The sequence below is a fragment of the Juglans regia genome, chromosome 3 (genome assembly GCF_001411555.2).
Source record: "Juglans regia cultivar Chandler chromosome 3, Walnut 2.0, whole genome shotgun sequence".
In the NCBI taxonomy this organism is placed as follows: Eukaryota; Viridiplantae; Streptophyta; class Magnoliopsida; order Fagales; family Juglandaceae; genus Juglans; species Juglans regia.
The window spans coordinates 11,197,047-11,248,427 of NC_049903.1; the positions used below are offsets into that span (position 1 = coordinate 11,197,047).

Genomic DNA, 51,381 nt, shown 5'->3' on the forward strand with positions numbered 1-51,381 from the left:
CAAATAAAACACTACAAAAATAAATAAAATAACACACTTAAAATAAAATAAATTTAACAAAAAATAAAATAACATGGAATTAAAACACAAATAAAATAAGGAAATAAAAACCCAACATTAAACATACCAAAATAAATTATAAAAATAATAATTAAATAAAATAACACATTAATCAATTTAAATAACAAAATAACACCCTAATTTAATAATAATATGGATTTAAAACGCAAGTAAAAATTAGAGATCTCACATTAATGGCCTATACATAAGGGAGAAGGGAGATCAAAGGTAGTGCATTTTCAATTTTCTCTCCTCTCATCTCTTTCTCGCCAACCCTAAGAAGACAAACACCACCCAAACACCAATCTCGTGCATCCAAAGGAATAAATGATTCAGGAGGCCTTAAGTGGAGATTAGCACAATAAGAAAGTTCAACCCTAATCTTCACCGTGTGCACAAGATGAAGGCATTACGATTTGCAGTATCATATTGTATAAGATGTACTCACACCCTGTCAGAGGGTTGGTAATGTGATGCGTTAACTAGGGAGCTCATGGTTCATAGGGGTAGCTGTGAGGTGTCCACACACATTATTACATGAAATAAGATTACATGAGATTAATAAGAAATGACATTTTGTTATATGGCTATACTGTTATTTTGTTACATGGTTACAGTATCAATGTTTTTTAAAAAGAAATCTAAATGGGAGAAAAATGTGTTTTGTCAAAATACACGTTCATTCTCATACGTTCATACTTATGGTTTACCTTATATATGTTTATGTTATTTCTGTGTTTATTTTTTGTTTAACTTGTTGAGATTTATTAAAATTTTATTGTGGTAGTTTTCACTATCATTCTTCTTGGAATGAAATAAGTCGTTACATGGTCAAAAGATAACAACAAGATAGATGAATGGCCCGACATAATCGATGATTGGTATACAATAGGATCCCGCTTTAATATAATTGTCACTCACATAGAGGCTATTTTGCTTTTGCTTAAGGATATCTAGGACCTCCTAGATTGAGAATATGTGTCGTATTGGACCATTGAATGGGAGGAAGCCCTCACCTCGATAATCGTCTTGATTACATAGACCATTATGTGAAGATCATCTTGAAGTGCCTGTCAGAAGTTCATGATCTTATGAGAGCTCATTGGGGGCTCAACTAGTTTAATAAATATTTGTAAGGGGCATGGTTCCAAGACCCATACTTTTGTAGGAATGGTCCAATAACTGCTTTTGGGATTAATAGTGTTTTATTTTGATATCATATTAAATTGCTTAAACTTTTGTTAGTTTTAAATTATTCTGTTGTGATTATTATATACTGTTAGAAATATGTTAAGTGCATTGCATGCTAATTGTCATCAATGAGATATATGTGACTTTGTGTTACATGTCTCGACGTTTCAATCACATTCAAATTTCAAACAGGATTTGGAGGCATTACAAGTTTTAAGAATATTATTATTCAATTTCAAAATTAAGGTGTTAGGATGTGTATAGTGTAAGAGTAATATTATATACAGTTTTAAAGTATGCAATCTTGGTTTATTCATTATAAAAAAGTTGGGGATCATTATTAAAGAAATAAATTTCTTATGTAAGTTTCAAATTTATTATTATTTTTTTAAAAGAAGTAAGCATTCTACTAAAACAAATATAATTTCCGATAGTGTAATTAGCCTAAAGAACTTATCCGTTGAAATCAAATCATAATCCATGAAATTAAAGGATCAAACGGTCAAAATTCCCCATCTGAAATATGAATTCGATAATCATAACAAGAGAGAGAGGCCCTTATCCACCCTCTCTGCAGTCGCACTTCCCAGCAGCTGCACCCCTCCCCTCGGCTCAATAGCCAAAACCCTCTTCCAAGCTAAAACCCTCGAATCCACCCGACACGTTCGAAAAACTCTATCTCAAACCATACTCGCACACTCTCAGCAGCCCAGAAACGCTCACGAATTACACCCTTTTTTCTCCCCCCTTCAATTCCAGCCTCCGAGCAGTCCTGTTAATACGGGTAAGTTCCGCATCTGAACACTCGGTTCAGTTTTCTTGTTCAGTATCACTCCGCTTTACATTTCTCAACTAGTGCCAATTTTGTCTTGACAGTTTGATCCTCCGTTTGTTTCGTCGGTAAGTGTTCTTTGAGAAAATTTAAAGGTTCTTGTTGTGCTGTTTTTCTTAAGAAAAAGAAAATACAAAATGGATGAGAATTAGTGAATTACTGAGGCCTTAGGTTACGATGGATGAAGCTCCTTCTGTCTCGGGTCCCATACAATGAATAATATTATGAGAACGAGATTTTTTTTTTCAATTTTTTTCGTGCATTTAAAAACAATTATCAGTGATCACCGCTGGAAAGAATAAATTAAAGTTTCGGGTGCAGAGAGATTTATTTCCTGCAATTTTTTTTCTACTTATAAAAAAAATCAAAGAGAGATTTATTTCCTTATTATCTGCTTTGGGAAGGGGGGGGACTCCCTTACATGCAATTAGACCAAGCAGATAACAATATTCAAGGTTCCCTGGTCTTTTAACCATTTTACAGTCGTTTTGTGTGTTTATCTGCGTTTACATACGTGTATGCTGTAACATGGGGTTATCTGATCGTGCTAACCGACTTATTGGTCTTTATTGAATACTCTGCAGATACTTATGTCATATACATACTTCTTGAATTGAGATGGCATCTGTTTCAGCAACTTGGTTGTTTCAAGGTTCTTTTAGTTAACCTGATTTTATATGCTAGATAAATTTAATTGAAGTCAAATTTCTTATTATTTAGATACATATTTTTATAAGTTATTATTTAGATACATGAATCACTTACGTATACAGCCTTCTCATTTTCTGGGTGTATGGTAGATAGAGGATTGAGAGTTATAGCTTCTGCTGATGGCTTTGGTGCTGGGAAGCTGCAATCTAATCACTTTCAGGTTTGTTTTTCATCTTAATGCCTGTTCAATTTTTCTTATGGGGATTGCTTAAGAGTTTCTTAGGATTTCATGCTTGCAAGTGAATGCTCTTCTCTTCTTCCGTGATGAAGTTTTAGTAAGTATAAGTTACATTTTTGCTTTTTCTAATAAATTATTTAATTAATTATAAAAAAGGTAAGTATTAGTTACATTTTATTTGGTTCTTGAGAGAATGTAGGCTGAAGAAATGACTAACTCAACTGAGCCGAAAGCAAACATCTGGGTTAGTTGAGTGACCTTTTTGTTTGACTTGCAGAACTGCACATAATGCAAACATCCAACTTGGCTTTTGCCGCAATAGTGAGGATTGTGGAGTGTTTCGACCACTCCTTGGAGATGCTAGTACCTGCATCTATTCATAAAATCTTATGCATTGATTTAATAGAACATATGAAGCTAACTAATTTTTTTTGATAGGTAAGCAAGAAGTTTTATTCATAAGAAAAGAAGGTATAGCCCAAGTACACAAGATGTATACATGAGAAGTACCGAGCTAGAGTTTATAACTGAAAAGAGAAAATCATGGACAAGCCCATTAAAATCAATGGCCCCCGCCATAAGAACAAGTTTTTTAAAAAAGAAAACTTTTAAGCTCATCCATTGTCCTCTCAGGATTCTCGAAGCTGCTATCATTTCTCTCTTGCGAAATGCACCAACACATGCATATAGGGGCCATCTTCCAGATTGCCGCCACTTTAGGATTGCCTTGGAAGGCCTCTCTAGCTTGCTAGAAAATCCACCAGCCTACAAGGCATGACCCGTGATATTCCAATTCCTGCAAAAAAATTATCCCACATGGTCCTGGCTACCTCACAATGTAGCAGGTGATCTACTACTTCTCCATTCTTCTTGTGCATGCAATACCAATCCAACACCATTATACAACATTTCCTCAAATTGTCTATAGTAAGAATCTTGCCTAAGAAGGCTGTCCAAACAAGAAAAAAGATGTTTTGAGAGGAGCTTTTGTCTTCCATATATTCCTCTATGGAAAAGTGTTCATTCTCTGACTAGTTAGAACTTGGTAGAACGATCTGATTGTGAATCTACTTCTCTTGGAGGGGCTCTAGCTGATCTTGTCTATGGTTCCCTCAATCATTCTTACGGAATACAATAAAGCAAAGAACTCGGTGATAACCTCCAACGCCCAATCAACTCAGTGATAACCTCCAACGCCCAATCAACTCAGTGATAACCTCCAACGCCCAATCCTATGCTACCCTGATGAAATCTACATTCCATTGAAGGGAGCCACTAGAAAATACCAAGAGATCAGGTACTGAGGCATCCTTCGCCCATACAAGCTCAAATATGGCAGTGAATGTGTCTTTGAGGTTTTCTTCAACGCACATTTGTCATACCAAAACTTGACTTGAGAATCGTCACCCACTTCAATACGTGCATGTGTTAGAAAAATCTTCATTCCTTTTCTAATGTGTTTCCACAAACCCACCACATATGGTTTATTTCCTCATTCGAGTACTATCCTCTCCAAGCTTCCCCAAACTTGGAATTTATAACTGTCTTCCATAGGGCCCCCCTTTCTTGTTGGTACTGCCATAACCATGCACCCATAAGAGCTTGGTTGAAGTTCATGAAGTTACATATCAAAAATGAAGTTACGGATCCCCAATTCAACTCCCAGATATTGGTGTGCAAACAATTGACCAATTCACCAGATGAAATTTAAACTTGTCCCCCATCCCACTCCACAAGAAATCCGGTTGTAGCTTCTCAATACAGCTGGCAACCTTTGTAAGGAGTGAGAACAAGGACAGGAAATGGGTGGGTAGGTTAGAAAGGGTAATTTTTTATTAGAGTAAGCCTATCCTTTTTAGACAAGTATAGCCTCTTCCAAGTAGCCAATTTACGATCCACCTTTTCAATCAAGACATTTCAAATCCCCTTTGATTTGAAGGAAGCACCCAACGGTAGGCCAATATATTTCATGGGTAGAGAAGATAGCTTACATCCCAAGAGGCTAGCTAGATTCACCACATTAGGGACATCCCCCATAGGTACCAATTCAGACTTTGAAAGGTTCACTTTCAAACCAAAGACAGCTTTCAAATCAAAGAAGTGCCCTCAAAGATTGTATTTGCCCATCAGTTGCTCCACATACGAGGGTATCATTGGCAATAAGCAAATGAGAAATATTAAAATAGTCGTAATCGCCATTCCCCACTGAGAAGCCATAGAGAAAGCCACCTTTCATAAGGCCCGAGATAATCTTGCTGAGAGCTTCCATGACGATAATGAAAAGTGAAAAGTAGTGGAGAGAGTGGATCCCTCTATCTCATACCACGTGAAGGTGAATAAATAAATAAAAAGATCCTGCCACATTAAGTTGGTCCCTATGTGTGCAGATGCACATCTGTCATGCATCCGTGCTTTGTAGTTTTCATTAGAATATTGTTTGACTACTTGATTACTTGGGTAAAGTTATAGGTCTGGTGGGATTATAAAAAATGATAGTTTCCAAACTACAAAATATGCATGTTTTCTTTCGGAGATGCTTCATTCCTTATCACTTACCCTCTATTTATTGTTCATTTGTCTTCCTTGATCATTTTTTTATGGTTCTGACCCATGTTTCTGTGAACCATCTAGTCATCATTTATAGGTTCATTTCCAGCAGGAGTATTGCAAATTAGACTTTGCTTGAATAATTCACAGAGGAGGGCTCTTCTACTGCCTTGTATAAAGTGTGAGAAGGAAGATGAATCATTCAAAGAAGTGTCTGTTGAGCGTCCGCCCTACTATAGTTACTTGGACTCTACATCTGGGCAGCTTGAACCAGCATCTGGTGCTCGTGCAAGTATTCCAGAGCAGGAGTATTGGCCAGAAGGCACAGCTAGTCGAGTGAAGGCTGCCAGGGCTCCTGAGCCAACTGGTAAATCATTAGGATCTCCATCTTATGGAAAAAATCCTGGCAGTAGGAGAAAGAAGTATAAAACATCGGTTACTGCTCCTGAATCTTCTAATGTGAGTCTAGAAATGAGTGATCCACTGGAACCTGAAAGTTCAGTGGACACAACGGAAGAGCCTAAAGATTTATCTTCTGATTATGTTGTTTTTCAAACTGAACCCGAGCAAGAAGAAACTGGATATGAACTAGACAAGAAACTTGGACGCCCTCATCCCTTTATTGATCCAGAAGTGAAAAAGCCCATAGAGAAGCCACTTACTGGTGAAGAAATATGGTGGAACTGGAGAAAGCCAGAGAAGGAGCAATGGTCCAGATGGCAAAGAAGGCGACCTGATTCTGAGACGGTTAGTGCCAACATAAAGGAGAAAAATTGCCTAGCAACTCTAATACTCTATATAAAGGAGAAGAAAAATTCTACTCATCATCCTCACACCACACACCACACATAATTTTTTAATTTTTGTTTTTTTTCTCTTATCAAATGTGTGGTGTATGGATGATGAGTAGAAAAACTCAATTAGTTTAGGAAGAATAAAATAAAAATAAAAATAAAAATAAGTGGTATGTGGGGATGATGAGTAGTAAAGCTTGTTTGAGCTTAACTAAATTACTCCATATTGACATTGATTGCATTTTGATAAAAGGGTGGCGGGGTGGAGAGAGGTTATTCAAACCTTCTAAATGGCATGTGCTTCAAATATACACCTTCTCTTTACAAGCTCATGAAAAAGTGGGGAAGGAAAAAAGGAGAAATTGGGGTGTAATTGTCAAACCCATTGATCACTGGTTATGTGACCAATGGTTGATGCTAAAGTACGTCATGCATAGTCATCTTCACATGCCATCTGTCATCTTTCTCAGTATTTCCAGATGGTGAAGTGTGCCTTAGAGTGTAGTTAATGTGACCAAATGTCAGATGGCACTCAGTATGTTATGCATCACTTGTCAGCTGTGTGTTATTTTTCGCACCTGAGGGATTATAGCTCAAGAGTCAGAAAGGTTCAATGGTGGTCCTCTTGGAACCCTTTTATTAGTTGGTTCTGCATCTTTATACATCAGCTGCACAATGGATTATGTTTGCATAAGCGTTGCACACAATATGCTTGTGGTATGGATTAGGTTAGCTAATGAAATCTACTTGGTCAAAATGTGTATGAAGATGAAGCACATCCTTTAGACATGCTCTGCGGCCTTTTATCTGAATTTTGACTTTTTTTTCAGGTTTTTCTCAAAGCAATGGCTGAGACTGGGCAAGTGAAGCTTTATGGTGAACACCCGACACTAACTGAAACTTCTCTCTACAGGGCTAGACGACATCTGTTCAAGGAAGAAAGGTATGGTCATTATAGAATAGCCCTTGTTGATTTACTACAATCACACACGTCTATATGTAAAAGAGGTAGAGTAGATGTAACCTATATCAAGCGGGGAACTATTTAAGAATGTGCATATCGTCTAGGACAGCCCTTAAATTCAGAAATTAGGGTTTCTACAATCAATATGAGTGGGCTAGAAGGGCTTAATTTTTATAATTTTCTTGTTTCTTTTTCTCCCTCTAGATAAGTGTATTTCTTGTAACTTCCCATGGACTTGGATTGCGCCCTTTGAAGTCTTAATACTTATCACAAACATATACACGTGTGTGAAGAAACTGGGAATTAAAGGTGTTGTCCAGGCTGTGAGCAGTACCTACCACCTGCCAGCCCTTAGCTATTGGCCGCCATCCACGGGTCATCTACAGCTGGCCACTGTCTCTGCCACCAAATGGAAGGCACCCCCCCCCCCCCCCTCCCCCGCTTTCTCCCCTCTCCCCTGGTGGCTTCACCATCTTCAGCAGGGGCATTTTTGGAGGCTTGGATAAGACTTGTTATCATTGACCCAACATTTTTGGCTAACTAAATGGAAACGACGGAGAATCCCACATTCTCAGGTATCTGATTCTGGACATGCAGCATCCAGCATATGGAATTTCGTGGGAAGTCAGGATTTCTTAAACCAAACAATCATATATGGTTTAGCCATAAGATATACTTACGTAGAAGCAATGCCCTAACATGATGTGGAAAACATTAAACTCCTACTAGGAAAGGAAAATACCTTTAATCACAAAGAAAACTTGAACTAAACCTATCAGAAATTAAAATACACTAGACACATGAACAAATGACTAATAACTTGAATACTAAGCATGCTAAATCTGAAAATGACTAGAATACTCCTAGGATTAGAACTGCATGAGATGTAGGGTTTATTTTGGAATCTGTTAGTGATTATCATGTTAGCTTTGCAAATCTTCAATATTGTCTCCTGCCTCTAAATAATAATCAAAGACACCATAAATTTGATTCTTACAAGTTTGCTCATACACTTGTGTGATCTTAGATTACATGAAATATTAGTTGAAACTTTTTTTCCACTTTAAGGATAACTATACTTTAGGGTTCATAGTGGGCAATCAGTACATGCTTGAAAAATATATGAAGCTAAACCATTGATATTAAAATGGACAAGTGGCAAGACAAGGATAAAGAACAGTGAGTACATTTGGAGAAGGTAGAGAAGGTGCTGATTGAAGATAAGAATAAGGCTGAAGAATTTTCGGTCCGGACCGGAAAAACCGACCGGACTGGACCAAAAATTCTTGTGGTCGGTCCGGTCCCGAGGTCTGTGATTTTTGGACCAGATCGGACCGAATCCGACCGAATTAGTATATATATTTTAAAATATTTATATATATAATATTATTTTACATAGTAGTTGTACTTATATAAAAAAAAATTTATATAGTAGTTGTATGTGTTGGAAGGGGGGCAAATCTGTGGACCATCTTCTACTACATTGTGAGTTAGCTCGAGGGTTATGGAATGAAGTTCTTGGTAGAGTAGACTTGGCTTGGGTTATGCCTAAGATAGTTGTGGCGGTTTTGGCTAGCAGGACAAACATGAGAGGTATTCGACAGATTAAAGCCATGTGGAAGATGATTCCTATATGCATCATGTGGTGTTTGTGGCAGGAGAGTAATGAACGAACGTTCGAGGACAAAGAGAGATTGATGGAGGAATTGAAAGTTTTATTTCTTAGAACTCTTTGTACTTGGGCCATTACAGTAGACTTTAATGGCCTAGATTTTTATGATTTCCTTATCTCTATAGCCCCTACTTAGATAGGGCAAACTATAAATGTACCAGGCTTTGCCTATTCTTTTTTTTTTATAAGTAAAACAAGAATTTATTAAATCACCAAGTGTCAAATTACAAAGAAAAATGCCCTAATTATGTAGGAGCATTAGAAACTAAGAAGTCATGAAAGTCCATGCCATTAAAGTCTACAGCAATGGCCCAAGTACAAAGAGTCCTAAAAAATAATAGTTTTAGCTCCTCCAAAGATCTCTCTGTCTTCAAAGTCCTCTCATTGCGCTCCTACCATAAGCACCACATAATACAGATAGAGATCATCTTCCAAACTGCTTTGATCTGTCTCTCCCCTCGAATTGAGATCTAGCAAGCCAATACTTCCAAAACGGTTTCCGGCATAACCCATGCTAAATCCATTCTTTTAAACACCTCGTCCCAAAGAGTCCTGACTATCTCGCAGTGTAAAAGTAAATGATTCACCGACTCACCCCCGCTTTTACACATACAACACCAATCTGCAATGATTATCCTCCTCTTTCTTAGATTATCCGTTGTGAGAATCTTGCCCAAAGAAAGTGCCCACACAAAGAAAGAGGCTTTGGGAGGAGCCTTGTGATGCCAGAGCCTTCTCCAAGGAAACTGTATCTCTGGAACTTGTGTGAGAACCTTATAAAAGGAACGAACAGAGAACACCCATTTCCCTGCAGGACTCCACCAAAACTCATCTTCATGCTGGATATTTGGATGAACAGAGTACAAGAGACTATAAAAATCTACAAAACTCTCCATCTCCCAATCTTGTGCTGCACTGTTGAAATTGATGTTCCAATGACTTTTCCTACCTTAGACTTTCATGACCTCCGCCACTGTGGCATCTTTGGCGCTTGCAATCAAGAAAAGAGAAGGAAACAGATCTTGTAGAACATTGTTACTACACCAAGCATCCTTCCAAAATCTGATCTTGGAACCTGTCCCCAATTGTAATCTAGTATAACAATGAAAGACCTCCCATCCTCTTCTAATATGTTTCCATAGCCCCATTCCAGAAGCTCCTCTAACTTCTCTAGTACGCCACCCCTCCCCTAAATCCCCATATTTGTTCTCGATCACATTCTTCCATAAGGCCTCTGGTTCCTTGGTATATCGCCACAACCATTTACCTATTCTTTGATTAATAGAATTTATTTACTTATTAAAAAAAAAAAAGAGTTAATGATGTAATTTTCATTTAATCTATTATTGTTGACCATATAAAATGTTAAATAATATATGCTATCAATTAATAATATATCATAAATCACATGATAATATACGTAGATACATAATACATTTATACATACTCTACTATTTAGACTTAATTTAAGTAATGAGGTAATTTTTTTTTAAATAACTAAGTTGCAAGCAAGCATGAATAATCTATGTACAGTGAAATTATTTGATATTCATTAACCATATATAAAATGTTAGAATTTTAATTTTTAATATAGGACATTATTAATAATTTTACGTACTAAAGTCTAAGTTAGTAAGTAGTAACTATCAATATCATAAATATAATTATAGTTAAATATTTTTTTAATGAGTTAGCTAAATAATCCACATTAATAATTCACTTAATTTTAATTTTAGTAATTTAAATATTTTTTTAATTAATTTATTTGCACAAAAACAAGATGAAAAAAAATGGGTCAGACCAAACGGACCGATAGCTACCAGTCTGGTCCGGTCCGGTCCCTATGGGTGTTCAGTCATGTCCAGGGTGGGAAAATCCTGAACTGAAGGGGTTCGGTTAGGTCCCAAAAACCCCCTACTAGATAAGGAAAATATATGGCATGTTTTCCCGTTGCTTGGAAGTGTAAATTAAACCTTTTAAAAGACTTTCAACCAAAAACCTGAACATTAAGGGGGAGAACTTTATCACCGAATACTTTTTGCAATAAAATGTTCTATCTTATCGCAAACACAGAAGCCCTGCTTTCTTACTTGATGTTTAAAATCTATGTGCAGAAACTTATTTACGTATCTGTCCATAATTATGATGCTTAATATAACAAATGTTGAAAGTAAGCCGGGTTCGTTTGTGCTTGCCCTGCTTTCTCTCTTTCCCTAATTTACAACTATCGATTGATTTGCCACCTGAAAATAATTTATTACAAACACTTTTGTAGCATTGCAGTTTTGTGAAGGCATTTGCGAAAATATTCTTGATTTTGTAGGCTTCAAGCAGAACAAGAGAGACTGGAAAAAGTAGGTCCAATAGCATATTACTCCGAATGGGTAGAATCATGGAAAAGAGACACTTCACACGAAGCTGTTCAGAAACATTTCGAAGAGACTGATGAAGATGAAAACACCCAACTAATTGAAATGTTTTGCCATCAAACAGATCGAGAGTATCGGATAATGATGGGAACTGATATCCGTATTCGTAGGGATCCTCTAGCAATGCGAATGAAGGAGGAACAAATAAAGCAAAGTATCTATCCATATCTAATAATTTAATGCATTATTTTGTATCTTCAATTTGTAATCATATATTGTTTAGTATTTAGTTTATTGTGATTGATTCGGTATTAGTCTGTCAAAGTGGGATTATTCTGTTTATATATTTTGGACTTTTTTTTTTCCATATTCATAGAGGATGCTGGGTAGGGATTAAGGAACTTCCTGAGGTTGGTGGGATTAAGATGACATCCTTTCTTGTGAGAGATATTACCAGAACCTTGCTCCTGGTTAAATAAATTGCAGCAGATGCTTGCTGCTCTAACAGATCAGCTGACATCATGCTTAGAGTACCTCTCTCATACTCTAAATATGTCAGACTGGGGATGTCAAATATACCCTTTTAAGTGAAATAAAATTAAAGTGAGTTTATTGGGTTATTATTGCAAAATAACAGTGGTCAATCCCATTCAGTTTCTATCATGAATGAGAGGATTTGTGGTATTTGAACTAGGGAGATAATTTGCATTATCACAAACCTGAGGAGAGGCCGTTGTGATTTACCCAGAACAAAGGGAAGAGGGATGAATCCATTCCTCCTCTCTATGTGTAGTCTATGCATCTGGTGCACATTTGTTTCTTTCTCTTCTCATTTTCAATGTTTCTGTTGCCAGGGAAACCCATAGTCATTGTAAGAAACATCCACTTGTATGGTTTCTTCTGGCTGCATTTTGTTTGAAGTTTCTTCTATATTGAGTGTGTAAATGTCCTACAAGTTGCGGTTTCATGCCTTTCCTAATTTAGCATGATTCTTACATAATGACACCACTTATTGTTGATATAATATTATTTCCGTGCCTTTAATCATCCTTCTACAATTCAAAGCTGCCTGACTTGACTCTTAATTATTAGTATTATGTTAAAGCAACAAATGAGAGAATTTGCATTTCATTACCCTTAAACCATATTAGTTTTATTTTGTTCTAGAAATTCAAAACTCTGTTGTCCTTTTCAGTATGGGGTGGGGATCCAGTGTATCCAACGGTGAACTACATTCAAGACCCTGATGAAGAGATTGATTTCAGGGGCCCAGATTTTCATGAACCTACACCCAATATGCTGGCTTATCTGAAGGAGGTAAATACACTTAAATTCAAATCTCCCCCTGCCATTGCTTATTGTATTTATCTGGTATACAATGTATCTGCTCTATTTTTTCCCCTACAAGCAGAACTCTTCCATTGTTACTTAAAGAGTAGAACTAGTACTAATCCTTTCCTCAATAGAGCTTCTGTCGATAGTTTCTAAGTAAATGCTGTGAAAACCACTCAAGTAAAATTGGAGAGTGGTCTCAAAGATGGAAGAAAAGAGATACTCTCCCCGTCACATTTTGTTTGTCCCTTTTTTGGAAAGTCCTGTAAATTGTAATACAAGTCCGCATTCCCAAACTAATACATACAATTGCAGTTTTCCTTAATTACGTGTCGCTTAATACATACAATTGCAGTTTGGCAGTTTTCCTTAATTAGTGTTGGAAAATAATGACGTATTATTTGTTTGTCAAAGCAATAACTTTTGTTCCCTCAAATAGTTAGAATTATGGAGAAAGACCAGAAAAATGGAGAGGGAATAAATGAAAACATGAGTAGCATTTTATGTTTTTGTTTAGATTTGTATTAAGCCTTGACCTGGTTATACTTATGCTGGTTGAGTGTTGGGCTCAAGTATTTATGTATACATTTATTTAGGAGTATATTCATGTATGTACAAAACTTGCTGAAACTTTTATCATACTAAAAAAGAAGGATAAAAACTAAACTTTAAGCTCTGAAGTTCTTTCCTCTGCTTTGATCAGCATGGCAAAATCATATCAAGAGAGGAGCTTGAAAAGATGCTGGCAAACGACAAGACTGAAGAGTTAGAGGTGAACTCCACTTGATGTATCGATTTTCGTTCTGTATTTCAAATTGGATATAGATGATTTGTTCCACCAGACCAAAGTAGAAAATATATGCACTATCTATTGATATTTGATGTTCTTATTATGCTTTGACATCTACTTACCGTTGACGATTTATTTGTTTTGCTCTAAAACACCGTTGGAAACCAATATAAATGTGCCCATTTCTCGTCATCTCTAGTTGTGTTGGAAATTGGCTATGAACAGGTTGATGGCGGAGGATGACTGGCAAATATTATCCTCAAAAGCAGTTTTATGGTATTCACTGAACGAGAGGATGAGAAGTTGAGTTGTAATAATAAAACGTCCAGTGGAAATAAGTTCTCTTAGTAATCCAGTGATCAGTTCACATGAGATTATTACCTATTTATGTTTGATGGTTTTTGAGGGTGCATAAGATCCCATTCTTAAGTTTTTGGCTTGGTGAGACGAGTAAGTAAGAGTGGAGATTTGTATTTAACAAAAAATACAAGCAGAAGAAGATGAATTAGACAATCTATATGCAAGCAACTAATTCATATCACATTTAAAAATATTTTGGTGAAACAAAGCCCTAGAGGAACAGTTTGTTCTTTTTCTTCCTGAATTGAATTTTGGGTATCAAGGAATTTCACTAGTTTATTGGCATATTTTAGGAAACTGATAAAGGCAGGTTCTTTATTTATATGTTATCTGTAGTAACCTTGGTAATATGAAATTTTGTTGTATAATTACAGTGCGGACATGCATCGATCTGATGATTTTTATTCTGAAAAGTGCATCTATCGTACAAAATTGCCTTCTTCTGATAAGTTATTTCTCCAAGAATCACTTGACTTGTGTTGGTTTCTGGCACTTGAAATACTAAACATGCCAATTACTTTAGGTTAACTTTGAAGCAACACCACCAAAGGCAAACCTCTAAATATCTATAGTTTTCGAGCTTTATTCATGGTTTGACTCTTGATGTTTACCAATAAATGCAGGTAACAGATATGGATGATGCTTTGGCACGAGCAGTTGACATTGGTGAAGAGGATGTGAGTTTTATTTGCCTCATCTTTTTTGACCCTTTTTTCTCTTTAGTTTATGATGATTCCCTTGGTTTCTATTGTCCAAATGGCCTTCTGGTTGTTTTTTCAAGTAATTTCATTCCCATCACAAGGGTGTTGGCTTGATGGTAAGAGGCTTCCTCTCATGTGATTTGGTAGATGAAATGTCATGGGTTCGAGTCTCCATGAGCATGATGCCAAGGAGATGAGACATGCCCATTATCTATGCCTACTGTCTCAGAACCTGTGATAACCCAATATGATAAGGATAAGGGTAGGTGATGTATGGGATCCCATATTGCTCGGATGGAGAAGTTTTTGCTCTTTATAATGTTCCAATGGGGCTCCAATTGTATCATTGGCTAGTCCTTTTGGAGTATAGGTCACATGACTTGGGCCTTCCATTGGGGTATTACAAAACCCTTGGTAGATTGGGATTGGGTTATAGGCTTCTAGCTTTGGCAAATCTTAAGGGAGAGCCCACAGGCCTAGCTAGTCTCCTCTTTAGCTGGTCCCCAATGGGTATGGTCATGTCCACATAGAGAGCACCAACTTTTAGTCTCTCATTCCACCCACCCTCGCTGCTCTTTTTGCCCGAAAAGGAAGGGGAGAGAGAGAGAGGGATAGAGTAATTTCATACCCTTTTAACCTATTTGCAACAGGATGAAGGAGAGGATAGTGATGTTGAGGTTGAGGTAGAAGAGGACGAGAAAATCACACGCAATTGGAGCGTCTTGAAAAGTACTCCAGAGCTTCGCAAATCCAAGGTGATTTTGTATTTCATTATATCCCAGTTCGGTTGCATGCTTTCATTATTTATTATTTGATTAGGCGATGAGCATTATTCCACATTATTCCACACATCTCCCTGTACCTCATTTCAGAAGAAGTCATAAATAGCTAAAGGCTTGTTGCCGATCCCTGGCTACAATCTCATGGACATCATAAATAGTACCTACCACTCCTACTTTTTCCACTTCGCATATGGGCTTTATATTCTCTACGGCGTCAACCATAAGTTTGATTATATCGCGTTCAGTTTGAGCTGGGCGATGAAAAGTTTGATAAACAATAGTACAAACTCTTGTTCTTTTACCTTCTTTCATGCGAAAGTTGACCAACTTCTTGATCATTTGTTTTTGCTCACCATCCAAGGCCCCCTACATAGCTTAGAATTTTTGAGCAATTGGAAGCCGCTTTCGATGCCAAGGCCGAAAAATGTGTATTACGCAATCGTTACTGAGACTTGCATAAACATGGTTAAATGTTCTGTTAATCCCTGATTTACATCACTCTGTACAATAATACGGGGTTATCGTCCTTCGAACTATTAGCATCCACTAGATAGCAAGCAACGGATTCTATTAAAGAAAGGAGTTAGAAATTGAAAGTTTGAAGCACTAGTAGAAGTTACTTTGCATCTCATGTTGCTTCTTGTTTATTGCTCCTACCCTTGAACTTGCAGGGAAAGCCGAAGGACAATTCCATGTCTCTGGACGAAGCCATTGGTGACTCTGAAAACCTGACTGATTTTCTACTAGACTTCGAAGAAGATGACTGATCTTATCTTTGCTTTTGAATATTTTACGATAAGTTTCACTAATCTCCGAGAAATAGTGACTAGGCATATATATGGTGAAATGTAGCTGTAGAATTATGATTCATTAGCCGATTGTTTCTCTTTTTTTTTTTTTTTCACTTCCATATATAAATTCTGAAAAAATGCAATGTTTTGTTGATCGCTTAGGTGGCATAAAATTTCTAAATGCCATCTCAGCATGTACTATGTCACATCGGCCAAAGGATTTTCACGTCCAAATTACTTGTTAAAACATGTCAAGGAGATTACAAGGTTTGTCAATACAAACTCGTTTCAGAATTATCAGGTTTCGGTATGTAACCTTACCCAAAAAAAAAAACTATTACATAAAAACATTACAAAGCCTAGGAAAACTTATTTAATACTTAAAATTTTTTGCTAGTTTTTAATTATCAGACTAATTATTTTATTAGACAAGCCAAACATATTCCATTTCTACTAGGTAAAATAACTTAGAAAGTAGTAGTTTTGTTCAAAGATGATATGTGAACTGACTCATGTGGGCTGGGTTCTTCCGACTAGATTCTAGACCTTGAATGTTAAACGTGACCTTAAATAAAGCCCATGTGCTAGAAGCCTAATATACTTTTCAATGGTTCGGTCTTTTATTCTATCACATTATATACCCAAGTTTAATGCTTTAAGAAAGCAAGATCTGATTCCAGATATCTGATCTGACACAATGACAAGAACAATTTACAAACTACACTAACTGATATTTCTTAATATACCCTCTTATATTTTTTAATATATATCAATGTCGACCATTTTCTCAAACATTCTTGCAAAGCCGAAATTAGGCTAATAATTTAAACGTTTGTTGATGTTTGTTTGTTCTTCTTTTTCATTTTTTTGAAAAAAAAAAAAAAGGTTCTAGTCAATGTAGTCATTGATCATAGGTTTCGTGTTTGATATTATCCAATTGATTTATCTACTCCATGGATATTAAATAGTGTATTGACTTGGCTTGATAGCAACTTGCATAGCCGCTTGAATTGAAAGTAACTAATGAATCATAATGGAGTCTTGACGGCTAAATACGGAAAATGATTTACATACAATATTTTTAAATTCTTTTGGTTATATTAAAACTAGGAACCCCACACACCCACACACACACACACAAGCCAATGTTTCATGCGTGTCTTGGCCAATGTTCAATACTTTCAGGTTCGAAATTATGTTCCAGTCATCTCCCAAATCTAGTTCTTTACAAGTACTAGGTTTGCATGCAGGTGCTAAATAATTTGAAGTAATTTGCATCCATAATCACTACAAAAAAAACTGTTTATTTGTGATAAGCTATTTCCTGTAAAAATGATTATTTCCTGTTAAAATGAGTTTGTTTGCATTGCAAATAGTCATTATCGTCGTAAATAATCAGTTATAAATATTTTTTTTTCCTTGTTTAGAGGCATACCAAACACTGAAACAGAGGAAGAGATTAATTATTAAGAATTATGGTAATAAATTTAAAGTTGGTTGCCAAAGTCATGAGAGAATCCCATGCAAAGAATTAGATTAGGGCAAGATTTTGGCGTTGAGTGTGCATGATTTTTCCTATCTAAGCCAGATTTGCCTTTTGAAAATTAGCATAGTTAATTTCTTTTTGGCTTTTATTGACTTACAGTACCATATTTTTTCTAAAAAATATGTATATATCGAATTAAGTATATGGCTAATTAATTAAAAGTCCAGAGATGTCCCTCTCCTCCCATGCATCTGCCTTAACTTATTCCCTATGGCCTACACTATCTAATTGATGCCTTTGCAAGATCTTAAAAAAGTGCTTTATATGATCAATATATTAGATTATCATATATAGTATTTATATATACATGTATTTATTAGATTATCACTATGTATAAATTATTAATACTCGATCGTTATTCTCTAAAGGGTGATCAGCAATATTAGATTAACAAATAAATAAATGCCTAGGATTAATTATTTAAACAAAACCGTGCTTTGTCCACCTACTTTGATGTGCTTTAGAAGTGGTCCCGTTCATAATGCATGCTTAGGTTCTTTCTTCAAAATCACACATCCCAACATATATAGAGCGTTGGAGATTTACATGTTTTAATTTAATTAACAGCAGCTTGCATTAATAATCCCCCAAAAGTTATGGAAAAATCTTTTATTTTTCTTCTTCCTTTTTTTATTTTATCTTTATTTGCAGCATTTAATATAATTATAGGGAAAAAAAAAAAAACAAGCTTGGTGGTTAAGAAATGCCTTCTCTGCATACTCATGTACATTTGGAGATGTTTGGAATCGAAGATGACTTGAGATGAGTTGAGATGAGTTGAGATGGATTATAAATAGTAATGAGATGAGTTGTGAATAGTAGTGAGATTTGTGAGTTAAAGTTGCTGAATAGTAATGAATAGTAGTGAGATGAGTTGAGATGACTTGCGAATCCAAACAAACCCTAAATTAAATAGGTCCAAGGGGCACATAGAAGAAAGAGAGAGATTAGAGATTTGAAAAATAAATTAGATAATTAATATAAATGACAGAGATTTGACTTGGAAACATAATTTGGTTAGTCATTAGTGGAGTTTGAGGTTCTTTTATTTCCACTAACCCAGATGATAAAGAAATGATTAAAGATCATGAGGGTGGCAGCCAAGGAAACATAACAACTGAAAACAAACTATTTTTGCTAAATGTGTTGTGGTTTTGTTGGAGATTGTATGTCACCCAGAACATGATCAAGGACAGATTTAAGCTCTGCTCATGTCTTTTGCTTTCTTGCTATGCTTGCCCCCCTCCCCACACACCCAAAAGGAAAGAAAAAAAAAAGGCAAGCAAAAGGGGGGAAAACATTAATGGCTAAACATCTGGTCAACATGTTTGATTCCTTGTTTGTGTCTCTAGCATAGCAAATATTGTTATGCTCTTTGGTATGTCAGAAGAGACATTAATGACTAAACACTTTTTGATATAAATAATCATGATTAGTGGCCCTCCTCTCCTCCTCCCTGTCATTAATTATACTCATGTTCATGCTGCATACTAACATGATTAACACAGATGGGCTCCACACTTATCAAGTTTCTATCATGCTCATGTTGTCCCTCCGTTTAATGTCGTATTGCTCTTAATCCATGTTCCTCTTTTTAATACAAAGAAAATCTTGGTTGTTAGCCTTGTTCTGGGATTAGGATTATATATACATATTATATGAGAGAGATCAGCAGCTGATCAAGTAGTACTACTACTGCATGATGTGGTTGTCAATGTTTTAGGAATATATATTTATCAGTATGCTTACTTATCTACGCCGAAAATCTCGACTATCTTTCGTAACAAAACTAGCTAGCTAGCTTAATTATTAAGACGTACACGCAATTGCTTATCAAAATTGCTTTCAAATTAGGGTACCCCTAATAAGTAATATGAAATCTATTGCAAAACAGTACTTAATTCAGCGTGCAATTCATGTGCATGCAGCAGTTTTTCTTTGGGGCTGAAATCAATCATTAATTATAGTCTCCCTATTTTCAGCCGCATGCCCAGCTACATATTATATACCTTTTCAATCTTCAGTTGCTCAGCCAAAGAGAAAAAATCCCCCGAAATAGTGATTTGTTAACCAATCATGATTATTCTTGTCATGACTTGATATATATTATATATATGTATGAGAGTTTAATTTGATTCTTAGGAGTGGGAAAAATGGAGATGATGTTAAACAGTAATAATATTCATATCATGAACATATATATAAGCAACGCGCTCATCAAATTAAACTAAACAAACGTGTTCTTTTTCCTTAAATTAAGGGTTAATTACACTCTACTCACTCGTACGTACTTTCACTCAATTTACAACGTCAAATCTAATAAAAAATCACTATAAATATATAATTTTTATCTAATTTATTATCATTGACTATATATAAAATATAAAATAATATATGCTATCAATTAATAATAAATCATTAATCATTAACCTTATATAAAATTATTTTATACCTAAGTTGCAAGTAATTATGAATAATTTATGTACACAATGAAATTATTTGATATTCATTAATCATATATAAATTAATAAAAAAAATTATTTAATTATTTATGATTTATTATTAATTGATAACATATATTATTTTATATTTTATATGGCTAATGATAATAAATTATATGAAAATTATATCCTTACAATGAATGTTATGCACATTAACAGTACGCGCAGTGAAATTTCATTATATTTGACACTGTTGGTAGACGGAAGGGAAGATTGAGAAGTTTTAAAAGTTGAATAGTCTACTTTAATATAATTATTAATTTTAGAATCATATTATAAATTAAATAAAAATTTTAAAAAATAAAATATAATTAACCCTTAAATTAAGTTAGTTAGGGTTTTCCCAATGATCCATTCTAGGGTTCCCAAGAACTACGATTTTGGTGTTGGATAGTTCAAGCCTAGCTGTAACATGTACAAGACGTACGTACACACCCTAGCTAGCTGTGTCGAATGTCAATTCCTGTGTTGTGAAGTAGTTAATAAGGAGAGTAATTAGGTCAAGAGGAATAGTACTCGTAGCAAGGAAGCTTGCAGCTGCAGCTTCGATACACATGCATTGATTATTAAGGAGTCACTTTGGAAAAGACGTACAAATGGCCGTTGGCTGATCTTAGGATATTTTTTTCATAAATGGGCCAACCACCTCAGATGCAATAAAGCATGCATGCGTTTTCTCCTGATCATTGAAAGGAAGAAGAAAAAGGGGTCAGGGGCGCGGGAAATAAATAAAAGCAGATTCGATCCCTAGCTAGCTATCACCTGCATGCTTAATGCCAAGATCAAAACGTCCACTGATCTCTATGTATATATCATCATGCTATACATTTTTGTTTGTGGGTGTGGGTGTGCGTGTGCAAAGTAATGTTCTCTCGTTCGATAATGTCTGGTTCTCAGCTTTGTCATTGCAGAGCCATGAGTGCGGTTACTGCATGTTCAGCTCACCATGCTGACAAAGCATGCAATGACCATCTAGTTGGTTTTTGGTTTGGTTCGATTATTCTCATATGCTTTCGAGTTTGAGCCACGGCCAAAAGTCTCTTGCTCAAGTTAATTTATTACTCACCTAGCTAGCTAGCTTCAAATTGCTCCAACAAACCCCCAAGGGTGGATTAATGGCCATTTGGGTTTTTATATGCATTAGGTCATGTTGAGTTCAAACTTGAGATCCCAAACCATATAATTAGCAACCAAACCATATAAGTTCGAGCATCATTAATATTGTTGGATATTCAAACTTGAGATCCCAAGATTCAAAAGCATATATATATATATATATATAGTATCATTTAAATCAACCATTGGGCTGATCAACGAATTTTATGCAATAATAATCATCTGATTTTAATGTGAAAAGGAAACCATTGATTTCAAAATATTTTCCTTCCTTCTCGTCTCTGTTCCTATCTTTTTCTCAATAAATGTCTCGTGTCACACCCCATGTGCATTAGTTTATCAAAAACCATAAATCTTTTTTTTTCATTTTTTCTTAATAATTAAAAGAAAATTTTTACGAAGAGATGTACTGTTTATATATAAAAAAATTACATTAAAAAAATCACAAATTAACATAATTTTATATAATCTATTAAATCTATTATATAGAATCACGTTATTTTTTAAAGAGTAATATAAGAAATAAGTTTTAAAAATAGACAAAATTCATTTAAAATTTTTATAAATAAGCAGATCTCACTAATAAAAAATAAATTTTTTAACAAATTTTTTAGCTAGAATTAATTTTTTATAAGATTTATAGGTATTATATCAAGAAAATTGTTATAGATATAAAAAAAAATTTATAAATCGATATGATTTTAATCATACGGAGTAAAGTATTTTGATGAGCCGTGCGGCGGTGAATGAGCCGAGCCGGTTGAAAGAGTGTGCGGTGAGGGGGGAAGGGGAATGAAGCCAAGGCTCGAAGGTCGAGAAGGCCCCTACGCTATAATAACCCGCCTGTCCCGTCAAAAAGGGGACGACGAAATCTAGATGGAGAAATTGCATGGGTCCCACAAATCTATGAGGTGAGCTGTTGCTTTTTTGACATCTCTCGCTTTTCCATTCTCTCTCTCCTCTCCGAGAAAAGAAAGATCTGACAATCAAAATAGAAATTATTTAATTATTTAATAAATAAATAAATACAAATGGGAAAGAAAGCAAGAGAAAGTGGACCGAGAAAATATGAGAGAGAGAGAGAGAGATGGTTGGAAAATGAAAGGCTAGCTGTTGATGATTCACTGCAGAAGTACTAAAAAAGTGCCTCTCTTGATATTGGGTGGTGGAATGACATTATATTCCACCCACCCTCTATTTATTTCCACCCCTCCCTCTCTCCCTACTTATTTATTTATTTATTTAAAAATAATAATAATAATTACATGTTTTTTTGTTTTGCCCCTTGTATTTTTTGTGAATTACATAAATTGCCATGGATTGGATGGAACTGGTCGGTGATAATTCTCTTGAAGAATGGGGGGGGAATACATGAATTGGCCGACTTCCTTGAAAAAGAGTGCCTTATTTTGACCAATTTTCTTCCCCCCACACTCACACTCCGTCTTGTCAATTTTTGTACAGCTACGTTTCAATATGACCTGATAATCTAATGCCAGCAATTTATGATTTTTTTTTTTGTTTTTCTTTTTCAAAATAAATTAAATAAAAATGCTAGTAACGATCATGTCTTGAAGCATTTTGTCGGTCGTTTACAGTCTCGATTTATAGATGATTTAAATGAAAATTATTTTTAATATTATTATTTTAAAATTTAAAAAAATTAAATTATTTATTATATTTTATATAAAAATTAAAAAAATTTATAATAATCAATCCCAAACCGAGGCTATATCAGCTGTGTTGCCTTTGGAACCGCCATGAGTTATGCGGTTACTTTGGTATCGTTTGTTAGCATCTCTTTATATATATATATATATATATATATATATATATATATATGAAATGAGATTAAATTAGATTAGATAAAAATTAAAAATTAAAAATTAAAAGTTAAAAATTAAAAAAATTATTATTATAATATAAATTTATAATATAATTTTTATTTTAAAATTTATAAAAAATTAAAAAATTAATTATATTTTGTATTGAATTTAATAAAATTATAATAATTATATAAGATGAAATGAATTATGGCCTTTAACCTTTGTTTATGAACACAATTGTAGTGAGATAATTTATATTATTTTATTATTATTTATAAATAATCTCAGATATTCTTAATATTCGAAATAAACTTAAAGGAATTTTATTTTCATGCAAGTCTCGTGTTTTATATTAAAACATAAATTACATTATTAAAAAAATGTTAAATTTATACAAAAATTTTATAAAAATAATCGTTATTATATAACGTGTAAGTTTGGTAAATTTAAATTTATAAAATCTCATCCATCGTAGACTAAATATTTATGAAATGATTGTAAATTCATAAGCAAATGGAGCGCCTAATGTCACTTCGAGCTCGAATACTCATGTACAAGAGAATAATGATTATTTAAGAATTTGAAACTTTAGGCTCTCTCAAAATTAATTAGAAAATAACACTCGAGGTACAATTAATGCACCTATTCACGTACAAACTCCTTTTTTTTTTTTTTTTTTGGCTCCATGAAGTATCATACAGAAAGTTGGTATGCCTGTGAGCACGTGCAATCCCTATTTATCTATACATGTTGGAGTTAATCCGTGATTAAAAAAATGAAAGCTAGCCTGATCAAAATATAAAAGACAAATGGCTTTTTATATATAGCTATGTTGGTCATGTTCATTTAGTGGGAATTAGAACAAATCATGAATCCCATGCATGAAGAATGTAAAACTGCATGCATGCATGCATGCATCAGGTAGGAGAAATTAAGTACCTGATCCCTCCCCCATGCAACATGCTGCGTGCACCGAGGCGCTGCTCATAAATTAAACTTCACATGAACTACTCTTTTGTTTGTGTAATTTGTTCTCCAATCAACATATATATATATATATATATATATATATATATATATATAAACATACACACACACACGGGAGCGGTCTCAAGTGCGTTAGCCCGAGGGTGAAAAAAAATAAAAAAATCAGTAGCTTATTTGTCTAGAAAAAAAAAATACAAGGTTAAAGAAAGATAAAAAATCAAGATTAAAAAAAATCTAAACTTTAGCAAAGTATGAGCATTGGTCTGCATCTATATTAGATTATCTATTTACTCTCTATATAATAATAAAATATTATTAATTTAATAATTTTTAAAATTTTTATTTTTATCACATTATATAGTTCTACTAATTAAAATATTAGTAATTATATTATAATCAAATTAATAATATTCAATATTAATATTAATAATAATTACATTCATTAAATTATACAAATGAGCTACACGTTAAATGATAAAGGATCTTAAAAACTTTTTGATAAAACAAGATCCTTTATTAAATTCTACAAGGAAGTTATATGTCAAATGGTCAAAAGTTTTAAGGGTCGTTTAGTAAAATAAGAAAAATTAACGGAAAAATAATAAAAGTTATCATTCACAGTTAGATAGCCACTTATTATAACATATAGAGTAGATATATATGTATGATTCAATAATATCTAAATGTCAATGTACATGTATGTAGATATATATGCTAGGTTTTGATGTCTCTTTTATATTAATTCGATGGACCTCACAAAGAACAATATCTTAGGTCGAAATATTTATCACTTTAAAACTTAGATAGATTTGTAGCCAAAGAAAAAATGGAAAAAAAAAAAAAAAAATCCTATGCTGTATAATTTCATCATCAATCATTGTAGTAAAGGACCCACTAGTTGTTGGGTTATGATCTACTTTGGAGGATTAACAAGTTGGCCAGCCAAGGACATCTTCCTTCAATTTGTAACATTGGCCCATACATGAAACAGGTCATATGGTGAACTCATGGGACCCATTGATCGATGTTCCATTTCATTCTCAATCCATTATTTTTTTGAACAATTTATTGATTTTTGAGAAAAAAAAAATATGGATAGAAGTCTTCATTTTCTGGCCCTCGAGTGGGTGATTTAGATCATGATTCAGTTTGGTCGTCTACCCTCCGATGATCACATGGGTCGGTGTTTTTTTTTTCATTTTTTTTTTGGTGTTATATATAATAATTTTGATTCAAGAAATTGTTTATATATATATATATATATATATATATAAACTTTGATTCAAATGAATGTCATTTGATTATCTTTTAATAAATGAATGAGAATTATATTTTAAATAATTGTTATCGATATTATCTAATTAATTCATATATATGATATTTTGATTGAATATACAAATGAGTAATTTCTAATATTCATTCCTCATAAAAAAATATAAACAAAATTAATAATGATTATTTTAAACTGCTAATCAAATGGATCCATCTAATTAAACCGGACTTGACTCGTTGTTTGGTTTTGTATCCAACAAAACCAACGGTACTACTGTTAAAAAGATGGAACAGTTGGGACGTTATAAGTGGTGGTGGTAATTAATATTCATTTCCATATCCATGTTTTAATCCTTAATGTCGGCACGAGATCATCAGAAGAACATAGTCATGAATAATGATCATCATATCTATAAATTATTATTTATTATTTATTTATATTTCTTTTAGAATCCGTCGTTTTCTTTCGTCCACGGTTTTTGTGCTCCATTAACTGTATATATATATACAGTCAAAGTTTTCCAATATTCATTCCTGAATATAGTGTGGAAAAAAAAAAAAAAACAGAATTTAGTCAAAATATTCTCAGATCAGGAACGATGTATAATGGTACCTAATGAGCTTTTGACCATTGGATTAGAGAATTAATAACATTAATTATTAATCTCTTTCTCTGCACGAAACATGTTATACTACTTTTAATCTATTAATATTACTTGAGAATAAAAAAAATAAAAAATATATAAAATCGGACAAGAACATGTAAAGGAATAATTGTGGGAATAGCTTGAAGATCATTAGGCATCCGGTTCTTCAAAGGAGTTCTTTTAAAAAAAAAAATTAAAAAATTAAAGATAATCACATCATGACCCTTAATACATGTACATGATCTTGTGTTTTACCATTCTTGATCAGTTTAACATTTTTTTTATTGATATTTTTGTTTTTTCTGATCTTCTCCTCTTTCTTTTTTATTTTTTATTTTTTTGAATTAAGGTTCTCTTAGAGTAATTCTTATTCGAGTTAGAGATATAATTAAGCACATAAAAATAAGTCATTAACATGTAATTATTAATATCTGACATAGAATAGACATTTTGAAGGATTAGATGCACCTGATCATGATGATCTTCTTTTAATTCTGTTTTAATTTAATGCATCTTTGATGGAAATAAATTCTGTTTTCATTAATTGGAGATCAAATATTGCTTGAATGATAGGGCTTGAAAGGGACGGGACGGTACTATTGTCTCATCATATTATATATATATATATATATATATATATGTAGCTCCCACTTTTTTAAGTACTTTTTTGTTTTCAGCTACAATTCCTAACCATTGAGATTGATTTGCTGCTCTCTCTATCTCGGGTTCTTTAATTAATTCCTTCTCAAAATTCTATCGTCTTCCAAAGTGCATCATGGGAGTATCCCAGCTGTCTATTTTAATTATATTATATAAAATTATATTCTCAAGCGAGTGTAATTATATTTATTAAAATATTTATATAATTTAATTTAATTTAAAAGTTAAATTTTAAAATTTAAATTAGATTGTGTGATTTACACAATGAATGATTGGAGAATAAAATAATTATATAGATATAAATAATATATAATATTCTCTGATCTATTTAACCTTTGTAATGTAATTGATGGGTTGATGATCATTTCAGAAGAATCATAAGCTATCTTCGATCCTCTGAAATATTCCTGCCCAACGACTGGTTGTCACTAAAAAAAAGATTTGATTACGGTTCCAAGAATTTTGGCCAATTTGGCTTTTTCAAAAAAGAAAAAGGATGATCATGCTCATTTTTTGACTCGTTAGAATCCTAGATTTGGGTGTTATTGAGGTTTGGGTGCTTAATTGATTGGATTCTAAATATATTCCTTCGATCTCGTGATCTTTCGTGAACTTTTTATTTATTTATTTATTTATATATATATAATGATAAATTAAACTATAGAAGACAACGTACCATCTTTTATTGCATGCAATACTTGTCACACATGTTCTTGTTCAAAATACATAATGAAATTATATTCGGATCGATGCATAAAATTCCCATAAGTTTTTTCATAAGAGACCACTTAATTAACTGCATCACCAATGATTTGTTATCACATGTATGGCTTCTAATTTCGTACTCTAAATTCTTAATTTCGGTAAAAAATTTTAGAAAATTTTAGAAATAAAATGAAGTGACGTCGAGCTTCGACGTAATGAACAAGCTAGTTATATCTCGTTCAATTAGATCGGGACTGGTTTAGAAACCAGGCCGGCCATGAAAGCTTTTTCCATAGTTACCATATATATATATATAATTGCAGTAGACATGATTTATAAGCTTTGGATCATAACCCAAAAACTGGTGGATGATGATGATGATGATAGGTGGATGATGTTAATTTTGTTGAGTGTGACTTGAAAATGATAAGAGACGACTAGCTAGTAATTACATCTCTAGAACAAATATCGTGCCCTTATTTTCTGATGATCTCTATCTACCACGAAAATTAAGAAAATATCCATGCAAACATGTGATTGTGCTATGCCATGGCCAACTTTCAGAAATAATACAGCTGGATCTGCTGATCAGTACTTTCTTCTTCTTTCTTTGGACATGGATGTTTCAACTTCTAACGTGATCATATCCGTTCACATGCTAAGATGGGAAGATTTGCATGCAATTGATGATGAGTACCACTTGTTGAAATTCCATGGCAGTTGCTATATATATATATGGCTGTTAACTTTTGACGAGGTGACTCCTGTTTATTTCTCCACTGCTATATATAATTGATTATGGATGGAGGATATATCTTTCAACAGAAATTTTATTTGTAATCTTAAGTGGAGACTGTATATGTAGTCTTATTGATGAATGAGACTAAAAAGAGAAAAAATATTATTTTAAAAAAGATATTATTATTATAATATTTAATGATATCGCCTAGAATTTTTGACTTTATACAAACATGTCTTGTTCATTTTCACAGAAATTCTCAACTTATCTCATTCTGGCTTGATTAGTGGGTAGGTGTCACATATCATCTAATTATTATAATTTTTTTAAATTCTCATACAAAATAAAATAAAAAATGCGACTTTAAATATCAAAACAAAAATGATATTAAAAAAATGAGTAATGCTACTTATCATCATTTTTCTCATCATTCTCTCATCATTTTATGATGTGGCATTAGATGATTGAAAATTATTTATTATGTTTTACTTGTGAACCTATCATTTAATACTATATTATGGGATGATAAGAAAAAAAAAAGATGAATAGATTTTTTAAAAAAAATATATTATAATAATATTTTATTCAACTTTTAATTTTCATCTCATTTTATTTATAAAATAAATGAAACTTTAATATTGTGTCTATTTTTCTAACGGATAAACTAATGCATATACATACATAACACTAGTTTAGTTGATATAACGAATAGTAATAATGATAAATATATAACATCTTAATAAACTTGTAAAATAATAAGAAGGATATGAAAAAAGAGATGCCGTCAACAAAGTTTTTCTATTTTATCGCGAAAATCTCGTAGCAGTCAAAATTTAACATTAGCATTAGTCGAAGGTACAGAATTGAGAAAGAAAGCGACATATTATCCACTTTCTCGTATTAGTTTTTGAAGTCGGTAAAAATTACAGCTTCTGCCACACACCGGCTTCTTCTTGTATTAGACGCGTGGGGAAATTAATTGCGTGTGCCGTTTCTCCACCGTACGAGTGACAGCGACAAATTAAAAATTAAAAATTATAATTAAAAAGTAAACAGTGGTCACGTCACGTCCCATCGACACCCTCTGGGACCCATCCTTTTCCTCCACTGACGGCCCAGATTCGTCTTCTTGCTTCATTCCTCTTACCCTCCGTAGGATCATCCCCTTCCCCAAATTCCCACTTTAGACTTTAGTGATTCACGTTTTCAGTGTCCTCCTCTCTCTTGTCTGTCCAATTTGAGTAATGGTAGACAGACACTTCATAGTTTACACTACATTTTACGATATATGTTTTAAAATAAAAGTATTTTTATAAAATATTATTATATAAAAGATTATAAAAAATACCGTATGTTTATCATTTTTCGTTTAATTTACATACTTGAGCCTCAGCCTTTCTTCATTTTTTTTTTTTTGGAATTTATTTATTTTATTATATTATTTATTTTTATTTTTGAGTGGGTGATTCGTGGTGGCTGACAATGTGTGGTTTTATGCAAGGCTGGTCAATGAACGACTGCCATTGAAGATTACATTGAAGACCGCTTCGTTTGTTTTTATAATTTTTTATTATATTTTTTTATAACTTTTACATAAAATAAAATATATAATTTAATTTTTTTAAATTTAAAAATAAAAATAAAATTAAAAAAATATATTATAATAATATTTTATTTAACTTTTAATTTTAATCTCAATTCATATAATCTCTTCTGTAAAAACATACTATAAATAATATATTATTCTTTGTCATTTCATTTCAATAATTAATCTTACTTAAAAATATATTGGATGACCATATTTCCTTATTTATATATATATATATATATATATATATATATATATATATTTTCCGGCCATCTTTCTAGCATTTAGAGGAAGACTTCATTCTTTTAGGTTAACAAGTGTTTATGCGAAAGGAAAGTGAACAAAATATATCAAAGCTCATACATTAATTACCATATAAACCCAAGTTGGGTGGAGGTTTAAAAAATAATAGCCATATCCATTTAAATCACGAAACTCGTTTATTCGTAATCATATATATTAGGTAAAATTTATATATAGATAAACATAATTTGTGAATTAAATAATATATATATATAGATATTTTACACAACATTAAATGATTATGTTAATTTGTTTATGCTTCAAGTTCTTCTAAAAAAGAATAAAGTGGGATGGAAATGCTATGATGCTATGACGAATTCCCATGTCATCCCATTATAAGGATATTCACAGATCATTTACAAGACTCTCTAAAATCCATAAAACCAACAAGATTAGCAGATTATTTCCACCATTCAAGCGATCCACTCGTCCCTAAAAGACAATTTTGATTGGAACATATCTCTTTAGTTGTTCGTAGTGATGTGAATTCTAATGCGCATGAATGATCTGGTGAAAAGGTTTTCACCATATCTATATATATATATATATATCCATGGCTTATGGTGTAAAGATTCCCAATATATCCCCACATTAATTGTTTCAAGCACTACTACGTACCTTGTAATTGTTATTTGCTTAAAAAAAAAATGGTACAAACCTACCCACATGCAAATATAGACATATTTGGTCATAAGATGAAATATATTTCTATGCAAATCCAAATATCACACATGCATGATCATGAGGTTGTGTGTACGTGGAACATATATATTTATTTTCCCTTTTATTTTTAGGTCCTGTTTGGATTGTGAAAGTGTTTCATCATATCTAATTTCATCTTATAATTACAATTTTTTTAAATTTTTACACAAAATATAATAAATAATTCAATTTTTGTAATTTTTAAAAAAATAATAATACTAAAAAATAATATTTTATTCAACTTTTATCTCAATTCATCTTAACTCAACTCATTATCCAAACTGCACTACTCTTTATGAAAAGGTTTGAAAAGACTTCCCCATCTAACCAATTTACTTAAAAATATATTAAAAAAATCATTATCATTGATTAATTTGCTCTTGAAAATATTTTACCTTAAGCTGTCTAAAGTTATCTGAGAATTTTAATTTGTTTTGATACCAAAAATAAAAGAGACATATGGTTAAAAAAAATTATCAACAATAATTTATAATTTGTTACATCGACATGTGTGATTAAAAAAAATTAAAATTAAGATAAAAAAAAAAAAAAAAACATTTCTTGAAACATTATTGATTGAACTTGGCATGCGTTTCGGCCATCTAATTTAAAACGTTATCTGCAGCTATATATATATATATATATATATATATATATATTGATATGCATAAACGCGTTGATCAAGGAGAAAGTCAATATCTTCAGAAGATCATATATATTGCTCGCGTAACAATAGGCTTTGTTCTTTTCCAAAATACAATGATAGTGAAGTGAGAAAATTAAAGATGTGTGTTTCTGAAGGAAAAAGGCTGAGAGAAAAGCACTCTTAACATCTTCACTCATATATATAATTCAAATCATTGCTGTGATAATGGCCATGAATTCTTGACTTAACACAAGTGGTCGATCGCTACTGAATCTAACCATTCTCACATCAATAATAAGATTAAGAGCAATATAAGAATAAGTTTCACGCACTCAATGAAATACACGAGATTTGCACATCTTAGAATTTTAAATATCATTTCTCTAATATTAATTGTGAGTCATACGAGCAGAAGATCATCCGGTTTAGAAGATATATATATATATATATATATGTGTGTATATATATATATATATATTATTTTTTATTTATTATTATTTGGGTACAATTTAAATGAGTCACCTTCCAACACAGCTTTATGAGCACGTCTAACAAGCAGAAGTTCCTCTTGCTAATTATTTCAGCAATGATTCGTGTATGGTTAAGATATACATTATCATGTGCTGCCGATCAAACTTAAAATTAATTGACTGTGACTTTATTTTGTAGGGTACGTTCAAGGAGAAGTCTTGCACACAAAATTAACAGACTGATCAAGTCATGTTGGCGAATAAGAGAATTGAGGTCATAGACTCATATATGGGATAAGGATGCTTCGCATCAAATCATTTGCAAAATGACTGTAAAGGCATTATGGGATAAGCACATAATCGCCTGCTAGCATCATGGGTTTGGCTTGTCATATCACAATACAACTTGTAAGAAAAATAGAAAAATAACATATATAGTTTAATAAATAAAATAAATTAGGGTGAAAGGGGGAAAAAAAAGTTTCCCACCATAACTTCAAAGAATAGTTTGTGGGAAACATCAAAAACATTTTGTTTTGTTTTGTTTTTTTTTTCTTTTTAGGAATTTAATTTGTTTAATTTACATGAGATATTATATATTAGTTGTTCTAATGGTTGAACGTTAAGGATTCTTGAGTGCCCACTCATTAAATTGTTATTCTAAAATCTTTATACCGCATACCATCTATATGATATAATTTCATTTATAATATTCAAATTTTAAATTTTTTCTTCAAAATCAAATTATGTCATATAGATGATATGTGACGTAGAAATTTTAAAATAACAATACTCAATGGTCATTAGAACAATTGATAATTGAGTTTATCTTTCAAATTACACTACCCATCATCTACATGTGTGCATTTTGTTCGCCCACACACGTCTTTCATTAGGGATGATGATCCTTCCGATTGAATTTAAGTGGAATGGAGAGTAAGTTTTTTTTTTTTTGATAATATTCATTAATTTAAGACATCCTACTAAATAAGTATTTTAATTTGGGATATAGCGATGGTATTTAAAATTTAAAATTACGCTTTTTAAATTCATGAGGTGATGGTGAATACAATGAAAGAACGACCTGGCAAGTCAGAAGATCTTGAATCAGTCTACCTATTAGTTTTGATTCACCACCAATATACCCGTAAGAGCATTAGCATTGGTTTATCTATATGCATATGCAAAATCACATGTTTTGGAGATTGATTTTGTCATTCAAGAAAAATTTTCATATTAGATTATGCATCTTTGAGCTAAATTAACAATAAAATATTATTCTTATTTTCCTAAAATTATTATTATTTTTTATCTTTTGTAATTAGCACCCACTAATAATTTCATCATTTAATCTGTGCTAAAAAATACCAATTTCATGTATCCAAATATTATCAATTTTATATATCAAAATCACCAATTTTATATATACACCAATTTCATCAACAAATATTAACATGTGCTAAAACACACTTTATATCATCAACTTAATATAAATTCTATGTATCAAAATCAACTTAATACAAATTCCACAAAGTTTATTTTGATACAAATTCATACACTTAATAAAAATTCCTTCAAGTTGTCTAGAATACAATTTTCTAGCACCAAAATCATAGCCATTCCATTCCATTACATTACATGTTACTATAACTAATACAAGTCAGATCCATAAATTTACAAAGAGTAAACAACAACCAGCAATGAAAATGGAACTAGCAACTAGCAACAAAATCACCAGCAGCTCCACTAGCAACTCACCCAATCGAAACCAGCAGCAACCAACCACCAACAAAATTGAGAGTAACCAGTAGTACAATAATACCCAAAACATGTCACCACACAGTCAAAATAATTACAAAATCACCCAAAACCAAGCATACAACTATGTACGAGATATGACAATATTCCTTATTCCTTTGTTCCTCAATGATTTCCATGTACGAGAGCACATGTCTAAAAAGCATAGTACAAATACATAATACCAGCTTAATCAAAAACCTAATCTAAAACCAAGAACAAAAAATTGAAACCTAATCTAAATTAAGCAAAATCAGAGGACAAAGCAATCAAAATACTCTGTTATGCTCCTACATGTTTACAAAAATCATAGGGCCCATTGATAAAAATTAGAAAATTGAGACCCTAAATCCATCCATAAAATTAGTTCAGAAATCAAAACCCTAATCTAGATTAAACAAAGCATCCAAACAATAGTCAGAACAAGCTAAAATCTATGTAATAAAAATCTCTAAGTAAAACAGAGAGATCAATTTTTCATTTACCCTAGCTAGTTGATACAGAAAACACAATCCTAATGCAGTGGCAGTGGTGATTTCCAAGATTCTTACGATGGAGGAAGTGGACCATCCTCATGGGAGACCAAATTCCTGGAAATCATCAAATGATGAAGAATTTTGGGAGGGAGAAATATGGAATGCTCAATAGGCCAGAGAGAGAAAGAATGAAGAAATAGAGAATGGAGGGAGAAAATCATACCTGACCGTCACGAGATCCATTTAGAGCCATTGCAAGATCCGTCCAGAGCTATCACAAGATCCGTTGAGAGCCATCATGAAAGAGAGCTACACGGGTTTTTAATTCCGTTTGGTTTATGTTCAAGTTGAGGGAGGGAGAAGAGGAAATGTGTAAGGAGCTCTCGGGATATCAAAATAATCCCATTGGTGTCGAGAGAGAAAGAGAGTGGGAGGAGTGAGAAAAAAAATAGAAAAATAACATTTGTAGAGTGAATAGTGCATTTGCAAAGATGTTGAAACACTATTCATATATAGCTATGGAAAATTTTAGACATGCATAATCCAATGCAATTAATTTAATGGTGTAATTATGCAAATATGTGTTTGCATTTGCATATGGAGACACCAATGCCAATGCTTTAAGTTTTCATTTCACTCAGCCTTTATCAGTTGTTCACTTTGCAAATGCTTCGCTTCCACCTTTGCCTATAACTATGCTTTTATTCCCTTCATTGGTTGATCGATGAGTCCATTAGCATCTGAAACATAATATCTAAGTGAAAGGCATGCTACTAGACCAGGTGTTTGTTAGAAAGGCAACGAAACTTACGCAAAAGACGAAGAAGGAACTTACTATACCTTACCTACTTGTGCAAATAACTTGACCTCAACCTTGAACTACTTACAATTTACTAATGTAAGTTGATAATCTTGGTTATATACATGTACATTCGACATGGTATGTGATGCCATAAACTCATGGATACCAATATATCTCCTATGATTTACAATCGTGCCTCACAACACAAACATCCAAGTGTCAAATATGTTAATTTTTTTTTATAATCAAAGTTTTTATTACAATGAATCATAGCTACAAGAAGAGGCTATGGAGTATATCAATGTCCCAAACAAAAGACCCATTACAATGTTTGTAGTATTGAAAAGAAAAACAAAAGACCCAATTACGAGGTTTGGGCAACGCATGAACCACATGTTGACTGGCTTGATGATAACATTTTGATCTAGTACCACTACAAAAAAATAGTCTATTTCCAGCGATTTTAAGATCACCGCAAAAAAAAAAAAAAAATAGCAGCAAAAGGTCTTTATTTGCGGCAATTTTTAAGTCGCCGTTGAATTTCATCGCAAAAGTGAGAAATGCTGAGGGAGATTTACTGTTCACTTTTTTATTTTATTTTAATTTATTTTGCGGCGAATTTTATACCTATTGCGGTGATTTTTTTTCGTCACAACAAAATATTATAACTTTAGTGGCTTTTTATTTCCGTCAAATTTGAGAATCGCCGTGATAGATGATTTTTGTAGCGAATATTGTTGCCGTAAAAGTCATATTTGGCCAATTAAAACTTATTAGCGGCAAATAATAAGCGCCGGAAAAACTAATAAAATTTAAACCCCCCGTGTTTTTCCTTCGTTCCTTTAATTTCCTCCAGCCGTCTCCTCCCCCCTCTCGTCTCTCCACAATCTCTCTTCTCTCCCGATCTCCACTCTTCATGCCTCCACGCAGCAGCCATTGCACGCCGCCGTCAACCCACTGTTACCATCCACCTCCACCGTCCTTGGCCAACCTAGCCAAGCCCCTCCCTTGCGGCTTCTCTCTCTTCCGCAGATCTTCCTCTCTCTTCTCTTCACCTTTCAACATGGGTTTGCAGAGCAGCTCCAAATGTTGTTTTCTTCTTCTTCTTCTAAATACATACCTAATATTGGTGTTGGTTTGAGTCAATTATTTAGAATATTGCTAAAAAAACAACAATTAAATTTTCAAATTCAAATCTAGTATAGTTTAGGATGTCTTTGATTTTGTAATTGAAAGGTGACATATAAAGTTGCCCACATTTACATTTTTTTAATATTCTAATATGTATGTGCAGCCATGTATATTCATGGGCTCTACAAGAGTGACAATTTACTATGTTATTGGTTGTTTTTGTTATTCTGGATATGTATATTTGCAGTGTTTTGGAAGTGGTGGCAAAGACAACTACTTACCATTGTTGAAAGGCCAAGCTTGCTAATTGTTGAGGAAAAGTAAATTTTGGATAAATGCAGGTATGGACAAGAGTTTGCATCAGAGCATGCTTGCAAATAAGTCATCAAATTCAAAATGAATGAACGTCGTTGGTGACACTTGTTATTGATTTTTAGATCATTTGTAAGTCTGGTTTTATGCTTCCCACCTGTGTAATTGCATTTTTAAGTAAGAACATATAATTTGAATGTATAATACATTTTTTTTTTTTTATGTATTTTGTTTTTCTACATTTTTTTTTTTTATGAAAAACCTTTTCCGGCGATCAAAATTTGTCGCGAATAATTTTTTTTCGCCATTTTAACTTCTTTGCGGTGATTACAGATCATTGAAAATAATATTTTTTGGCAAAACTTACCCGCTGGAAATATATAATCGCAACAAGAATTCAAAATCGCCGCAATTGACTTTTTTCAACGATTTGATAGTAAATGGAAAGATCATTTTTTTTGATTTTTGAGACAGTTGCGAGAGACAAAAATCGTTGAAAATAGTAATTTTTTGCGACGATTTTTACCTATTGCTAAAATTGATAAAAAAAAAAAAGGACATTTTAATTTCGTCGAAGATGCAGTGAATTAAAAATCGCCTAAATACTCAAATGCAGTGATTAATAGGAATATTTGCGACAAGTTTAAATGCTGAAAAATACCTAATTTGTGCATGCATCTCTCCCCCAATAATGGAAGTTGTTTTTAGTCAAGAGGGGGGAGAAAAATGTTTTAGTGATGAGAGAAGTCCTTCCAATTATATTTAGATATTAGTAGTAACTAGTACTTAATTCACAGCTAGCATTGACTAAGATTATGGTTTATTTGACACCATTCCTCTCACATGTTCATGAAGAACTGGAATCGAGACTCGAGACTAGTGCTCTTCTTTTTACCTCCCCCTGCATGGGTAGAACAAAATGTTCATGATAACATACATATATATCATGGGTAGGAAACGGACAGAAAGCAGAAGAAATTCATGAGGAAAAAAAAACCAGTTTGAGGTTCCACTTTTTGACAAGTGTGGTTATAATAAAGAATATCTTTGTACCTCACCGATCGAAGACCCAAAAAGAAATTACCTTTGTGCATGCATTATAGCTACACCTTTCTTCATAGGTCATCAAGGAAACCCTAGCTAGGGATCCACTGCTTCAACCGATCGAGTCATCACTAAATTGAGGGAGAAAACAACTATTATGGTCAAATTAAGGAAAAAAAAAAAAAACAAGATTCATTAATTAGAAGCCTAACTTTGGTCTTAGTATTGAAAATAAATATTAATTAAAATGGAAATATTATATATGGTCCCATGCATGGAACGACCTGCTTGCTGCAATCTTATAAATTCCAGCTTGAAGATTCAATTCATGAGATGGACACAAAAACCTAAAAGTCTTCTGTAATAAGGGTATCCAAAACAGTGCACACATGAAATGGGTGGACCAAATGAAAGATAGATGGATGGAAAATTCTATCTCATCTATCATTATTCAATAAAATATCTATCTCCTCATCCATGCACCTTATAATGTTCATAATCCTTTTGCATGTTCTTCTTCTCCATTGTTTCTCAAAGTTGGTTCCTTAGCTATCTTTGTCAAAATTTATGGCCGAATCATATCAACAAGAACAGGAAAGGGCTAAAGTCAAAAAGACTATGTAAGAGGAAGTGCTAAACCAGGCCTTACCCTTTTCCATTCTTGCAATGGAAACTCCCCATCCCTACATCTTTCCCATGTGAAGAATCATTGAAACCATATTTCCCCTTTTTTTTTTTTTTTCCCATATTCTTGAGTTTAAATTTTGAATCACTAACTATATATATATTTTTTCTCTTTTTCTGAGCACAACATGATAATGGGTGCCCACCCCTCCTACTTTCTTTATCTTTCTTAGCAAACAAGCATTTATTTGATAAACATATATCTATTTATCACTTTTATGAAACTATATATCTATTTCTATTGGTAAATAATAAATAGACCAATCTTATCTTTCATGCTTGATTTTTTTTTTTAATTCTCAATCATATTGTTAAGAGAATATTGACTGTTCATTTAAATGATTGAGAAATAAAACTATCAAAGATGTGCAATTTAAGTATTTCTCTAGAAAGTGAAATCTATGAATTTTAATTACTTGGGACTTTAATGTTACCATGAGTGAAAATTAAGGACTCACTTGGATAATGAAATGAGATGATATAGTTTTAGATGAGTTGAATAAAATATTATTTTTTAATATTATTATTATTTTAAAATTAAAAAAAAATTAAATTATTTATTATATTTTATATAAAAAATTAAAAAAATTTATAATAATAAGATAAAATAAATCGAAAATGTTCTGTATTCAAACGATGCGTAAAGCTATATCCTGCAATGGTAGGAAGTAATTTTTTTACACTATTGTAAGTTGGACTCACCAAGTTGGGCCATCTTTATATGGTCGAGTACCAACTTGCAATTTGCAACAGCAGCCATCAGCGTACTGTGCAGACAGTGCTAGCTAATCATTCCATGCACGTTAAATTCAAAAGGAAATTACATACACTTTTCCTTTTCAAAGGAAAAAGAAGGAAAGAAATAATGCAGCTCTCTCTAACATATATATATATATATATGAAATTCAGAAGAAAATAAATTATATTAAAAAAAACAGAGTATTTTTTTGTGTGAAGATGGTAGGTATGGTAAAATTGTTCAACTCGGAGCCTTGTTTTATTATCTTTCCTAAAGTGGTCTGCAACTCTGAGATGAGAACGAAAAGTCGCTAAACAATTCTTCCTCTCTCTATAAAAAAATATATATATATATATATGACACACCCTCTCTCTCTCATGAGTCTATGCTTTTTCTTTTTCCTGGTATAAAAAAGACACCGAAAAATAATGGCGGTTGTATGTTGATTGATTGGAGGATCAGAGAGAGAAAGGAAGTGGTAAAGCAATAGTGATAGCATAGCCACCGCGCAGTAGTAGTAGTAGTAGAGGACTGGTAGTACTACTACCACCACCACCACAAGAATCAGCAGTCCTCCATTTCCATTTGTAGAAACACCGAGTCGGATTGGCTCAAACTCTGAAGCCAGGACCCAAAAAAAAAAAAAAAAAAAAATGCTCTGCAAGACATGGGTAACGATGTTTTGAACAGTTGAGTTTCTTATCAAGTAACTTCAGTCTGCTCTAGAAAATGCTTGCCCTGGCTGTTCGCCTGTAACTCTCTTCTGGGTTGGTTCTGTATGGGGATCTGGTTTTTTCTGGGATTCACACCGAAGCCAGCTTTGGGGCATTAAGGCTGAGATCTGGTCTCTCTGTGGCGTACTTGTCTGTTTTAGTTTGTGGGTTGTCTTGGTTTTGTGCCAAAAATAAAATCGGTTATCTGAGATTGGGTCGATTGGGTGCTGGAACCAGTCAACTCTCGAGCTGTAAACCAAGCTTTTTTGTAAGAGGTTGAACGAGTGACTTGAGGTTTGGAGCTGAATGTTGAGGTTTATTTGCTGAAGATTGTAGCATGAAGTCGTGGATTTGCAGTTGGATTCTTTGGGGGTTGTGGGTCAGGACTGTAAGGAGCGGATGAGGCTGAAGTCGATAGTGCTTTGCAGTGGAACCGGCTTCGGTTGAAGATTCAGGAGGGGGTTTAGTATAGGCTTGGCTTTGCATAAAGGTTCATACTCTGTAATCTTGTTCTCAGCTTTGTCCTCTTCAATGGGTTTTGGGTTTTGAATGGTAGGGAAAGGTAAAGATATGCTACTGTGCAGTATAGGGAAAGCAGTTGAAAGGATTATTCAGCAGTCTCGGAGTTTTTCTGCGGGTAATTTGGTGCTTAATAGTTTTGGTTAAGGGTGGGTTGGATAGTTAGTTGTGAGCTCAAGCTTGACGTTTAAAGTACTTTTGGATCATCCCCAGAAATGAGGCACTCTGCAGCTGGTCTTAGTCCTCAAACCCAGGAAGGTATGCTAAATTTTTCTTGCGGATTTGGTACTTCCTTTTATTTTTAGTCTCTCGCTCACTTTCTTTCTTACCAATTTTCTAGGAAAGTTCATTTTTTGAGGGTTTAGACTTGAGTCCCGGGGGGTTCAGTGGTTTACTTATACAAGTTGGTATGTCCATGGGGGTTCAGTGGCTTCCTGGAAAGAGTAGCAAAGACATAAGAAGTAAAGATGTTAAAAATTCAAGACAGCGGATAATTCCGTTTAAATTAAGCTTTTGTTTCTTACTCCTTTTTCTTTTTGTTTCTTGGACCCCAGAATTGCTTGAAACTTAGCATTTACTGCTGTAGTTTCTTTCCTCTTCTCCCAATTCTGAACAACAAAAGGTTAATTTGGCTGAATCTAGCTAAATTGTTGTCTGCTTCCCGCCCTTTGGAATTTGGCTGTGTTGTAGCCAGAATCTGGTAACTTAATTTGGTTCTGGAACCTAACGTTTGACATGAGCTCAATGAAGCCATGCTGATGGAAGATTCTTTTAATAGTAATGGATTATTCTCCTTAATTGGTGGGTATAATATCCAGATTTACAATTACATGTATTCTTCTTGAAACTTGTTCCACTGAAACTATTTTTGCAGGGGAGAAGAGAGTTCTAAATTCTGAACTCTGGCATGCTTGTGCGGGTCCTCTCGTTTCACTACCGGCTGCAGGAAGCCGTGTTGTTTATTTCCCCCAGGGTCATAGTGAGCAGGTTGGTATGTGTGAGCATAGATTTAGTTACTGCAGTAATGGATTTTGAAGCTGATCCTCTTAAATGGGTGCGCGAGTTTTGCTTGAAATCCTTGAGATTGAAGATTTCCTGTTTCTTCCTGCCACACCTCTCCCCTTGTTTCTTTTGGTTGGAGTTAATCATTTTGAGCATGAAAATATAAGCACACAGTTGACTAGTTTGATAATATGCAAGTATGGGAAATGAAACGTGTAGCAATTGATGCAAGGCTATGTCTTAAGTTGATTCACCCCATATATATTGCGCAAATATAATTATTATTTTTTTACATATAGGGGATATGATTCTTTTATTAAAAAGCACAAAAGATGCAACCTAAATACACACAAAATATGCAAGAGTGATCCATATCTAGAAGAAGAAACATATACAAGAAAATCATGTAAATTTATTCATTAAAGTCTAATTGCACATGTATAAATTAAATGAGTACTTTGTATATAAATGCTTATGGCAGTTGAGTGTTGATTATTAAGTTTATACATATCTATTGCTTCTTTTAGGAAGATTAGAAAAATGAAAAAAAAGGACACATGACTAAAAATACATGGTTGTAATAGAGGGAGAGATTATATGTGAATTACAAGGCATCAATCGAAAAAGAAAAGATGCTATTGATGAAAAACCGGTAGAGGACTTGCATGCAAATAATGGGACAAAAGTTATATTAAATATCATAATGAAGGGGTCCACAAATTTAGAGGTGGTCATGTGTAATAAGGGGGGAAAATGTAGAGGCAGCCATGTGTATATATAATGGGGGAAAGTTGTAGGTTATATGTCACTACTAAGGGTTCAGAAATCCAGAAAGTTTTATTTTTTTTGGGGGTGTGGGGGGGAACGCGTCCCCCTTCTCTGCCACTGTTTCTGCTGGTATTTTTCCCTTTCTCTTGAGCTTCAGTCAATTTCAACCCTATCTTGTCTTTTCCTTGTTATTTGTTTGTAATTGGTAATCGTGACTGTAGGTAAAAATTGTTGTGTGTTAATTGTTGAAGATAGACATGCTACTTATTTCTTTTAAAAGCCAGAATCTTTATTATGAGGTTGAAATCCGTACATGTAACCTTTCTAAGACCAGAAGTATCTCAATGCTACAATGTAGGTTGCTGCATCAACCAACAGGGAAGTTGATGCCCATATTCCTAACTACCCAAGTTTGCCTCCACAACTTATCTGTCAACTTCACAATGTGACCATGCATGTGAGTGTTTTTTAGTTTTATTGGTTCTGGTTTTCTGTACATTCCTGTAGGCCTGTGCCTAATGGCTCTAAATTTGTGTAACTTCAGGCAGATATTGAGACAGATGAAGTATACGCACAGATGACCTTGCAGCCACTGAATCTGGTATGCTGCTGTGTGTTGATTGGTGTTTCGATTTGTTCCTTATTGACCGGTTCACATTTTGATAATGATCTTAATCTGCAGCAAGAGCAAAAGGATGCCTACCTCCCAGCAGAGTTGGGCACCCCCAGCAAGCAGCCAACAAATTATTTTTGTAAAACCTTGACAGCCAGCGACACAAGCACTCATGGAGGTTTCTCTGTTCCTCGCCGAGCAGCTGAAAAAGTGTTCCCTCCACTGGTAATGCTTTTGAACTGTATGAGTATAATCATCAAATTTTTTCTATTCTGTGGTTCACAATCTCTTATTTTGTTTCTAACACGGTAATTCTGACCTTCAGGACTTCTCCCAGCAGCCTCCAGCACAAGAGTTAATTGCAAGGGATCTGCATGATAATGAATGGAAATTTAGACATATATTTCGTGGTATGTTTTTTCAGAAGACCATTATTATTATTATTATTTTTTGGTTTTCAAGTTTTTGAAATCCTGTTCATAATATAAAAGAGAAGCAATCAGCTGATGGTGAGAATTAAGCTTAAATCCTTAGTAATCAGTATAAGCTACCTGTCTAGACTTTTGTAGTGTGCTTTTTGGGCTAATTTCAGTCTTTGTAAGGCTGTTTATAATGTGTCATGGAAGTTTGTTGTTCTTTCCACTAAATTAAGAAATTAGATTCATTTGCAAGTTACAATAAACACTCATTCATGTTATTTTCCTTCATGCAGGCCAGCCGAAAAGGCACCTCCTTACGACAGGATGGAGTGTATTTGTAAGTGCTAAAAGACTTGTTGCTGGCGACTCTGTGCTTTTTATCTGGTAGGCAGTTTGCTAATCCTCCAGTTTTCTGTAATAATTGTTTGTTAATATCCCCGTGACCTGAAAAATTTATCTGGGTGATCCAAGCTATGTAACTTATTCATTGCCCTTGACAGTCATAAATATATGGCAATAGGTGCAGAGGAAAACCCAATATATGATATGTTGAGCTAAAACTCCCCTTTGATAGACTTGCTGAGAATAATTTCCAGCCACTGCATCCTGGACTTTTATTTGGTGTAGGCATAGAGATTGCATTTTTCTTTTGCTCTTTCTTCATTTTGACCCCTGAAATTTTTTAAATATTACAACTAAGGTCTGATTGATGTCTTTCCCTTCATCAGGAATGAAAAGAATCAATTACTTCTTGGCATCCGGCGAGCTAATCGACCACAAACTGTGATGCCTTCATCAGTTCTATCCAGTGATAGCATGCACTTAGGCCTTCTTGCTGCTGCCGCTCATGCAGCTGCAACAAACAGCCGTTTCACGATATTCTATAACCCAAGGTAGGATTAATCGTCAGTGTTTTGGAAGATTTAATTAATGGTTTCCTTTAAATTCACATTTAACTTTAATTCTTAATTCAGGGCTAGTCCGTCAGAATTTGTCATACCACTGGCCAAGTACGTTAAAGCAGTCTATCATACTCGTGTTTCGGTCGGCATGCGCTTTAGGATGCTGTTTGAAACAGAAGAATCAAGTGTCCGTCGGTAGGTCTCAGACTCTAGTTAGTCACTATGTTTGTGCCTTTTTCCTAGACTACAATTGTAATAAATATCTCAATTTAGAGACCCAACCGTGATATGTTATTTCATGGAATATTTACAGAGTAAAATTAATTGTAACTTTGTGGTACATTCTAGACTGTCAGGAGTGCTTTTACAAATGCTCTTTAGTAAACTATGATTTGGTTTGATATGGAGTTCATAGTAACACTTTGGATTGAGCTCCCATTTAATGCCTTCATGATCCACATATTGTTGTCTACTTCAGTTTTATTATTCTTTTCTTGATCTGATAAATATCTTTAGAAGACATTAACTTATAAGTGTGAAAATATAGACTAACCATAACACATTATTATCCAGTTACATGGGTACGATAACCGGCATAAGTGACTTGGATCCTGTTAGGTGGTCAAATTCACATTGGCGCTCTGTCAAGGTTTGTTGAGAACAGCTATTTTTATTGTATGAATTAGTGAAAAGTTTCCTTCAGATTGTTAGATCCAATTGAGAATGTCTCTGACCTGATTATTGCAGGTTGGCTGGGATGAATCCACAGCAGGGGAGAGACAGCCAAGGGTGTCCCTATGGGAGATTGAACCATTGACAACGTTCCCCATGTACCCATCTCCATTTCCTCTCAGGCTTAAGCGAACTTGGCAACCAGGATTTCCATCTTTCCATGGTACTGTGGTAGTCATACATATATGCTGACATGCTATGAGAGTTTCAAGTTCCGCTTTTATCTCCCCTCCCTCCTGGACAGCCGTTTCATTTAACCATCATAGTTTAGGTTGCGAGTTTCAACTCATTTATTAATTTTATTGTGTTATTCTCCCAGGCATTAAGGAGGAGGATCTGGGAATTAATTCTCCTCTTATGTGGCTACGAGGAGATAATGGAGATCGTGGAATCCAACCTTTGAACTTTCAGGGAATTGGGGTCACACCATGGATTCAACCAAGGCTTGATGCTTCCATGCTTGGTTTGCATACTGATATGTATCAAGCTATGGCTGCTGCTGCACTTCAGGAGATGAGAGCCGTAGATCCTTCTAAACCATCACATACATCCCTTCTGCAATTCCAGCAACCACAGAATCTCCAAAGTAGGTCTTCTGCGTTGATGCAGCCCCAGATGGTGCAGCAGTCACAATCTCAGCAGGCCTTTCAGCAAGGTGTTCAAGAAAACCAGCATCAATCTCACTCTCAGGGTCAAACTCAATCACAGCTTCTCCAGCAACAGTTGCATCAGCACTCATTCAATAGTCAGCAGCAGCAGCAACAACAACAACAGCAGCAACTACTTGGCCATCAACAGATTTCAAGTACTGTCTCTACGATATCACAGTTTGCTTCATCCTCTCAATCTCATTCACCATCCTTGCAAGCAATCTCTTCGCTATGCCAACAGCAGAGTTTTTCTGATTCAAATGGGAATCCTGTGACCAGCCCAATTGTTTCTCCTCTACACAGTCTTTTGGGTTCATATCCCCAGGATGAATCAACCCACCTTCTCAACCTTTCAAGAACTAACTCGTTGATTCCTTCTGCTGCTTGGCCATCAAAACGAGCTGCGGTTGAACCTCTTCTTTCTCCTGTAGCTACTCAGTGTGCTTTGCCCCAAGTGGAGAAGTTGGGTCTGCCCCAGACTAATATCTCTCCAAATTCTATTTCATTGCCACCTTTTCCTGGTAGGGAGTGCTCCATTGACCAAGGAGGTACTGACCCTCAGAGCCATCTTCTATTTGGTGTTAATATAGAGCCGTCATCTCTTCTAATGCAAAATGGGATGTCAGGTCTTAGGGGAGTTGGCAGCGAGAGCGAGTCCACAACCATACCCTTTTCTTCTTCTAATTATATGAGTACTGCAGGCACTGATTTCTCTCTAAATCCAGCGATGACACCTTCCAGTTGCATCGATGAATCTAGTTTCCTGCAGTCACCAGAAAATGTGGGCCAAGTAAACCCACAAACAAGAGCCTTTGTTAAGGTGGGCTGTCTTCTTGAATTTACATAATGAATTGTTGTTTTTTATTATAGGCCCGCAATCTGTTATATCAGATCTATTATACACGCAATCTGTTATATCAGATCTATTATACACTATCTATTATCTTATCTATGTGCATTTTGATCTGTCACTGATTTGAGTCATGTAAATATTGACAGGTTTACAAGTCGGGGTCCTTTGGTAGGTCACTGGATATCACCAAATTTAGTAGTTATCATGAATTGCGCGGTGAGCTAGCTCGTATGTTTGGCCTTGAAGGCGAGTTGGAGGACCCTCAGAGATCAGGCTGGCAGCTTGTATTTGTCGACCGGGAGAATGATGTTCTTCTGCTCGGCGATGACCCCTGGCCGTGAGTTTCACACCTTTTATGTTGTTTGTTTTCTAAAATAAAAAGAATTCAAGAAGCCTAGAAATACTTTTAAAGTTATCTGGGAACATAAGTTTGTGGATTATAGGCAGCGGCTTGCGTCTCAAAGCTTAAGACTCTAATTTACTTGGGTAGACATCTGATATCGTAAATTTTCTGACATGTTTCACAAGTAAATGGAATAGAAATGTATCAAAATACATACTAACGTGATCATGTGAAATGGTTTAAGATAATACAAGTGTGTGATGTTGTAAATGGTTGTCATTCTATCAATAGAAATATTTGGAAAAGTTCTATCTTGACTTTACTCTCAATTAGCGAATCCTGATAAGTTTATACTTTTTACTCCAGGGAATTTGTAAACAGTGTGTGGTGTATCAAGATCCTGTCACCCCAGGAAGTGCAGCAAATGGACAGGCGAGACTCAGAGCTTCTGAACTCAGTACCAATTCAGAGGCTGTCTAATACCGGCTGCGATGACTATGCAAACCGGCAGGACTCAAGAAATTTGAGCTCTGGGATAACGTCTGTGGGGTCTCTCGAGTACTGAATTATTTAACCAGTGAAGAATCATCATTCTCTGCTTTTGTAGTATTAGCATTTCTTCCAACCTAGTGACGTTGGGAAGCATGCTTACTTCTAGTATCTTACTTGTTAAGCTATACTGTAATTATATGAAATATTTTCATGTTATTCTAAGCTTTTGAAATACATACTATACATAAATATTAGGAGATTAATGTTTGTCAGGATAAATACCCTTTTTCTTTTTATAATTTTGCAGTACATTAAATGCATGATGCTGCAGTTCAGAACATGATGTTGATATTGTTGGGTTAAACTTTGCCAATATCTTGTCTTTTCACAGTAACTTTTTGCACATGTGGAGATAGATCCATAGATTCCAAAGCCAGGATGGGTCTCTGTAACCATGTAGGCGTGGAAAACGACTCTTTTATGCTTCCATTAATATTGATACAGCCTTTGTTTTCAAGTTTGAAAAACAGATCTCAGAACCCCATCCTTGCTTTGGATTTATCCTCCAATAACTCTATTGTTTTGCACCAATAAATTTTGATATTGCTTTCTATCGAATTTTGAATTCCATTAGTAATATGTGGATGTATTATCCATAAGCACGCATAGTCAATATATTTCTTTGCAAGTCCATTGATTAATTTACTGTTCGGAAAACCTGCAGAGACTTTTGAATCCGCATGATAGGCTTTTCTTACATGTTTTTCTCAAATCACTTCTTTTTCTGGTTCTATGTTGTTTTCCAGACTTACTGTCTGGCTTCTTGATTGATGCAGTAAGCGTGTAGTAAAACACTAGATCAAAAGGATAGGCTTAATATGCTAATAGCTTTAGGATAAGACAAGGGAAAGTTGTCTAAGAAAAAGTTAATGGGTCTGTCTAGATTGAAATTTTGTTTGGGAAAAAGCAAAGGGGTTTGACGATTTTAATTGGTGCTAGAAGACTATGATGAATGCTGCAAATAAGAATTATTTTAAAAGAAACTCTTTGATGACATGATTTCATAATAGATGATTTGACCTTCTATAGAACCAAATGGGGATTATGATTGGTAGAAGGCCCTTTTTTCTCTGTTCTCTTTTTATAAAATTTAAGGGAAGTTTAAATCACAATTATTTGTAGTCATAGCGCTTTCAGGGGCCAGTTGAATTATTTGGAGCTTCTTGGAGTATTATGCATCGTGGGATTAATATATGGGCCATGGTGATGTCGGCAGATTCGACAGGTGAGGCACCTGTCATTCTTTTCATATGTCATCATCCCTTGATGATCTATATTTCAACTTTGCATCCTTTTTTTTTTTTGGGGGGGGGGTCGTGAGGATAATTTTCAATCAATTTGGGGGAAGGGGAGAGGTGGGAAAGCTCAGTTGAGATCTCCTTTTAGACGTGGGACTGAATAGCTGGCCACTGCGGTGTGAGGTGAAATTTGAAGGGTTGGTTTGTGATTTTTGATGCATGTTGTGGGGCTCAGACTGTGAGCAATGGACACTAACTTTTTGATGGATGGAATGGTGACAAGGTAGGGCACTATCAACAATTATAGTGCCAATATTTCTGGTGGGAACGTTTTCTTGAACTTTCCTTTTGAATGGCACTTTTAAAATATCTAACTGAACCTCTCATCTTTTCAAGCAAGACATGACAAGAAACCATCTTTCTTGTCCATTATGTATGTATGCAAGGACTAAAATCACTCTGGATCTCAGATTCAATACCGTACAGCTTCAACTCATGTGCATTGGGAGTCTAGCCTAAGCGTGATGCGAGTTGGGAGCATAGGGGTTTGAATTCTGAACTCAGTAAAACAACTTTCAAGTCTGGTTTAGCCTATCTAACTTGTTTAGCGCATAGTGATGGTTGAGGTATGCCTTGAGGGGAGTGGATTACATGGCTGGCGCATTGGGGTGCCCATATATGAAACTTGTTTCAAGTTAGGGTGCCAAATATAATAACAATTCCAAGAAGAGTGCCTGCCTGCACATGCACACAGATACAGTAAATGTTTAGGAGCTGGGAAAGCTATGTTGATGCATAGATAAATGCAAAGTGGACTGGGAATATAAAATTATAAAAAGGTTATGATGGACCTAAAGCAAGATTTCGATAGTTTTAGGCCCTAATAAGCTGACATTCCATGCCTATCATGACATTCTAAGAATGTCATCGCAAAAAGTACTGAACTAGGTTATACAGAGAGCCGCCATCCCACAAGGGTGAGACAACTCCCAACATCTCGTCCTCAGTTATATCAAGGCTTCAATCTTTTTTCTTTCAAAAAGCATGATTATCAAGGCTATCATGCATTGTCTTCTCCCTGCAGGTTGGTGGAGTGCGCATTACTCTCGGTAGCATCTAACATTGATTTGAAGAACATTGCCTTTCACCCTGATCAACATGACAAAAATCAAATGCAGCAGTCCATAGAGTTTGTAGATGCCAACCCTAATCACCAATTATAAAAGCAGTCTCTTATTTTTTTGTTTTTTAAATATACTTGTTCATTTCAAGTATGAATGATCAACATGTACCGAAGCTTTAAGAGTATAAAAGGGGATGTACAATATAAGGGTGGAAGACAGTTCTCATTCTCGGATGTTTTACACTCATACCCAAAACTATCAAATCTCAGCATTCAATATATATATACTTCCCTGCAGAGTTGCAGGAGGTCTTATGCTATACGTAAAATCTGGTCAGTTTTCTTGGGGGTTAAAAAACAAAAAAGGAAAGGAACTTATTGAAACAACTGGGAAATGAACGTGTCTTCTGTGAAACGTTTTTCAAGAGGATGAATACAATTATTGTGAAAAGACTTGATGAGAGGATGGGGGAAACTTCTTGTGGCTAAATAGTTGAACCTTATACCAACTAACCACAACTTAAGTTTATCATTACTATCACATTTTCAATCATTATATGTAGTCTTCATCATCATCCTTAAAATCATTAGGAGTATATATGACATGTAAAACCAGAGGTGGCACCATTTTCTTCGTCTGACACCTACCTTCAAATATGAAAAAAGTAAAAAAAAAAAAAAAAAAAACTTCGATGGTCCTTTAAAAAAGGATGTTAAATTATATATATATATATATATATATATATTATTTTAGTATGTGGCTCATATCAAGTGGAACACGTATACAGAGAAAGTAGGTTGATGCCGAAAGTGAAGCAGAGTGGAGTGAGGGAAGCGTAGCGTAGCGAGTGGAACGGAACCGTAAATCAATCTGTACAGCTAGGGTTAGTACAAATACATATGATGTAATCCTACTTTTGACAGTTAGTAAAAACTTAGCCCCCTCTCCTGTGGATGTAAGCATACTGCCGAATCACGTTAAATCTATATTTTTTTCTTGTTCTCTCTTTTATATACTTTTCATCGTAACTGTTGCATGTAACACAACATATATGTGTGTGTATTTAATGATGCAATAAACAATCAAAAAGGATAGAAGGCCCAGCACCACTTACCACGATAATATCACCAGTTGAACCGTGAATGGCATTTCTAAATTCTAGCGTCCATCCATTTGCAGCTTACATAAAGAAAATTCAGGCCGGGAAAAAAAATGAATAACAAAAAAGAGAGATGAATGAACGGCATAAAAACTGAAACCAAGAAGAAAATAATTCTATCGGTTTTAATTTGTGGCAATTCTGGCTATCCATTTCCTTATCTCCTCAAATTGTTTAAGATGGAGATCGAATTCGAAAGTTTATTACTCAAGACTCTCTTTTTGCAGCAAGCTAGTACTTAAATCTCATGCAGAAATATTTGGTTGCAACAAATTTCACTACAAAAGAGTTGCAAATTTGGTGAATAGAGAGAGAGAGCACCATCATTATCACTTATTTTTGTTTAATCGGCCAAATCAGGGATGTTCTGCAATTGTTCTCGATTTAAGCATACGATGCAGGAAGTCCTGGCGTATGTTCTAAACATAGGCTTCTCCAAAATCACGTTACTTGAGATGTTACTACTGGGTGGGAGAGTAACTGGCTTTGTATTTGTTTACTTTCGTATAGTTTTAGCGAGGCTATAACAATTGTCATATGCCCATTGGACAAGAATCCTACATTTGCTTCTAAATGAAGAGACCAATCCTTGGTCAATCTTTAAATCCAAGGTTTTCATAGTGCCATGTCATGTGCATCTTATTGCTTCAAATCCTAAATGCTAATCATAGTGCAATGCTTCTTTGTCCCTAGAAATTTATGAAAAACCAAATCTTCACTGCATTAGAAAGCAAATGGGAAGAATCCTTATCCATATTTATCTTTACCAAAAAAATTTGCAGCAGTATGAGATGATGGGGCAGTACAACCATCTCTCACATCATGATCTAATCATCATATTGTTAGATGGAGTGAAGTTAAAGTTGACTGAATAGGCTTTTCAGTGAGATTAGATGAAGTGAGATGATTTTAGATGAGTTAAATAAAATATTATTAGAATATTATTTTTTAATATTATTATTGTTCTGAAATTTAAAAAAATTGAATTATTTATTATATTTTATGTGAAAATTTAAAAAAATTGTAA

At 34.1% G+C, this 51,381-nt stretch overlaps 2 protein-coding genes and 1 pseudogene across 3 annotated transcripts; 2 read left to right on the plus strand and 1 right to left on the minus strand.

The window, feature by feature from the left end:
* The first annotated feature begins 1,792 nt into the window (after positions 1-1,792).
* Positions 1,793-16,275, plus strand: LOC109011080 (protein PLASTID TRANSCRIPTIONALLY ACTIVE 12, chloroplastic). 2 transcript variants are annotated; one of them, XM_035688326.1, is made up of 12 exons: positions 1,793-2,035; positions 2,128-2,151; positions 2,668-2,735; positions 2,884-2,954; positions 5,604-6,266; positions 7,144-7,256; positions 11,273-11,532; positions 12,514-12,635; positions 13,354-13,422; positions 14,424-14,477; positions 15,152-15,256; positions 15,955-16,275. In XM_035688326.1, exons 3-12 carry the CDS (start codon positions 2,702-2,704, stop codon positions 16,048-16,050), a joined length of 1,587 nt encoding a protein of 528 aa, XP_035544219.1. In that variant the 5' UTR covers positions 1,793-2,035; positions 2,128-2,151; positions 2,668-2,701; the 3' UTR covers positions 16,051-16,275. The 2 variants fall into 2 exon arrangements, with proteins under 2 accessions (XP_035544219.1, XP_018847683.1); XM_018992138.2 differs by lacking the exon at positions 2,128-2,151.
* Positions 15,269-15,655, minus strand: LOC118347935 (annotated as a pseudogene).
* Positions 16,276-39,149: 22,874 nt separating the features above from the next.
* On the plus strand, positions 39,150-47,111 carry LOC109011079 (auxin response factor 6). Its single transcript, XM_018992135.2, has 14 exons — positions 39,150-40,257; positions 40,874-40,986; positions 42,128-42,226; positions 42,314-42,370; positions 42,452-42,607; positions 42,708-42,792; positions 43,095-43,185; positions 43,530-43,694; positions 43,776-43,898; positions 44,277-44,352; positions 44,451-44,598; positions 44,755-45,905; positions 46,085-46,275; positions 46,648-47,111. Exons 1-14 carry the CDS (start codon positions 40,215-40,217, stop codon positions 46,844-46,846), a joined length of 2,697 nt encoding a protein of 898 aa, XP_018847680.1. The 5' UTR covers positions 39,150-40,214; the 3' UTR covers positions 46,847-47,111.
* The last annotated feature ends 4,270 nt before the right edge of the window (positions 47,112-51,381 follow it).

Coding starts and splice junctions, on each gene's coding strand:
- LOC109011080 (XM_035688326.1), top strand. CDS start 2,702: ATGGCATCTGTTTCAGCAACTTGGTTGTTTCAAG. Junction 2,955..5,603: donor TGCAATCTAATCACTTTCAG/GTTTGTTTTTCA, acceptor TGAACCATCTAG/TCATCATTTATAGGTTCATT. Junction 12,636..13,353: donor TGCTGGCTTATCTGAAGGAG/GTAAATACACTT, acceptor TGCTTTGATCAG/CATGGCAAAATCATATCAAG.
- LOC109011079 (XM_018992135.2), top strand. CDS start 40,215: ATGAGGCACTCTGCAGCTGGTCTTAGTCCTCAAACCCAGGAAG. Junction 42,371..42,451: donor CCTTGCAGCCACTGAATCTG/GTATGCTGCTGT, acceptor CTTAATCTGCAG/CAAGAGCAAAAGGATGCCTA. Junction 42,608..42,707: donor AAAAAGTGTTCCCTCCACTG/GTAATGCTTTTG, acceptor TCTGACCTTCAG/GACTTCTCCCAGCAGCCTCC.